At 39.6% G+C, this 72,089-nt stretch overlaps 1 protein-coding gene across 1 annotated transcript; it reads left to right on the top strand.

Moving 5' to 3' along the window:
- Positions 1-5,744: 5,744 nt before the first annotated feature.
- On the top strand, positions 5,745-59,909 carry LOC140773106 (xanthine dehydrogenase-like). The gene is made up of 14 exons (XM_073115488.1): positions 5,745-5,932; positions 6,552-6,651; positions 7,007-7,115; positions 8,379-9,881; positions 24,243-24,485; positions 24,613-24,927; positions 38,952-39,191; positions 44,232-44,516; positions 44,597-44,818; positions 46,492-46,653; positions 46,845-46,979; positions 48,073-48,309; positions 52,377-52,550; positions 59,420-59,909. Exons 1-14 carry the CDS (start codon positions 5,794-5,796, stop codon positions 59,660-59,662), a joined length of 4,107 nt encoding a protein of 1,368 aa, XP_072971589.1. The 5' UTR covers positions 5,745-5,793; the 3' UTR covers positions 59,663-59,909.
- Positions 59,910-72,089: the final 12,180 nt, after the last annotated feature.

The raw sequence follows: 72,089 nt of genomic DNA on the forward strand, positions 1-72,089 counted from the left end.
CGTTCGATCTCCACGGATTCCTACGATGCAGCCGATGATGGGGCTACCATGTGCAAGTGATTTGGCCTATCTTCTACAGTTATGACCAGTAGGAGATGAGCCTCAAATGAGTCTAGATACTACCATCGAGTTATCTAATTTATTAGACAAATTTGTTGGACTGTTTGAGAAACTAAAGGAGTTGCCACCAAGGAGGATGGCGGACCATCTCAAAGAGATTGTGCCTAGGGCTGCACCGACGAATGTGAGGCACATCGGTATCCACATGTGCAAAAGGAAGTTATCTCCAATATGGTAGCCGAGATGTTGGAAAAAATCCTTATTCAACCAAGTCATAGCTCTTATTCATCGCTCGTGCTATTGGTGCGAAAAAATGATGGGACATAGTATTTTTGTGTCGACTATCGGGCACTAAACGCCATTACTGTCAACGACCGGTATCCCATTCTAATTATAGAGGAACTATTGGACGAGCTTGTAGGGGCGACTATATTCAGCAAGCTTAACTTGAGGGCTGGGTATCATCAAATTAGAGTTCACTCGGTGGATGTGCACAAGACTGTATTTCGGACTCCGAACGGGCATTACGAGTTCCGGGTGATGCCTTTTGGTCTCACCAATGCTCCAGCTACTTTTCAAGGCCTCATGAATGATATATTTCTATCTCTATTGCGAAGGTATGTCTTGGTATTCTTTGACGATATTTTGGTGTATAATAGGACTGAATTGGAGTATTGACAGCATTTGGATGATGTGCTAAATTTGTTGAAGCAAAACCAATTGAAGATCAATAAATTCAAATGCCTATGGGGAGTACCACAAGTGGAGTATTTAGGCCACATCATCTCAGCGAAAGGTGTAGCGATGCATGACCGCTTGGTTTATTCCTACTACCACCACCGAATTGAGAGAATTTTTGGGGCTGACTGAATATTATCGCCGCTTCATCGCCGGGTATGGCAAGATCACTGCTCCTCTCACTTCTTTGTTGAAGAATGACTCTTTTAAATGGACGGATGAAGCCACTGCAACCTTTGAAAAACTAAAAATAGCAATGACGACGGCGCCCGTTTTAGTGCTACCGGATTTCATCAAAGAGTTCATTGTGGAATGTGATGCGTTGAGAGTTAGCATAGGAGCTGTACTAATGCAGGGAGGATGTCCCATTACCTTTCTTAGCAAGGCTTTATTATAAAAATCTCAGCAATTATCGACTTACAAGAGAGAAATGTTGGCAATTCTGCATGTGGTCACAAAGTGAAAGTCTTATTTGATTGGTAGATGATTTATTATACGAACAGATCAAAGAAGCCTTCCATACTTTATGGGACAGAATATACACACTCCGGCATAGCAAAAATGGGTCACAAAATTACTGGGGTATGATTATGAAATCAAATATAAGAAGAGAACGGAAAATAGAGTGACGGATGCATTATTGCGCCAACCCAATATCGCCGAGCTTGCAGCCTATTCTTCTCCTACCTTTTCCTTCCTTGACGAGCTGAGGTATGCATGTACATCTGACCTAAATGTTTTGAGATTATTGTAGAAGGTGTTGGATGATCCGGAGTATCATCCAAAGTTGGAGAACCGAGATAATTTGCTGCTGAACCGCAGATGCATTAGGGTGGCCACAAATGATGGATTATAGCAGAAATTGTTGGAGTACTTCCACCAAACTCCAGAGGCTGGTCATGAGGGTGTCTTGAGGACATATAAGAGGATATCTCAGAGTTGCACGTGGCTAGGATTGAGGCGGGATGTGAGGAGTTTTGTCCGTGCTTGCGAAGTTTATTAAAGAGCTAAGGCAACCACATTGAAACCGATCGGGTTACTACAGCTTTTACCTATATCGGACCATGTTTGGGAAGACATTTCTATGGATTTCATAGAGGGACTTTCACTAGTACGTGGTTATTCCGTTATCTTTGTGGTAGTTGATAGATTGAACAAGTATGCACACTTTTCGGTATTGTCATATCCATTTTTAGCCAAGTCAGTAGCTAAAATTTTTCTTAGAGATATTGCTCGGTTATATGGCATGCCACACACAATTGTCTCAGATTATGATCGTGTATTTATGAGCGACTTTTGGATGGAGTTTTTCAAATTGTAGGGGACTCGATTGAACTTCAATTCAGCCTACCATCCACAGATGAACGGTCAAACCGAGGTGGTCAATTGAGGCATTGAGCAGTACTTGAGGTGCTTTGTCGGAAAGATACTGAAATGATGGTTGGAGTTCTTACCATAGGAGAAGTGGTCTTACAACACCGCCTACTATAGCATCATTAGTATGACTTATTTGAGATGGTGTATGGACGCACGGCTCTGATATTATGCGCTTATGATCTAGTGGTATCTACAGATCGGGACGGAGGTAGACTTAGCTTTGATGGATAGAGACGTCACATTAAGGAGTTTGCATGTCCATCTTAAACTTGCTTAAAATCACATGAAGCAAGTTTATGATCGTAGTCATAAGGAGTAGGAGTTCAACATTGGCAGTTGGGTGTTTGTGAGGGTGCAACTGTATCGACAAGTGTCCTTACGTCCGATGCGAAACTAGAAGTTAGTACATCTCTACTTCGGTTCATTTCGGGTGTTAGAGTGTATTGATCCGGTTGTATATCGCTTGGAGCTGCTGGAGGGTTCGAGAGTGCATCCTGTCTTCCATGTTTCATTGCTGAGAGAGCGGATTGGAGATTATGAGGTCGTTGGATCAGTTCTACTAGAGCCATTGGAAGAGACAGAGATCGTAGAGCCAGTTCGTGTACTTGCTAGGCGACGACGACGACATAGTACTAGATTAGAGATAGAGATTTTAGCTGAGTGGCTTGGTAAGCCATCCGATGAGGGGACATGGGAGTTGGAGACTGACATTTTTGGAGCATTTTTCCAAGTTTTCACCTTGAGGGCAAGATGAGGGAAGCGTGGTGAGATGATACACGTTGTTAGAGTCTTTTCTTATTACATTAGTTATTTATTTTTATTAAAATAAATTTTTGTAGGTCGCGTTCGAACATAGAAGGGGTCGCATTTGAACGTCCTTAGGAACGCCTACATCAGGTTCACAAATATAGAGGACGCGAAAAGCGCGTTTGAACGCGGTCGAGTACATTGGAACGCTTGCATCACGTTCGCACATAAAGAGAACGTCTTTTATGCATTTAAACGCGATCGGGCGCGTTTGAATGCGATCAGTGGGATTGCACTAGGATTAGGGTTAATTATTATTATTAAGGCTTTTGGCTAGTCTTTATAAAGATGTGGATGGCAGCCAAATTTAGAATGCTATTGGATTATTGATTTCTTGCCTCCTATCTTCTCTCTATTTTCTCTCCCTCCTCCCTCTTTACCAACCTACCACCTCTACCATTGGTAAGGTCTCTCCTAACTTCTAATCTCTCTCGTCTATCGAGTCCTCCCTCTTCTTTGGGATCTCGACCACTTTTTTCCCTTCATCTTACTCACTTAAACAACATCAACCATTCACCTTCATCTCCATTACCATCCATAACCCTAACATCCACTCCTCCCGTCACCACCACCTTCATCCGCAATGTATCGTATTTTCGTCTCAATTTTTGTTCGAATTTATAAAGGGCGTAAGTACGAAAATTGTAGATCAGAGATTTATGGATCTATTTCACTTGGTTTCTTAATTTTATGACTATGGGAGAATATTTGATGAATATTTTCCCTCAGTTGTGCGAACTATTTTCTACAATAAATTTAGATCTTAAATGAATCGTTTTGTAGCCTATCATTGGTATCAAAGCCTATTAGTTTGGTAATGTAGAACCCATCACAACACTACTATTTTGAGAGGTCTAGAAAGGTCTATCTCCACACATGCGTGAGCAAACCTACTTTGCGTGTGGTCCAGAGTGGTTTTGTCCACCATGAGAGGCTTTCCAAAGTATGCGGTAACCAGAATAAGAGCTTCCAATCCCTAGTATTCCTACGGGAGATTGTGTAACTATATTAAGACTAGGGTTGAAGCAAAAGCCGCCATCAAAGGCCGAAGTTGTCCTCCCATGTGATCAACTTCAGCACCTTCCCAAGTATTCTCCAAGGCCCATTATTCAAGGCATACTCCATGTCCTCTTGCTTCTCGAACCTGAAGACATAGTAACCTTCTTCCAAATCTGACACCAAGAAACCCTCTAACCATTCCACATCTTAGCCAGATGACTCTTAAGTCTCTCCAAAGGGATTCCTCTGCCTAGGAACCTACTAAAGAATGTCTGCTTCCATGTCGCTCTACACCTCTCAGTCATGTCGGGCTCCACTATTACACAGTCCTTAGTTTGCTTCTTTAGTTTGGCCAGTATTTCTTCCAGAATATGACATGGTGCCTCTTTTAAGCGCTTGGAACCTGCAGCAACTGATGCCCAACAGTGTGGAGGCTTTAGATGCTTTGGTCTGGCTAGCTTGAAAGTCAAAGCTCTTCGAAGGAGAAGGTGCCGGAGGGGCTTTCCTTGGCTCTAGGGGTGTAAATGAGCCAAGCCTAAGCGAGCCAGCTCTGGCTTAAGCTTGGCTCAAAATTAATTTCGAGGCTTAGAATTGGGCTCAAGCTCGGCTTAGCTCAATTTGAGCCAAGCCTGATCTAGGTTAGACCGAATCTGAGCCGAGCTTGAGCCTGAAATGAGTCTATCATCAAGCCTCATTCAAGTCGAGCCGAATCAAGCCAGATCGAGCCCAAGCCAAGCCAAAGAAGAAGAAGAAGGAGGAGGAGGTGGCGAGGCACCACGGTGGCTAGCTGTTGTCGAAGGAGGAGGAGGCGACATCGCGATGGCTTGCTGCTGCCAAAGGAGGAGGAGGAGGAGGAGGAGGCGGGACACCGCGATTGTTGAAGAAGAAGAAGAAGAAGAAGAAGAAGAAGAAGAAGAAGGGAGATGAAAGGAGTCCCCAACCACATGTTTATCAGGCAAATTTGTACTTGTTTATCCGAGATAACAGCGATAACTTCAGTTGCGACAGGTGCATTTGCAGTAATTATGCTGATAGTTTTCCAATAATTAATGCCAAAATAGATATCAAATGTAGGTAGCTAGTGCAAAGGTGGGTGAGGTGTCAAAATGATGGCTTTTGGGGAGAATTATAGTGCTTTTGTTTGTTTATTACCTCTCTTCCTAGTTTAGGAGGTGATCATCTGCAGCATGTGGTGTAGGAATTCGCTGCAGTTGAGGCTACTTTGGGTTTGGACAACCAATAGTAGGAAGACAAGTTTTCATATGCATTTAATTCAATAACTTGGGGGTGTATGCGGTTTTGTTCCAGCAGAATTAATGGCTTTTTTCTAGAGAGGAGTGGCGGTGGTATGACTGGTATCTAACAGTAGAGGTGTAAACGAGATGACCCTAAGCGAGCCGGCTCCCACTCAGGCTCGGCTCGATATTAATTTCGAGCCGGTCTTGGGCTCGGTTTAGCTCTGACCGAGCCGAGTCGGACTTGAGCTTCAGTTGAGCCGAGCCCGAGCTGCCCATCAAACCTGACAACCCTACCTGGCTGTTCGCTGGAGCTCATCTATCTTTTCCATCTGGGCCCACTTTAGTATGAAAATCAGGTAACAAGTTTATTATTCAGATTTGTCCACGCAAATAATATCCGCATGAGTCGGTTCAACCTCTCCAACTCACGAGGGAGGAAACAAACAAATTGGATGGGCCCACCATTCCGTAAACGATCGTTTCCACGAGGAAAGTAATCGCGAATATTTATTTATTGTATCTCCCGCTGCTACCGCTTGATCCCGTTCGAGGGGATTTTGGAGGAAATCGAAAGATGGGTTCTCTTACTGCAGAGAAGGAGAAGCTTGCGTTGGGTGAGGAGTGGTCGGAGGAGGCCATCATCTACGTGAACGGCGTACGCCGTGTACTCCCCGATGGGTTAGCTCACCTAACCCTGCTTCAGTATCTCAGAGGTGTCTTCCTCTCTCTGTTGTTGGTTAAAATTTTCAGTTTTTCTTTTTCTAGTCTAGTTGAGCTTTGATCAATTGGATATTGGATAGTTTCTGGGTTTTTGTCCCAAAGCTTTGGTTATGTTCAATTGCTCATAAATTTCTGTTTTCCCTCTTTTTATTTTTTTATTTTTTTTAATTTTACGATTTTTTTTGGTCATTGGATGAATATTCGGATTCGGTTAGAAAGGTTGGGTTTTAGTTCAATTCTCGTGGACTGATTGTTATTTGAATTCTCGGGCTACGGTAACAATTGTTTCTCTTTTGAAGTTTGATGAGTTAGGCATTTTATTGTTTTTGGAGTTATGGGATTTTATTTCAGTTGTTTTTCATTGAGAAGGACCTATTATTTGCTTTATTTCGACACTGATGTGAAACCGCAATTGAGTTTTTCTGGTGACGTCTTTCTCGCTCCATCTGTTTTTGGGTTTTTCGTTGTCATGCTTTTGTTGCTGGATCATTCTATGTTTATTTCTTGATCTATGTAATACTTCTTATGATGATGGATATCAATTCTTTTGTGTCCTTTCTAAGAACTATTACTGAAACAAGGGTTTAATAATGATTCACTGTTGGATTGTAGAAATAGGCCTGACAGGGACAAAACTTGGCTGTGGTGAAGGTGGTTGTGGAGCTTGCACAGTTATGGTTTCTTCCTATGAACGGCATGTGAAAAAATCAATGTGAGAATCTTATCTTTTTTTAAAGTTGGCATATGTCTAATTTTGGATTACTTCTAATGCTTTGGAAAGAGGGAACACATAAAATTTTAATATTGCTGTGGATTTTGTTTTGGTAGACAATGGCTTATATTTCTTTTTATTTCTTTATCTTTTTGTGTCCCGAAGTAGATTATATATTTGTTAATTGATACAGTGTTTCCATGACTCGAAGATTGGGGATTATGGTTTACAGATGATACTATCTTCTTTGCTTCTATTTATGTGCAAAATTCATTTTTTGCAAAAAAAAAATTTGAAATTATTTATCACCACAAAATTTGAAATTTGGTTGTTGTTGTTGTTGTTATTGTTGTAGGCATTTTGCGATCAATGCATGCTTGGCTCCGTTGTATTCTGTGGAAGGAATGCATATAATTACAGTGGAGGGTATTGGGAATTGTCAACGTGGTTTGCATCCTGTCCAGGTGCTCGATTATTCATTGAAATTTAAATTTATAATTTGATCATAGATGGACTCTTAGTGCTACATATCATTCTCTCAGCCAATTTTATCCATTCATTATATCATGACCTTACCTTTTGTATTCCTTGATACTATGATAGATTTTTCATATTCAGAAATATGAAAATGGCAAAAGTCAAGTCTATTTAAAACTTCCTCTCTTTTAAATTTGGAAGTTTTATAACCTGGAGGAAATTAAAGATGCATATCCTTCTTTCTAATCCTAGTTACACATAGTGGATAAAGTATTAAAGTCAATCATCTCCTTCAAAGGTTATTGCAGAAGTTCATTTACAGCTAAAAATTCATTTGTCCTGTGCTCCAGTCTGGTTCGGGTATACAGTATCTTTTCTTTTCAAACAAGTTAGTCTATAACTGACTCTTTTAATTGTCTTCACTTTGTTGTCCAATAGTAGCTCAACATTTTGTCATGCCTTTTCTCTGCTTAGATAAGGTATGTCACAGCATTATCTGTATAGTATTCCTTTCTGTATTCTTACTTGAAATAGCAATTCTACTTTATCATTGAATCCACAATTGCTTCTATTACTTTTTTTTTAAAAATCTGTCTTAGCTGATTGTATTCATGTATCTTGATCTTTTTATTAATTCAACATCTCTAAGGAGCATCTCCTTACGGCTTTACCTTTTACTAAACAAATGAGCAAGCCGATTTCTATGGACATCACTGAACCTTATATCCTCAGCCCTTTCAACCCTTCCTCAACCATGGTGTCCACCATCCACCTTTTCTATATATGTATTGGAACTTTACTTTGCCCATTGTCAGCAAGCAGTCTAAAGCAGAGTTACTATTAAAGGTTCATGCAGATCTTTAAATCTATAAGTTCAATGTTTATCATATTCAGGACTACATATGGATCATTTGTTTTTCAAATTCAGGTTCTTGACGTGCTTTAGGTCACATGATTGATTACTAAATCTCATGATAGATTTGTAGCCGTAAAATGAATAAAGATTCTGTTCTCCATCTTCTTTGTGTTCTAGTTTGGTACTCATGCCTTTTATTTCTGTGCTTCATGTTAGATATTATAGATATCCTTAGTTTAATTCTTTTTGCTTTAATGCCCTACCAATCATCTTGTGGATGGAATATTCTCAAGCTTCCATGCATGAGATGCCATCTTTTTTTATCTTTTCTTTTGTCCTTCAACTTTCATACTTTTTCTTTTTAAATAGTTCTTTGCTTCATATTTCGTTGCAGGAATCTTTAGCCCAGGCTCATGGTTCACAATGTGGATTTTGCACTCCTGGATTTGTTATGTCTATGTATACACTATTGAGATCAAACAAGCAACAACCAAGCGAAGAGCAGATTGAAGAAAATCTTGCTGGAAATTTATGTCGTTGTACAGGATATAGACCAATTATCGATGCCTTCCGTGTTTTCGCTAAAACTGATGATTCCTTATATACCAATTCAACCTCAGCAAGCACTTCAAAGGGTGAAACTATTTGCCCATCAACAGGAAAACCATGTTTATGTGGAAAAGATGAAGTCAGCAGCAGTATAATCTCGGTAGTAGCTTGTGGCAAGAAGCACCAATCTGTTTCATTTAGTGAAATCGATGGAAATGCATATACTGATAAGGAACTTATCTTTCCACCAGAGCTACGTTTAAGGAATATTATGCCTCTTAGTTTACATGGATTTGGTGGGATAAAATGGTATAGACCTTTAAGGCTTCAGCATGTACTAGATTTGTGGTCATGCTATCCAGAGGCAAAGCTTGTTGTGGGTAACACTGAAGTAGGAATTGAGACTAAGTTCAAGAAAGCCCAATATAAAGTGCTCATATCTGTTACACATGTAGCAGAGCTTAATGTGCTGAACGTGAAAGAAGAAGGGATGGAAATTGGTGCTTCTGTAAGACTGACGCAACTACAAGAAATTCTTAGAAAGGTAACAGCGGAGCGCCCCTGTCATGAAACTTCATCATGCACGGCAATGCTAGAGCAGTTAAAATGGTTTGCCGGAAAACAAATTAGGAATGTTGCTTCTGTTGGGGGAAATATTTGCACTGCTAGTCCAATATCAGACCTAAACCCACTTTGGATGGCTTCAGGTGCGAAGTTTCAAATAGTTAATTGCAAAGGAAATATTAGGACTGTTCTCGCAAAAGATTTCTTTCTTGGTTACCGCAAAGTTGATCTGCAACATGATGAGATATTACTCTCAATTTTATTACCATGGACCAGGCCCTTTGAATTTGTGAAAGAGTTTAAACAAGCACACAGAAGGGAAGATGATATTGCCCTCGTAAATGCTGGTATGCGCATATGGTTTAGAAAAGATGAGGGAAGCTGGATGATTTCTGATATTTCTATTGTGTATGGAGGGGTTGCTGCAGTTTCGCTCACTGCCTCAAAAACTGAGACCTTCCTTATTGGAAATAAATGGGATATGAAATTGTTGGAGGATGCTTTGAGTGTATTGAAGGAGGACATTTGTCTTGCACATGATGCACCAGGTGGAATGATTGAATTTCGCAAATCCCTTACGCTAAGTTTCTTTTATAAATTTTTCATGTGGGTCACTCATGAGATGAATCAAAAGGGAGTATTTGAGGAAGGTGTGCATGCAACTCAGTTATCAGCCATACAGCCTTATGCCAGGCCTACTTCAGATGGAAATCAGAGTTATGAATTGGTAAGACATGGAACAGCTGTGGGATTACCAATGGCTCATCTGTCATCGAAACTACAGGTATTTCATACCTTTGGTGTTAATCAATTTATGTCTTGAGCATTATAGATTGTAGGAATCACTGACTTCTTTCTTCTTTATTATCTACTGTACTGTTCTCAGTTTATCATCTGTTACTAATACATATGCATCTTTTATGATCTTTGATACCAATATTTCTGAAGAACTGATATCACCTACTAAGCATTTTAATATATTAAAAGTATTCTATATGATATAAATATATAGTTATATACACATTTACACTAATTCAAATAATCAAATGACAGTAAATTATGCTATTACACAATTAAACAACACTATTACATAACATGATTCACATATATGATCAATTTTTTTTTTTTGGTTATATATGCATGAAATGAAGGAAAAATTTTATGATCATCTTAACTAGGAACTATGCAGAATTTGGGTTCACTATAGAGGGGAAAGGCATTTTAGTTGGTAATGGTAGCAGTTTATAGATCATATATCCTATAAAGTTGATACGGTTGATCTCTCCTCGAAAGGTTTGATTGTCTTGCAACGGGTTCTGGACAGAATTTGCACGAAACTTTTGATGGATATTCTATAGGATCTAGTTGTTAGATCTGATTGAAATTTAGATATGTTGTTGCTCTTGAAGAGAGCTTTCCAACAAATTCAAGATCTTAGGGTTTGGATGGCTAGATCTTAAGATATTTGCCAAACAGTGACCAAAGGTCCGATGAATCCCAGCTCAATGGTTAGATAGGTATTAGGAGAACTCCTCTTTTGGAGTGAAGGAGGAAAAGTTATAGTAGATGAGGGGGTCTAGGAGTTAGAGGAGATCGATTAAGGACTTGGGCGGTGGAAGAAAGGAGGTAGGAGAGGGCACCGACTGCTAAAACAAGGAGAGAGATAGGGGTAGCAATGCCAATGCAATTATTAGATAAGATCAAATTAGGGTTTCCTTCACATATTTATAAAGACTCATCCTAGACCGACTTTGATCAAGACAAGATCAACCAACTCAACTTGACTAGCCCGAGTTGAGCTCGGGTTCATCGTACATCTCATGACTCGACTAAAACAATTTATTAATTAGTCTAGACTCAATTAATCAATTAACAAGTCGAGTCCATATTTAACAAGTACTTGAGTTTATGGCTCAACTAACAGAGCAGCTGCCAAAAAGAAATGCAAGAAATTAAATTAAATAAATAGGTTCATCCCAATGAACCCAATGTGTCACGAATGAATCCAATCTGATCGAGTCGTATCAAAAGTATGGATATGAATACGAAATATAGGGATACGGTGATACAGATACGATGATATGACAAATTCATAAATAGTAAAATATGGATACTACAAGGATACATTATTAAATTAATTAATAAAAAATATATTTATAAATATATTGTCAACATCAAAGCTTTTGCAGGCTAAAATATTTCTCCGATGAGCCCCTATACTAATATGTTTCTAGCATCACATTTTATACAGACTCCACGGCGTATACTAACATATTCCTATTTTCCTAATATCAAAATATTTTATACAAATCGTATGACCTCTTCTAAGTTCTAACATATTTCTTTCATCGCAGCCAACTTCAAGGAAAAAAGAAGAAAAGAATAGAAAAGAAAGAAAGGCTTTTCTGTCTTGCCAAAACAAAAACAAAAACAAGAACCAAAAGAAAACAAAAAAGAAAGGAAAATAATGTGGTTTGTCGGTGGCCTTTGTCATCTTCGTCATCGTCATTGTCATCATTAGAGAGAGGAAAGAGTTATGTCGTGGTCGACGTCATCGTCGATGGAGAGAGGAAGGCACTCAATGTCGAGAGAGGAAGAAACAATTATTGAGAGAGGAAGAAACATTTAAGCAAGGGAGATTGACATCGAGAGAGGAAGGCACGCCTTGTCATCGATAAAGGAAGATGCGACACTAGGGCACATTGTCGAGAGGGGAATAGGATTTGATAGTTCTTTCCTCTCACTTAAGCTTAACGGGTCAATAGTTGTGGGTTGATAGCACCCGACATAACCAATAACCAAATACAAATTGTATTCATTGCATATCTAGGTGTATCCAAACCTTATCTAGCAATTAAAATGATTTATTTTTAATCCAAATATTCCCGATATGTCTCATGTATCTGGGCGTATCCGACCTGTATCTGTACTCAATATGTATCGGATACGAATACTTCACTTGTTTTCGAGTATTCATGCTTTCTACTGTATATCCATACCTACTAGAATATACTATGACTATAGAGTTGACGAGGAGGCCTAAGTGCTCTTTTGGAATTTTATGACTAGCTAGGTAAGCTATTAGGTATGACTCATGATTGAATACATATAATTTGAGTAATAGGGTGTTAGACTTACCTTTTTTAGTTGATATTAGAAATAACCAATTTTTTTGTTTTTTTGTTTTTTTGTTTTTTGTTTTTGTGCATACAGAATGTGATCTATTCTATTAGGCCTTGTTTGGTTTGAGGTTAAGCTCCGAACTCGATTAGTTAGTCATATTTTTAATCTTAATTTTTTAGAAAGTATACTTGATTAGATATGAAAAAGATAAAATGATGTTTGATTACTAAACCAATTTAGGGGTCCCTAAATTAGTTCAGAAGGGTCCCTAACTTAAAACAAACAAGGCCTTAGATTCCGAGGTCTTAATAACATGTGTAACTAGTGCAAGCTTGCTTGTAAAGACCAATGATTCTCATGCCAATGGTGGGGAGGATCAAATCATAGTTCAAAGTTTCGATTTTAGTTTGGGTTTTGGCTTGGTTAAAAGATGAAATGTTCGGTCAGTTTCGATTTTAGTTTTGTTGTATTGAATGTAATAATATTTTAGTTTGTACAAATCTAATAACATTTTAGTTTCGATTTTGTCTTGGTTCAATGCATCACACAAAATCTAATAATATTTAAGCAACAAGGTTGATTTGAGTTCAAGTCAAATCCAGATTTGAATTTAAAACATAGATTAAAAAGAATATTGTTATGGTTATTTTAGTTGGATGCTAGTTTTGGAGAAAAGTTCTAGATTGGATAGGACCCAAACACAATAAGTTTCAGTGAAATGTCTCGGTTTCGAACAAAACTTCAGATCATATATCAAAGGCTTCAAAGATTTTTAATCTAATATCCGTTATTTATGTGGACAAGTCACTAATAACAAAAACTGACACTAAATATCTAATTCCACATAGAATGGCTAGGAGGATCAAATGCTTCATCTGTTGGCACAAGAAAAATATGAAAAGTTGCTTCAAATACTATTGATAATTTGCAAAATATTAACCGTTGACTTTGGTGGCTTGTTGTATATGGAGTATAATGAGGATGTTGTGTCTTTGGTAGCTGTGATTCAGAGAAGTGGGAGGTAAGCTCATCCCACAAAGAATGTGTCATATGTATTTGATTGAAACTCATGCTTATAAGATAGCAAGAAGATAATGAATCCCCTACTAGTGAGTGAGTGCATATCACTTGATGTCTTGCTACTGAGAGACTCAAGTCCTCCTTCACTCGCTCACTATTATGATTTTGAGTTTGAAACTCTCCTTTCTCTCCTCTCTCACCACTCTATGGATGCAGCTTTGGATTGAACGAAGTTAGTCATCATCAGTGGCAAGGTGATGGGTTACAGTACCAAAATATCGACTACGGAATGATTCCTTCAAGATCTGTATTTATTACAGGAATCAGTCCATACAATCGTGGGAAAATATTTACCAAATATTCTCCTGTAGTCAGAAAATTACGAAACCAATTAGATTAAATCCGTAATTCCTTGATCTACAATTTTTGTATTTACACACTTCATAGATTCGAACTATTGGGACAAAAACACAAAAGAACGTGGGTGATGGTGGTGGTGACGGGTGGAATGGATGTTAAGGTTATAGATGATTATGAAGATTAAGGTGGATGGTGGATGGTGGATGTAGTTTAGGGATAAAGACGAAGGGAAAGAAATGGTCGAGATCCCAAAGAAGAGGGAGATTAGAAGTTAGAAGAGATCTTGTCAACGGTAGAGGTAAAAGGATGGTGAAGAGAGAGGAGAGAGAAAGAGAATAGAAAGAAGATAGGAGGTAAGAAATCAGTAATTCAATAGCATAATGAATTTGGCCGCCATCCACACCTTTATAGAGGCTAGCCAATAAGCCCTAATACAATAACTAACCCTAATCTTAGTGTAATCCCGCAGATCGCGTTCGAATGCGTTCGAATGCACAAAAGACGTTCTTTGTATATGCGAACATGATGCAGGCGTTCGAACGCGTCCGACCGCGTACAAATGCACTTTTCGCGTCCTCTGTATTTGCGAACCTAATGCAGGTGTTCGCAAGGGCATTCGAACGCGACCCCTCTTGCGTTCGAATACGACCCCTTTTGCGTTCGAACGCGACCTATTGGAATTTTATTTTAATGAAAATAAATAACTAATGCAATAAGAAAAGATTCTAACTAAATGTATCAGCCTACCACGCTTCCCCCATCTTGCCCTCAAGGTGAAAAGTCAGGAACGCTCTAAAATGTCAGTCTCCAACTCCTATGTCGCCTCATCGGATGGCTTGCCAAGCCACTCGACTAGAATCTCCATCTCTAATCTGGTACGATGTCGTCGTCGGCGGCGTCTAGTAAGTACACGAATTGGCTCTAAGATCTCTTTCTCCTCGAATGGCTCCGGTAGAACTGATCCAACGACTTTATGATCTCTAATTCGCTCCTTCAGCAATGAAACATGAAAGACAGGATACACTCTCATACCCTCCGGCAGCTCTAAACGATATGTAACTGGACTAATACGCTTTAACATCTAAAACAGACCGAAGTAGCAATGTGCTAACTTCTGGTTTCTCATCGGACGTAAGGTCACCTGTCGATATGGTTGCACCCTCACAAACACCTAATTGTCGATGTTGACTCCTGCTCTATATGGCTGCAATCTTAAACTTGCTTCATGCGATTTTGAGCAAGTTTAAGATGGGCACGCAACCTCCTCAATGTGTCTCTATCCATCAAAGCTTAGCCCACCTCTATCCGATTTGTAGATGCCATTGGATTATAAGTACGTAACGTCAGAGCCGTGCGTCCATACACCACTTCAAATGGAGTCATACCAATGCTGCTACGGTAAGCGGTGTTGTAAGACCACTCCGTCCACGGTAAGAACTCCAACCATCGTCTTGGCATCTCTCCAACAAAGCACCTAAAATACTACTCAATGCCTCGATTAACCACCTCGGTTTGGCCGTTTGTCTGTAGATGGTAGGCCGAACTGAAATTCAATCGAGTCCCCTGTAATCTGAAAAACTCCATCCAAAAGTCATTCATAAATACACGATCACGATCCGAGATAATCGTGCGTGGCATGTCATATAACCGAGCAATATCTCTAACAAAAATTTCAGCCACTGACTTGACTAAAAATGTATGTGACAATGCCAAAAAGTGCGCATATTTGTTCAATCTGTCAACCATCACAAAAATAACGGAATAACCACATACCAGTGGAAGATCCTCTATGAAATTCATAGAAATGTCTTCTCAAACACGATCCGATATAGGTAAAGGTTGAAGTAATCCGACCGGTTTTAATGTGGTTGCCTTAGCCCTTTGACAGATTTCGCAAGCATGGACAAAACTCCTCACATCCCGTCTTAATCCTGACCATGTGTAATTATGAGATATCCTCATATAAGTCCTCAAGACACCCTTATGACCAGTCTCTGGAGTTTGGTAGAAATGTTTCAACAATTTTTATCGCAATCTATTATTTGTGGGCACCCGAATGCATCCGCGGTCCAGCAGCAAATCGTTTCGATTCTCCAACTCTAGATGACGCTCCGTATCATTCAACAATCTCAAAACATTTGGGTTAGATGTACATGTATATCTCAGCTCGTCAAAGAAGGGAAATGTAGGAGAAGAATAGGTTGCAAGCACGGCGGTAGCGCAATAGTGCATTCGCCGCTTTATTTTTCATTCCCTTATTGTATTAGATTTCATAATCATATCCTAGCAATTTTGTGATTCATCTCTGCTGTGCCGGAGTATGTATGCGTTGATACATAAAGTATAGGTCTTTTTGATCGGTTCGAATAATGAATCGCCTACCGACCAAATAAAGTCTCCACTTTGTCACCGTATGCAGAATTGCCAACATCTCTCTCATAAGTTGATAATTGTTGAGATTTTTGTGATAAAACTTTGCTAAGAAAGGCAATGAGATGCCCTCTTTGCATTAGTACAGGTCTTATGTCGACTCCCGACACATCACATTCCACAATGAACTCTTTGGTGAAATCCGGTAGCGCTAAAACAGGCGCCGTCGTCATTGCTGTTTTCAGTTTTTCAAATGCTATAGTGGCTTCATCCGTCCATCTAAAAGAGTCGTTCAACAGAGAAGCGAGAGGAGTAGCGATCTTGCCATATCCGGTGATGAAACGACGATAATATCCGGTCAGCCCCAAAAATCCTCTCAATCCGGTGGTGATAGTAGAAATAGGCCAAGCGGTCATGCATGTTACCTTTTAAGGATCCGCCGCTACACCTTCTGTTGAGATGATGTGGCCTGAATATTTTACTTATGGTACTTCCCGTAGGCACTTGGACTTTTTGATCTTCAATTGGTTTTGCTTTAATAAATTTAGCACATTCTTCAAATGCCGCCAATGCTCCAATTCAGTCCTACTATATATCAAAATATTATCAAAGAATACCAAGACATACCTTCGCATATAGGCCGAAATATATCATTCATGAGGTCTTGAAAAGTAGCTGGAGCATTGGTGAGACCAAAAGGCATCACCCGAAACTCGTAATGCCCATCTAGAGTCCGGAATGTAGTTTTGTGCACATCTGTCGGGTAAACTTTAATTTGATGATACCCGACCTTCAAGTCAAGCTTGTTAAATATAGTTGCCCCTACAAGCTCATCCAGCAACTCCTCTATAATCGGAATGAGATACCGGTCCTTGACGGTAATAGCGTTTAGTGCCCGATAGTCGACACAAAAACATCATGTCCCGTCCTTTTTTCACACCAATAGCACGGGGGATGAGTATGAGCTATGACTTAGTTGAATGAGGCCTTGCTCTAACATCTCGGCTACCATCTTGGAGATAACTTTCTTTTGCACATGTAGATATCGATATGGCCTCACATTCATCGGTGCAGCATCGGGCATAATTTTTATACGGTGGTCCGCCATTCTCCTTGGTGGCAACTCCTTTGGTTCTTCAAACAGTCCAGCAAATTTGTCTAATAAATTAGACAACTCGATGGTAATGTCTAGACTTATTTCAGGCTCATCTCTTGCTAGTCCTAACTGTAGAAGATAGGCCAAATCACTCGTACATGGCAGCCTCACTATCGGCTGCATCGTAGGAATCGGTGGAGAACGAACACCATCAAGCTGCACATTTTTGTTTTCTTGCTTAAATTTCATCTACATGCTCTGAAAATCAAAAGTGGTAGGTCCTAAGTTTTGTAACCATTGTGTGCCTAGGACAATGTCTGCTCTTCGCAGTGCCAATGGATACAAGTTCACAATAATGTCGTGTCCTTACACCCATATACCGACCCGGCGATACAAGCTCTTCGTCTTAAGCTTCGTGTCGTCTCCAATAGCAACGTCAAACACCATGGTCAGTTCAGTATCCAAGCCTAATCTCCTCACTAACCTTTCGTTTAGAAAGTTACTCCCTGAATCGATGAGGATGTGCACACAATGCTTTGTAATGAGTTTGTTTATCCATAACGTCCTCGGCGCGGAAGTACCCGAATATGCATGCATCGATATTTCAGCTTGGATATCTTCCTCTGCGTCCTCTTCAACGACCTCCTCATGGACGTCCTTTGGACACCTCCATCATCAACAACCTCATCGTCTTTCTCGAGACCATTAATGAGTATCATACTCTCAATCAGTTTGAAACACCGATGACCGGGGGTGAAACGTTCACCACATCGAAAGCAAAGGCCCTTCGTTCTACGCTCCTCTACCTGAATTGGTGTGAGTTCGAACAGGGGGTTTTGTGCCTCCTCTAATATCGGAAGGTCTCAAAGGTTGTCGTAGTCTAGTACTAGCAGCCGCTTTTTTCGAACTTGTAGAATTTTCCGTCGACGTTCTAGGTGCAAACCGTCCATCTCAGTTGCCCCAATTAGTTTTTGTTGCCATCTTGAGAGTCTTATGCTTTTGTTCCATCCTCACGGCCTTCTCAAAGGCCTTTTCAAGAGTGGTAGGACAAAGAGCACGAATATCCGCCAGTATCTCATCTCGCAGTCCTGAAAAAAATATGCTCATCAATGTCGGTTCAAGCAAGGTGGCTCATAACGATTACTAACTCTTTTAAATTCAACTTGGTACTCAAATACGGTCATTCTCTGAACCATCTTGCTTAATGTGGCAGCAAAATCTTTATATGCCGCTATCTCAAATTTACATGTAATCCTCCTATAAAAGTCAGCCCAATCTGTAAATCCTTCAGCACGAATAATCAATCTATCCCAATGCAATGCTGTTCCTTGGAGGTGAAAGCTTGCCATCTGAAACTTTATGTCCTCCGCTGTCCTTTGATAATCAAAGTATTATTTGACTTGAAACACGCAATCTGTTGGATTACCGCCTTAGAATTTTAGAAAGTCCAAGCGTGCGGTTCTTCCCCTAATAACATTGTCGGGTTCGTGAAAGATCCTTAGTTTAGGTCTGAACATTTGTGCATGTTTATCTCCTTCTCTAAATCCTTGAGTACGTCCATCACCATCTTCGAAGGGATCAACCTCATCCTCAAAGTGCCAATCCTTCTCATCGATGAGACGCACCGGTGCCGCACGCCTCTCGGGTTTTACCATCGCTGGTCTTAGATTTTGTAATGGAGGTGGGGGATGATGTGTAGGCGTAGGAAAGAGGGGATCATTGACACTAACATATCGCACCTAGACCTGTGGGGTATCGGTTTGGTGTAGTCCCATCGCTGGTCTTTCTTGAGGCATCGATCGTCATTGGAGAGATGACGAAGCCGATCGGTTCATGATATATTCTTTTAAATCATTGTGATTCTTTTGTATTGCGTCAACTCTATATAGTATTGTTTGGAACATGCCCCTAAGTTCATCCGCCAAGCTTATATTCACACCCATGGACGTTGGTTGACTCGATCCTGCCGTGGTCGCTCCGAAGGAATCGGCCTCACGGTTAGGGTTATCGTAGGTTGAGTCTTCCCTTATTGGTGTGCTCTCCATTGATCTCCTTATTGATGTCATCTTCCTTGTTTTCACCATTAATGGAGGTCTGAGGTTCGCTTGGCTCTGATACCAAATTGATGGGTTACGGTACCGAAAGATCGGCTACGGAACGATTCCTTTAAGATCTATATTTATTATAGGAATCAGTCCGCGCAACCGTGGAAAAATATTCACCAAATATTCTCCTATAGTCAAAAAATTACAAAACCAATTGGATTAGATCCGTAACTCCTTGATCTACAATTTTTGTATTTACGCCCTTCGCAGATTCGAATTACAATTGGGACAAAAACATGAAAGAACGCAGGTAATGGTGGTAGTGACGGGTGGAGTGGATGTTAATGTTATAGATGATTATGGAGATGAAGGTGGATGGTGGATATGGTTAAAAGATAAATACGAAAGGGAAAAAGTGGTCGAGATCCCGAAAAAGAGGGAGAGCTCGACAAACGAGGGAGATTAGAAGTTAGAAGAGACTTTGCCAACGGTAGAGGTAGAAGGATGGTGAAGAGGGAGGAGGAAGAGAGAATAGAGAGAAGATAGAAAGCAAGAAATCAATAATTTAATAGCATAATGAATTTGGCTGCTATCCACACCTTTATAGAGGCTAGCCAACAAGCCCTAATATAATGACTAACCCTAATCCTAGTGCAATCTTGCCGATCATGTTCGAACGCACAAAAAACGTTCTGTGTATATGCGAACGCAATGTAGGTGTTCGAACGCGCCCCACCGCGTTCTAAGCCACTTTTCGCATCCTCTATATTTGCGAACCTGGTGCAAGCGTTCGAACGTGACCTACAGGAATTTTATTTTAATAAAAATAAACAACTAATGTAATAAGAAAATATCCTAATTAAATATATCACAAGGTTATATTGATATCATTATGCTAGATTTAGATAATAATATGCCATTTTTTCATAGAGGAAAAATTCATTCATTATCACACTTAGGGGTGTTTGGCAAACCAAAAATTACTAGAGTTATTGAATAAAAACTAAAATTTAGGCGTTTATAGAGTTCTAAATTTTCAAGATGACCTGTTTGGTGACAAAACAGACTAACAGAAAACTTTATTTTTACCTTAAAAGTTATGAAAGTTTGGGGGTAAAAGATAATCTAGACTGATCTCTGTAATTCTGAATACTCCTCTTTGGCCCTCCCTGATGTCCACCATACTCCGACCTTTCATCCACCTCGTGGGGTGTAAGTTGCTGTAAACTTCAGCTTCGAGTTGGCTGCCTCAATTATTCACGTTGTCCTCCTTGTTGTCCCCTCTTCCATCACCTTTCTTGTCGGCATTGAGCCTTCAATCTTCTCCTTTGTGATCCACAACCTGCCTTCAATGCCCACAAGAAACCCACAACTAACCTTTTCTTGCACATCCCCAAATATGATTAGCTCATCCACAACTCCGTTCCCAATTGGCATCCCCATCTCTGCAAGTCAGCAATCCCTACGGCATCTAATAAATAGTAATGGTGGTAACTGAATGCCCTCTCTTTTTCATCAAATATTTTCTTCCATCTCTATGAGATTTAAAAGGTAATTCATGCCAAGATATAGGATGCATTAACCATGAAGGTTGTCAATAGGTGGAAGACAATAACAAAGGCACTACAAGTTTGTGTTTCTGTGGAACTGCTGATTTAAATGGCAAATGGATGAGAATTGTCCAATAAATTTATTAAAAAGGTCTTCCAAGTTGGCTTTCTTCATCCAATGATTTGAACTAAAAAATTTGATTTGTTTACAAGGCAATCTCCAAGATCCTGTAATACATGTTACAGTGAGCAATGAGGCGACATTAATCACTGTGCTCTACCATGAGTTCCTTTGATAGAATTCTTGGCCTACCTATCTTTTAAGCTTTTACATTGAGGCAGTGGCCAAATTTGAATGTCAGTTATGATGGAGAAAAAATATGAGAGAATGGGGTGGGGTTGGGATGTGAGCAAAGGTAGAATATGGAGGAGAACAATGAAGCCAAATTACTGTTATTTGATTCTAAAATTGCCGACCATCTAAATTGAAGTGATTAGTCTAGGTCTCTAGGAATTATTCCTAGAGTGTTCAGGTAGATGGACATACAAATTTTATAGTTTTGGGATAGTTTGGACTCAATCCAGAGTAGCCAAATAGACTCTTAAAGGAACTATTTTATGTAATGCATATACTTTAAAATTGCACTGTTTGCTTAATTATCTCAATTGATGTCTTTGTCTTGTCATTTCCAACCATCCTCTTAATTTTAATTTCTTCCTTTATTTATTTTAGGAAATAATAGACATATCCCTTATGTGCTTTCTTATCCCCATCAATCTTCCTGAAAATAGTATAGACTCTATTATGTGAATAATTTCTTGAATTGCATCCCAAAATTTAGTGTCTAAAATAATATTTCCAGCCTTGCCATCTTGTGATTGTGAAAGACGAGAGTTGTTCCACTCCTATTAAGTAAACATAGCCATAATCTGTACTTCCTTCCCTAACTTTTGGTTCAATGCAGTAAAAATTTGCAGCAAACCTCCTTGCCCTAGGTTGAAGAAGCTCCCTCTAGGTGAAATTTTTCATATGAGCATGCACCCAATGACAGTTATATAAAAGTTTGGCGATATGTTGACCCTTGCCACTGTCATGCTAACCTTATATAGCTTCCCAATGTATTTCATCAAGTCAATGTAATGGTTTGGAGTCTAAATGGATGTCATCTACTTTTTATCAAGATCTCTGACTTTCTTAAAATTGTCATCTTTCTCAGTCACTATTTGAACTACATGCTTCTCTCCAACCTCATCAGACACACTCCATCAGATTGTGTATATAGTCAATATCATGAATTTGATTCAATGTATTAACTGACTTATGATCAACAATCTTTTAGTTGTAGTAGGCAAAGAAATTTATGATGCTCTAAATTGTGGGACCTATCTCCTAAAACTTGACTCGTGCTTCTGCACTATAGTGATGATACTTCCGAAATAAGTATTTTTTTTATAACAATAATATTATGACTCATGGTGAAACTATTTGATCCATGTCCTTTTTTCTTAATCTACCTTTCTTTTTAGATTCCCGGCCAAGATACGTGCTAGGGTTGATGTTTCCAATGGTTGGACCCTTGCGAAAATGTACTCAAGATGGATGATTGTTGGCTATGCGCATTGCTAGTGCTAGTACTTGTGGCGACCTCAAAGTGATACTACTCAGACTGTCTCCTATGACCCTCCACTTACTCTCGCTGCCATTGTATCTCCTATGATGACCATATAACAACTGCAAGATTTGGAATTGCATCATTCCTTGTCGTCTAATTGGTTGACTATGGGATATCGAGTTGCTATGGGTGAAAATGGTCCGATAAAAACTGGGTAGTGATATTCATATCCATATTTCTTTGGATCTGGATCCAAATATAGATTCAGAGGATAGTGAACTTAATTATCATATCTATTAAGTCCAGTCATGTATTTGGATCAGATATCGGATATATTACTATTCATCTTCTGAATCCATAAAGACTTGTACTATAAGCATTGCCATGCTAGTGGCATGGGATGTGTTGACCTTGACTTGGCACGGTATGTATCACTAGCATGAGCCATGCTGAGTCGGTGTGCTATTGTTACACTGATTAGTCTTGACTCTTGACATGCCAAAAAACAGTCTTTAAACCTTTCTAGGGATTTAAATAGGCTTTAGGAGCTACATTAAAGTCCTTCAATAATATGTGTTAATGTAAGATATGACATTAGATTCTAATCATACTTTTCTCCAATTTTTTTTCAGATCCTCTTTGTTAGGGCAAATAACTGAAAACAGAAAAAAAATTTATATCGAAAATTTAAAGCATAATTTATGTAGATCAAGTGTTTGAGTGTTGACAATCCATGGATGTAATTAGTACAATCAGTAAATAACTACTATATATGAAAAATTAGATCAGAGATTCATAAAAAATAATAAAAACAATTTGTTATATCACTAATTTCATAATATTTCAAATTAGATGAGTATACAGATATTTGATTCGGATATTATTCTTCAACCAATATCTTATTTGTGTTAGACTATCTAAGTATGGATTATGAATTCAGATATCAAGACAGATTGAAAAATCTCAACTTATTTTTGACAAAACTCAGAAATGGACTGGATTGGATCAGATTTAATTCGACCCATTTTCAGGTTTACTAGCTTCCCATCTGTCAATCTCATCTTGTTTTCGCTCCATATCATTTTTAGCAGCCGAACTACTATCTAAGTTGGCTTTTGCTGCCCTTGTTATCTCCTGTGGTACTTTGGGGCAACATTTCAAAGAAGCCACCAACTATATTCTTTCCCAATTCAATACAGCCCTCCTCCTATTCCAATCATGTCTTCACTTAATTGCAGAGCCTTAGGTGGTTTAGGTCAGGCATCTCGACTTATGATAATCGTACAATCAGAACCAAAATTATAAAGAAGATAAAAGAATTTGATAAATATGCATGACATTTACGATAAAGAGAATGATAGAACTTGAACATGGCAACATTTGCTCTCAAATTTTCCCCTTTATTAATTTTTACATTTTTAAAATTTTTAAATTTAATGATGGGAGACAAGTTTTCTAAAAGTAGAATGTATTGTACATGTTCAATGAAGACCATATAGTGTACTAATATGGAGGAGCTGTATTATACCTTCATTCAGTTAGAAGGTTCCTGAAGGGAAAGACCAAATTAATATGGGAGGAATTAATAAGAAATGCATGTTTAGTGCTTGATTTTTAGCCAAATCCTTGCACTGAATAGTGATAAATGAGAAAAAGGCTTCACATCAGTTACACCAAATAGGTTGAATTTAAGTCTTGGCTGTTCTTGTTTTGTATGGTTACAATCTTGCTAATAGAAAGTTTTAGATGCTGAATGTCCAATTATTTAATAAGCAAGTAATATCGATGTTCTTTTGCTGAGAAAATTTAAGTAGCATTGGTATTAAAACACTTTAAATAACTTTACTTATTTACCTTTTTGATGGTTAGGCTATGGTTTATAAGCTTATAAGATCTGCTTGGTTAATTTAATTGCTATCCCAGTTTGCCCTCATTCTTCTGATTTTTCTGTTATTGCAATTGAACCAGGTAACAGGTGGCGCTGAATATACTGATGACACACCAACACCTCCACATACTTTGCATGCAGCTTTACTGTTAAGCAAAAGGGCTCATGCACGCATATTGTCTATAGATGATTCCTTTGCGAAATCTTCACCTGGTTTTGTAGGTCTCTTTCTGTCAAGAGACATCCCTGGTAGTAATAAAATTGGAACAATTGTTCATGATGAGGAACTTTTTGCTTCAGAAATTGTTACTTGTGTTGGCCAGGTACCAAATTAGCTATTAGATTCAGCAGTTTATTATGTGTTAAATCTGATATAAGAAAATATAATACAATTATCCTTTCTCTCTGCTTTCATTTTCTTCTCATTCTTTTTGTTCTATTCTTTCACAGGTTGTTGGAATTGTTGTGGCAGATACTCATGAAAATGCAAAAGCTGCTTCAGATAAAGTAAATATTGAGTATAAAGACTTGCCTGCAATCCTATCCATTCGAGAAGCTATTAAATCATGCAGTTTTCATCCAAATACCGAGAGATGCCTGGTAAAAGGAGATGTTAAATGGTGCTTTGATTCAGGCATATGTGACAGAATTGCAGAAGGGGAGGTTCAAGTTGGAGGTCAAGAGCACTTCTATTTGGAGCCTCATAGCAGTCTAGTTTGGACAGTTGATTCTGGAAATGAAGTTCATATGCTTTCTTCTACACAGGCAAGTTCGATTCTTTAGTCTCCTAGTCTTGCATTTAAATGGTTTTCTGATATATAGTAGTTGACACAAGTCTTTAGTATACAATGTCTTCATAACCTCTATCACATGAACTTTCACTGTCTCTAGGTGCAAAACTATAACCTTAACTATGGTATGACTTAAATGCTACTGCGCATGCATGCTTACAATGCGTGCTGTTTGGTGGTGCGCATCCGTGATGGTATTAGAATATTTTGAAATTTTTTTAATCATATATTAGATTATATTTTACTCTTTAGCTCTTTTCTTGGTTAACTGAGTATATCCTTCAAGTTCCCTTGTCGTGTATGCTCACATATTTCTTTTATTTATTTATTTATATTTAACCTACTGGATGGTCCATAAGTATAGAGTTTATTTATGTTAAATCGGTGGCCTGAAATCCCTAATTGATGAACTCAAGGTCCCTAATTATAGGGTTATATTTGTTGATAGTATATTTTGACATCTTTTTCTTATGAAAGAAAAGAAAGGTAACAAAATAAACAATAGATCCTACTATGTATTCCCACATGTTCCATTAGGAGCATTCCTTTGCTATTTTTAAGGAAAAGGTGTGTGTATTGCATTTATATTTAATGCCTTCCAATTCTAAATTCTACTAGAAATAATATAATGAATTTGTTACGAGTGAATTCATTAAATTGGTTCATCAATAGTCATAAGTCAGAATACTATTTTGATGCTGCTATAATGAGTCTTTACATTGGTCTTTGGTGGAGGGAGTAAGTTTCCTGAAGTGGGAGTTGGATTAGGCTTTTTGACTACAGATGTACAGAAGGGCAGCAATCATAAAGATTGACAATACTCTTAGACAGCAGGTGTGAGAGTGAGGTTTCTTGGATTCTGAAGCGCGTTCCCATCACCCTAAGTATAATTTGGTCCAAGATAAAAGACTAGAGTTCTGTTGATTGATCTTAATTATCTGAGCCTTATTTTGGCTTGAGATCTCTTGTTGAGGAAACCTCTGGTAACTTCCTTTACTTTATTGCTTATTTATGAAAGACTTGCTTTCCTAATGTCTTTGTTCTTCTCTTCTCCTTCCTGCATGAGATCTCTTGTTTTCTTTCTCCTTCACCTCCTCTCTTTTGCTGTTTTCTGCAAATTTCCTGCACAATCAACTGGCCTAAACCTGGAATAACTCTCCTGGTCCAGCCAAATAAAAGCCTTGTCTCCCTTTACTAGCAGTTTTTGTTATCGGTACTGTAGATTTCTGGAATCACAATTGCTTCACAAAAGATAATGGAAAGACATGAAAAATTGAAAATACAAACCAAGGTCCTAAGTATCGGAAATTAGGATCGGGATTGGCTGTCCAAAACAAAAACGATACGTATCAGCCATCTGTATCGATTTATATTTTAAAATAAAATATAAAATATATATGAATAATTTATATTTATAATCTTATTATTATTATTTTTAAATATTTTAGAATTTTTCTGTATTTTTTTTTCTCTCTTTCTACCAACCACTCTCTCTTTCTTTCTCATACAAATAAAAAAAAATTCTTACTCTCTCCCTCACTGACTCTCTCATATCAAACTCTCTCTTCCACTCTCTCTCTCTCTTATTAATTTTCTCTCCCACTAAATCCCTTTCTACTAATTCTCTCTCTTATTAACTCTCTCACTACCTCTCTCTCTCTCTCTCTCTCTCTCACTACCACTACCACTATCACTCCCTTACCAACTCCCCTCTTTCTCATTAACACACTCTCTCCTTCTCTTTCTCCCTTACCAACTACCTTCTCTTGATCTCTCCCTCTCTGATTCTCTCTCTTTTCTCTTCTCTCTTTCTCCCACTAACTTTCCTTTTCCCTCACCGATTCTCTTCTCTCTCGATCTCTCCCACTCCGATTCTTCTCGAGCGATGTTTCTCTGACGAGCTCTGATGAAGTATTTTCTCTTTTTCTCTCTCACTCCCTCCGACGAGCTCCAATGATATATTTTCTCTTTTTCTCTCTCACTCCCTATGACAAGCTCTCTTTATCTCTCTCTCCTCTCTTTCTCTTTGGTTTTTTCTCACTCTTCTCCCTTTCTTTCTCCCTTTCTCTCTCCCGATTTTGGCCAATACAACCAGTCTCGACCCGAAATGGATTAGGTATCGGCTAATCCGGTCGATACTAGGCGATCTCAATCTATTTCAGCTGATTCCACTTGGGATCGGTTGAAACTTGGAAACATGATACAAATAAAGGCTAGCAGTTGCATGACCAAACTCACAGAAATTTGAATGCTTCACAAATATAGTCTCTACGACCGTGAATGCAGGATTTGCAAAAGCTGCATCTGATCATAAATATTGCTCAATATCAATGACCGTCAAACAAGTTCTCCTTTTGAAATCAATGGCAATCATCTTCCTCATCCAACAGCTGTTTCCATTAATGCTGTGAAGGCATGCCACTTGTAGCAACTTCTATGTTTGAGCTTTACTAACTTGGCTATATGTAGATCGTTGATTTGAGGTCTCAAATAAGCTGTTACTTGTGAACCTGCTGCTTGTATCCTTCAGCGGCCAGTCTGTTAAGTAAATAATAACCCTCAATTGGCCCTACTGTTTTCTGTTGTTGGCCTAGCACTGTGGCCTGCTAAATTTTCATGTTTAGTGAAATTAAGGATTGAATGTCATGACATTGCCGGTTGTTCCCGATCACACTTTGATAATAAAATATATGAGCTAGGTTAGAAAAGGGTTGTAGTCTCATGGAATCGACTTGCCACATCTAACATTCTCCCACTTGGCTTATAATCATGCATTATTTTGACCTTCAAAATTATTGATATATATTTTGCATACATATATGCATAAAGAAGACTTTATTCACTGAACCTGATTTATTGTGAAAATAGAATATGCGTGCAATTTTAGAAAACCATGAGTTGGTGTCTTTATTCCGGGTCAAAGAAAACAAATTAATAAGAACTGTGACAGTTTTAGGGATTATTGTGCTTCCTTTCTCACTTTTCTCATTGGATGTGATGTCATTGATAGGATATGAAGCCATCTATCCTTTACCATCATAAGCAACCTTTTCTTCATTGTATTTAACCCATCATGGATACAATAATGAATTCCTTAACCAAAGAGCAAATTATTTACTGATTAGACATCATAATTGACTCATTTTAACTCTTGTTCAATGAACATGTGATCATGCCATCATGGCCGACTTTAGGGGATAGGATTAGTTAGTAGGGGATCTCGTATAATGGATGAGATTCCATCGACTATGAAACTCCTGTATATGTGGGTTTCTAAAAGATCATAATTAATCTAATGTCACAATAAGTGAGACCCACGTCCACGTTAAAGCCACGTCTAACAGTAACAGCCTGAGTGACCATCAATCAAGTATTCTTTCATATGGAATTGATTTATGAGAACAAACCTAAATCCCTAAACTGCAGTCAACTAAGACCAATTCCATTAACCATTATACTATTTTTTTTGGCTATTCTTTTCTCTCCGTTTCTATGATGAGAGATAGTGTGACTGTGTGAGCTCAGATGATTTCTTTGCAAAAATTTTCTGTGTTCTCTTGGAGTTCTTGATGAAATTTTCTGTTCTGTATATTTATAACTTTTAGTTGCAAAATTCTATTCTCAGCTTTGTGATTATCATGAATTGCTTCCAAATAGTTTCTGTTCTCGCACTGCCAGTATTCAAATATCACTTGCTCATTGTTGTGTTGCATGTTATTATTATTTATTGCTTTCATAAGTTGCATATGGTCTAGGCGCAACCTTAGACTGTCCTATGCCAAGGTTCCTACTTTCTACTATTGGTGGGACTGCAAATTGAGAATGTCCTGTTTAGGAAACTTTTGTTATATTTTGATGGTGTGAGAACTGTGCTGTCAGTCTTCCTGAGGATAAGTACCATGATACAGAAAAGGGGTCCTTCCAATAGTGAAGTGCTTTACTTACATATTTATTTGTTAGAATCATGGATTCAAGTATTGGCCGATCCCGATCTGTGTCGCTGAAACGGATTGGCCGATATGGCCGATTTAGTCGATCTCCGCTTTGAATTGTCCGAAACAGAAGGCCAATACAATTGATATGACCGATACGCATTGTTTTCTATTTCGAAACTTAGAACCTTGGTTAGATTTAAAAGGTTTATGCATATATGCATGTCTTTCTTTTCTTTTTCTTTTTTTGTATTTTTATGTTACTTTGTAGTTTTCTATTTAGGAGAATGATTTGGAATTACTGGATAACCATTATCTCGGTGAGAATGGAAAAGCAACTCAGGCATTTCATCAGTATAAGCATAAATCTGGGAGATCATTTTGGTGTTGATAGATGTCCTAAGTCCTAACTAAACGTGAGTTTGATATGGAAGGTTGATTGGACGATTAGGATATAGGACATAGCTATGAGCCTATGATGGGAAAAGGCTTAGATAGTGTATGACTAGTAGAGATGGGGGAAGCTTGAACCAATCTTTGAGAGTTCAATAGAATTTTTTTCATTTTATAGTTGGTTGAAAAGATGGATGGTATCAACATTTAGGTACTCTTCTTATGTAGGATTAATGTATTCTTGGGATGTTGACATTATTAGCAGATCTTGTGTTACAAGAATTGGCATGAAGCAGATTTGAGAGTGAGTGGCAAGAAGCTATTAAGGATATGTGGGGATAGTAATGGTATCCTAGAGATTTGAACTACTGATATGGATAAGTGTAATGACAGTCAAATTGGCTATTCTATGTAAGCTTTGTGAAATAATACTAGAGAAATTTTGTTAAAATAGTGTTTGGTTAGTTATGTTATGATGCAAAATTAGTGGTTGCTCATGTACAACAATCATCCTTTTCTCTTTTTGGGCAGAAAGTGGGGAAGACCTCAGTTAGGATCTATTAATATATGAAACAATGCATAATCTAGTGTTATGACGGACGTAAAAGCAAGTTAGGAAAGGACTGGCAGTCTTATGAATTCTTCCTTTTGATGCTAGGTTGGTGGACCTCTTTCTTGTTCCTCATTCAATCGAGGTCAATATTAGGAATGCATATTGTGTTATAGCCACTCACTTGAAGATCTTTTTGTTCCTTTGTTATGAGAGGATGCACCACATTATGGTAAGAGGCAAGGATGGCGGCACTTGCCGTGCTGGCGGCGTACCAGCACGTGGCACGAGGGTGCCGCACGGCACCCCTCCTAATGCATCACTGCTCATCATCGACCTCGTCGTCGATCGCTGATCGCTGATCGCCGCCCGCCGCTCGTTGATCGTCGTCCGCCGCTCGTCGATCGCCGCCCGCCGCTCTAGCCTCCGAGAGAGAAGAGAGATCAAGATAGAGAGATCGAGACAGAAAGAGAGAGACCAAGAGATCGGGAGAGGGTTAAAAACTTAAGTTGCGGGTTCGGATCCAGATTCCCTTATCTCTTTCTCTCATTCTCTTACGGTATGGCCAGCATGTGCCGTGCTGGCCGGTGGTCGGCACGGTCCATGCCTATGGCACGGCCATCGTTGGTAAGAAGTGTCTCTCGTCCTGGTTTGATCTCTTTTTGTTTGATATAATATATTAATTTTGGGAAAAACAAAATATACCAAGATTTTAATGCTGCCTAGATTGTTGCATGGGAAGCATGTCTTTTCTCGGCAATGTGTGAGAGGGATTGAAGAAGTAGTGAAAACGGGTTGGTTCAGGTATGTAATAGCCTGAACCGATATCAAAACTCAATTAACTTAGATTTAATCAGAATTTGAATCTCTTGGGGATCAGGTATGGACAGTTTTTATGATACGATCATGTTCAAATAACTAGCTCGGCTTGGTCGAACCTAAGGTTGGGTAAAGAATGGTGGTGCAGTCTATGCATGGGGTGGTGGTTGTAGTTGCGGTTAGCTAGTAAGGGAGATGATTTATGGATGAAAATAGAGTAGTAACGGTGATAATAAGGTAACCGGTGAAAGGAAGAGGAGGGAGAAGGTTGGTCGGCCCAAAGGGACTAGGCAAAACGACCAGACGATGGGGGCTAGAGGACGGTGATGTTAGGTTGGCCGTGGGAGGAGGGAGTTAGGGTTGAGAGAGAGATAGTAGGGCGAGAGATAATTATCCAATTTGATAATCAAACCTGATGCACTCCACAATTCTTTATAGGTGGCTATTGGTCCCTAGCCGGCTAACTCAACTTGACTCAAACAAATAACAATAAGTAATTAACTAAAATGCAAATATAAAAAAGTAACTCCAAGATGAAGATAAATAGGGATCGAATCCCTCCGGCAAGAAGCGGTCATTCTAGTTCAAACCATATCATTCCACTACGCTTTCGCCACCTTGTGCTCAATGTGCGAAATTTGGGTAACGATCTAATATGTCCAACTCGTGCTCCCAAGTAGACTCGTCTACAAGTCGTTTCAACCACTCAATTAGGATCTTGATCTCCAATTTGGCTCCATGGCACTTCCTTCATCAACCCAAGACTCGGACTGGTTCAACTAAACTGCTTTCCTCTATTGGCTCGGGTAAGACCGGGCCAACTACTTGATCAGGTCCAATCCAGGCCAACTACTTGATCAGGTCCAATTTGGGCCTTAAGAATGGACACATGGAACGCTGGGTGAATGTGGGTGTCTGCGAGCAATACTAACCTGTATGCAACCATGCCAACTCGTTGCTCGACTCGGAAGGGCCCAAAGTACTTGTAGCCTAACTTCTAGTTCAGAATTGGCCTCAATGTGGACTGCTAATACAGTTAAGCTCTGATGAACACCATTTGGCCCACTTTGTACTTGCGCTCGAGACTAATTGATGGACAAGAAGAAATGGAGTCAATACACTCAATCTGTTGCTTCTATTCTTCGCCTTCATCATAGGTCTGCTTTATGTGGTCTTGGGCTATAGCAAGGTGGGCCTTGAGTCTCCTTAATGTGTCATCGTGGTTTGCCTTCTCTAGATCGACCTCGATTCGATCCACTGTTGCAATCAAGTCATAGACTTGAAGCACAAGCTGTGTGACAATATACCACCTTGAATGGGCTTGTGTCGGTACTGAAGTGGTGAGCCATGTTGTAAGACCACTTAAGCTACGAAAGAAACTTGACCCAATTCTTGGGTTGGTCCACAATGAAGCAGCACAAATATTGCTCGAGTCCCTAGTTCACCACTTCAATCTCATCATTGTTTTTCGGGTGGTAAGTTGAATTCGAGTCTAGCCTCATCCCCAGTAATTCGAACAAACTTGACTAGAATGCACTCACAAAGATCTAATCTCTGTCCAATATGTTGGACCACCAGCATCCTGTAGTCAGGCCACCTTCTAGATGATATTTTTTGCCACCTTGGATGAACACGGATGGCCTAGTGCGGTGAAATGCACATATTTGTTGAGCAGATCCTCCACCACGAAAATAACTGACAAGCCCTTAACCTCTGGTAAGCCCGCCACGAAGTTCATTGATACTCATATATTTACTCTAGTATAGGTAGTGGCCGCATCAAACTGCTTGGCTTGAGCATTTTTGCCTTGGCTTGCTGGCACACATGGCACTCCCGGACATATTTTTTCACGTCAACTCTTATGGATGCCCAAGTACAACTTTAGGACAACCGCTTGAAGGTACGCAACACTCTTAGGCTGGCTATGGGGTGTCATGGAAGTTTTTGATCCATGCCTGCCGTAGCTCGGCGTTTGCCGACACCAAGATCTGCCTGCGCACAAGGATTAACTAATTGCAGGCCTTGTGCTTCGGGTGGCTGGACCAATCGTTCTCTACTTCCTCCATGATCTTGGTTGGCTTTGCATTCTCCTTGCTTGCCCTCTACAAATCTTTATAAAAGAAAAAGTTGGTGAAGAGAATGCCGCCAGCTCCACCATATCTGCTTGCCGTGGTAAGGCGTCCGTAGCACGGTTCTTGGTTCCTTGCTTATACAACAGCTCATTGTTGTATCTGAGGAATTTGGTGACCCATTTTTGTTGCGCTAGCTTGTGCACCTACTGCTTTATAAAGTATGGTAAGCTCTTCTAATCTATGTGGATGGTGAATCGTCGGCCAACCAAGTAAGGTCTCCATTTTGGTGACTGTGTGCAAGATTGTGAACATCTCCTGCTCGTACTTGGATGCATGTTGTGATAGTTCTGATAAAGCCTTACTCAAATATGCCACGGGTCTTCTTGCATCAGCACTGCACCAATGACGGTCCCGGACGCATCGCACTTCACAACTAAGGTTTTGTTGAAATTGGGTAACACCAAGACTGAGGCTGTAGTCATGGCAGTTTTTAGCTCTTCAAAGGCTGCTGTGGCCTTCTCAGTTCAGATAAAGCTTTCCTTGCAGAGTAGGGAGGTCAAGGGACAGCATCTTGTCGTAGTTGGCTACAAACCACCGGTAATACCCAGTGAGTCCAAGGAATCTTCATAACTCCCTTCGATTGGTAGAAGTCGGCCACTCTACCATGTTCTTGATCTTCCCTTGGTCGACTTCCACTTTCACTGATGAAATGATGTGCTCTAAGCATTCCACCCTTGTCTCATCCCACAAGCATTTTCTCATCTTGACCTTGAGTTGATGATGCTGCAAAATGTCGTGCACTTCCCATACATGTTGCAAGTGATCCTCCCATGCTTTGCTGTACACTAAGATATCGTCGAAGAAGATGAGCACGTACCGATGCAAGAACGGATGAAAAAGATCATTCATCAGCCCTTGAAAGGTTGTCAGTGTATTGATGAGGCCGAATGGTATTACTTGGAACTCGTAGTGCCATTTGGAACATCATTTTATGCATATTTTCGGGGTTCATGCGTATTTGATGGTAGCTCGCCCTCAAATCAAGCTTGTTGAAGTAGCCTAACTTTGTAAGTTCATCCAAGAGTTCCTCAATCACCGGTATTGGATATCAGTCTTTAACGGTGATCGATTTCAATGCCCGATAGTTGGCGCAAAAGCATCAACTACCGTCATTCTTGAGCACCAAGAGAACTGGCGATGAGTAGGCACTCCTATTTAGTTGGATGATGCTTTAGGCGAGCATTTTTGCCACCATCTTGCTGATCTCCTCCTTTTGTGCATGAGGGTAGCGGTAGGGCTGAACGTTGACCAGTTTGGCCCCCGGGACAATACGGATCCGATTGTCATACCCGTGGGTAGGCAATAGCCCTCATAGCTCCTGAAACATATCAGCGAACTTCTACAGCAAGTTTTTTATGTCCTTATTAACATCCACAGGTCGTGAAGGCTCCCGATCTGTGGGCGACAATTGCATCAAGTAAAATCTGTCCATGCTACATGAAAGACCAATCAAAGGTTGAAATGTGGCACCAGCTTGCGGTTGTGGTAGGTAACCCACCAATCGTACTTGCTTGCCATTCCTTCTAAAGGACAACAAGAGATTTGTGAAGTCGAAAGTCACAAGCCCCAAGCTTTTGAGCCATTAAATCCTCAAGAGAATGTCGGCACCATGCAAGTCCAACGAATACAAGTCAATGGTGCAGACTTGACCTTGGATCCTCAACTCGATGCACCCACACATGGTACTAGCCCTCAAGGTGTTGTCCCCAATGGTCACGTCAAAACCCTCCGTGGGTTCCGACTTGAGTCCAATTTTTAGCGGCAACCTCCATTAGTAAAATTGTCAATCAAACCGGTGTTTATCAAGATTTCTGCCATCATTCGCTTCACAATGCCACTCACGTGCAAGGTCTTGGGTGTTGTGGTTCCCGAGTATGTATAGAGCGAGATCTCAATCACCATCTCCTCCTTAGCTACCCCAACATCTTCCTCGACCTCTGCACTCTCAGTAACATGAGTGCTCTCCCCTTTGTCCAAGCCATTGATGAGCATTAGATCTGGTCGGTTTTGCGCAACGATGCCTCGGTGTGAACTTTTTGTCGCAATGAAGTACAACCACTTAGCCCTTCATTCTTCTATTTGTGTTGGTGTCAAGGCTCGGTCTAAGGGTCGTGGTGGTAGCTTCACGTCATCGGAAGGCCTCAATGGTGCCCATGGAGCCATTGCTGCGGCTATAGTCCTCGACCTTGGAGGAGGTCATCCGTCTCCATCAACATCACATCCTCAGAGGGCGTGCACGTTTGTTTAGATCTCAGCTTGCAATTCAGAGATGATGGTGCTCCAGAGTTGCTGGTCGGTCCACCGGGCTTGATATCGACTACTCATCCTCTTGAACTCCTTAGAGAATGCCCTAATGGTTGTCTTATGAATGCTCTTCGAGAAGAGGGTGTCGAATTCTTCATAGGTTGATGTATCGATAAGCCTCATGAGCTCGGTGCAGAAATCATCCCACTACTTGAGCTCGCCTTCCCTGCAAATGGAAGCTAGCCAACAGCACCTTCTGTCACAACCCAAAATAGGAATCATGACCGGCCATGCATCTCAATATGCTTGAGATGCACGAAGCCTTATTAATACTCTCTAATATATAAATAAAATGAGAACATGCTTTATTAAATTTTATAACTAATTGCAATAAAGATAAATCAAAATAAAATATAATGTTAATGTTTTTGAGTCTCTAAACTAAATAAATAAAACAGCTAATCTAAAGCATAAAATCAAAAGAGCGGAAAGGTAAATAGGTGAATCCTAAGTGGAGGTGGAATCCGGGTACATCTCACTCAGTCGCCCCACTGACTATTACCTGAAATAAATAAACAAATACAAAAAAAACAATAGAACTCATGAGCCAACAATTATAGCTCAATGAGTGGAATCCACTCGAAAACCAAATAAATTTTAAATCATATTAATGCTGAATAAATTAAACTAAAAGCAACAATATCCATCACATGTAATAGGCATGCTCTCTAAATAATAACAACGATAACAATAGAGAGATGTCACAATTTGTAACCTTGCACGTTTTCAACATATCAACATCTTTTTGATATTTATACTGTCATATGTCTCAATGGGTCTAAACCCTGTGGATCCACATCAACTAGAAGTCACCTCAAGATGATGCTCGGGACTTTTCTTCATAGCTGATCCGGTTAGGGTCATTAGAGGGTATCACCCTGTGATTAACACACTCTGTCTTTTCCTCTAACCGTTGAGAGAAGTTAGAGTCACCTAGAAAGTTTTCTCATTCATCTTAGGACTGTTCTCTAATCCCGCCAGAGTCACCTAAGAAAGTCACCGTAGTGATCTAATTTAGGACTTTCCCCTGGACTTCCAGATAGACTTGAGTCACCACGAAAAATCCCAAACGATTTATACCAGGACTGTTCTCTAAGTTGTACCAATACTAGTCTCATTTTTTTTTCTTTTCACAAATTTTAATATTTGCACGAAGTATGGTGATGCACTGAATATAATAATTGAATGCACATAGAAAATATAATAATTAAATTTTTCGCACGTACGGATAAAATAAAATAAATAGATTTGCACACAGAAATTGCAACAATTTAATTTTTACACGTAATGGTGAAATAAATAAATTGCACACAGAAAATTGACATAGTCCGACAAAAATACGAAATACAATAAAATAAACATGTGAGTGATCCCACTCACCTAAGTCTAGGCAAGACAACCGAAATCTCAAATCTCTAGCTCACGTACTAAAATCACCACCTTAAATAATAAATAACAATAACATTTTTAATTAAAACAATTATTAAAAATCTTTCTTCAATTTAACCAAAGAATAATTAATTTGGGCTAAAATAAGCCCAAATCAATTGGGCTGGGCTGCAGTTGGCCCGCAGCCCACCCAACTAATTCTTAAATGGATTGGGCCAAGGCCCAATCCAATTAGCTAATGGAACCGGGTCGGGTTCCTTGGATTCGGATCCAACCCGACCCGAATCCAATTACTAAAAGGGAGAAGATCAGACCCCGAGTCTGTCTTCTCCAAGCCGAAGAAAGAGAGAGAAAAAGAGAAAGAAGAAGAAGAAGACGCCGGCGGCCGCCACGGCGAAGGTTCGCCGGCGCACCCTCAGCTCCCCAATACCCATACGGTGCCACCGTCCTCGCGAGGTGGAGGAAAACCCGCGAACGGTGGTCGATCACATGACCGACGGCGACCGAAGCCACGAGGGCTCCAACGGTGACTGCCCACGGCATGAGGCCAACGGCAAGGCACTTCCAGAGGTAGCGGCTGCGACTCGAAGCCGCCGGCCGGCTAGATTTGCCGACGAGGCCAAAAACCCCCAAAATTAGGTATTTCTAATCTATCTCTTTGAATTTAAATTAAACTAGAGGGATGAGAGAGGGCTCACCGGGGAGGAGTGTGGTGATCCCAATTTCCTCCAGCGACGCTCCGGTGATCCGATCCCACAACGACGACTCCGACGATAAGGAAGAAGCGAAAGAAGGGAGGAAGAAGAGAGAGAAGATAGCTGGGGGGGTTGAGGAGAGAGAGAGAATTAGGGTTAATTTATAGATTAGAAGAGGAATAAATCTAATCTGATTTGGATTAGATGAAATCCCTCCTTTTCCGCGCTTTGCTGCGTACCGGAGAGGGAGAGGGGAGGGCCTGCACGTGCAGAGCACGTGCACCCTCCTCTCTCAACCCAATTTTTTTTTTTTTTCTGGTTCTAACACCTTCTATTCTTTTGGAACTTTTTAGTAGAGATAGAGCTGCTCCACTTGGTAGATCCAATCGATTGGATCTCCACCCTTAAACCGTGGGTAGTCCGAGTGCAGGACAATCGATTGGATCTCCACCCTTAAACCGTGGGTAGTCCGAGTGCAGGACAATCGATTGGATCTCCACCCTTAAACCGTGGGTAGTCCGAGTGCAGGATCCTCGTTTGGACTCCGTTGTCACGATACGGGTCATGTCCACCGCCGGATCGGAGAGGAGGGGAGATTGGTCGGTAGTCTTTAAGTTGATGTTCATCTTTTATCAATAGTAGGGGATTGTCCAGGTCTAGCCACGGTTCAAAGCAATGGGAGGTTCCCCGTTAGGGCGACCGCTTCACTGTGCCTTGACCACGGCTGACCCATGCAGGACTAGTCCAGTTGGTCTCTATCCTGGTGGAGGCGTTATGATTGGCTCCCGACGCTGGGGCGGTGGAGCCGGTGGTGGCATGAATGTCGAGGTCGGAGTGGCTGCGATAGGCATATCAAGCTGCCGGAGAGCTTCGTTGCTTGTTCTTCGGCCTCCATTGATGCCCTAATGTCCCTCAACATGTCGATCATCATCTTGTCAGTCATGGTGATCTGCTTGATGAGGTTGTTGAGTTGAACATGGATTGAGGGGTAGTGTTGGGGTTCTCTTTTTGGTTGATTCTTAGTGCTAGGGCCTTGAAAGTCTTCGTCTTTGTCAGGTTGGGTTCCTCCGCTGCACGCCGCGCCAACATGGCCCTAGTAGTAGTCATGAAGCTGGAAGTGTGCCAAGAATAGCCTAAATCTAACACCTAAACTGATATGATCACGTTCCAATAACTAGCTCGGCTTGGCTGAATCTAAGGTTGGGTAGAGAATGGTGGTGCGGTCTACCTGTGGGATGGTGGTGGTAGTTGTGGTTAGCTGGTAATGGAGACAGTTTATGGATAAAAATAGAGTGATAATGGTGATAATAATGTAATCAGTGAAAGGAAGAGGAGGGAGAAAGATGGCTGGTCTTAAGGGACTAAGGGGAATGACCGAATAATGGGGGCTAGAGAACAGCGACACTAGGTCGGCTGTGAGAGGAGGGGGTTAAGGTTGAGAGAGAGAGAGAGAGAGAGAGAGAGAATAGGGCGAGAGATAATTTTCCAATGTCTTTGTTGCACTACAATATTGGTGCCACCTTGCATGTCGTGCTGGCAAGGAATGCCATCGGACATGCCATCGAAATTTAAATGTTTGACATGTAAACAACCAATTAATATGGATTTGTGAACTTACGTTGTGTCTACCCACTAGAATACATTTGAATTTTGTGAGGTGTATTTGTTGATCTACATTTTCTTGTTTCACCACTCTTTATACTTATATGAAAATTCCAAAATTTGCTCATGTCCCTGCTTTGTTCCTTTGTCTTAAAGTAACATTTGCCTTCTTGTTGGTACAGGCCCCATATGCACACCAAATGTTTGTTGCTCTTGTTCTTGACCTTCCATTGTCTAAAGTTGTTTGCAAGACGAAACGCATTGGTGGTGGCTTTGGTGGAAAAGAAACAAGATCTTGCTTCGTTGCTGCTGCCGCATCTGTAGCATCATATCATTTGAGGAGACCAGTTAAAATTGTTTTAGACAGGGATGTTGATATGATGATAACTGGACAAAGACACAGCTTCCTTGGGAAATACAAGGTATGGAGCGCATTATCTTGCTTTGAATTGTTAAGGACACATTTTGGTTTTGTATAACTACGTCTCTATGAGCTATTGGAGAATGATTGCAGTTATGACGAAAGCCATTTCTGCTGATTAACATGTTAGTCACAGCAATGCCAGCATTCACACTTTTGAATCTAAAGATTTTGTATAACATCTGAACCGATAGTGAGAAATCTAAGATAAAAAGATAGGATTTTTTTTTTCTGCAAAGAGATTTAAGTCATTTTGACTATTTATCCACATCCAAACACTAAAATGCATTTTCATTTTCTTTTCTTTGGCAATCGAGCAGATTTTATATTGGTCAAAAGGGCTTTGTATTGTATAGAGGATGGCTATAGACTTTCCTTGATTGAAAAACTCTTGCTCGCACTTTTGCTTTAAAGATCTTACTTAAAAGCCATTGAAGGAAAGCACATATTTTTGCTAATTTTATTAAATATATTTAATTTTAGGAAATCAAATAAGAGAAGACATAGAAAAGATGTACCTCTTAAGAGGCATTGATGCTGAAGACCATGTGATGAAGTAGGCTTGAATTTTGTCATGCAACACGCAATTGGCAAAGATTGTCAAATTTATTTCATAATTATGGCTAGCCAAAAGCTTCTTTTCTGCAGAATTTAGATTCAAGGATGGAAGTAGTAAATAAATAGTCCATAACATTGACATGATATGATGTCAAATGCCTAAGCAATGATGGTCATGCCGGTCGCCATTCCCTATGTCGAACCAACACGAGTCGTGTGAGATTCAAAACAGATTTTATTGATCCGAAACAGATTCATTAGAGTGATAAATTTAAAATATTCTATTAGATCTTTTCTTTTTGTTATTATGTGACAAACATGATGTCATGTGGAGCTTTTTTTTAAGTTTCATATTTCAATCATATTATGGAGTATTAAATCGTATTATGGAGTGTTTAATTATTAATATTAGTTTTAATAAATATCTTCAATCATACTATGTGTTGAATAATATTTTTATTTAACTATTGTTATATCTTTAATAAAATAGGTTATTTACGAAAATAATCTAAAAAATCGTTAAGTAAATATTGGAGTCTTATTTTGTGCATGAACAGCTCACTGCAATCATAAGAGTCTTAGTTAGTTGAATGCACTTTGATGTCTATGCTGTTGGACGGCAATTTTAAGCATTTTGGATGCCTTCTTTTTAGGATTTTGATTTGGACAATTTTGTCAAACTCTAGCAACTGACTACTCAGAGTAAAAAGTATACAGATGAGCACGCACATAGACCAATGTATGCAGTTAGACGTGCATGTGCATAGATATATTTGTAAAGTACATGGTCATGCAAATTGGTGTGCTAGCTTTCCATTTGCACAAGACTTTTTTGGTTCACACAATGCCTCCTGACATAGTCTTTCATTGGTCAAAGGACTTTGCCATCGCGAGAGGAAACAGAGGCAGGAGAAGTGGAACAAGGGATCATATATAAATACACAGAGGGCGTGGTTACTGTAGTCAAGGAAAGAGATGGCAAGCGACATGGTTATTGTTGAGGCATAGGGGGGATTGGGTCTAACCACATTTACTTAAGTTGGAGGCTCGAATTTGACCAGATACAAACCCTTCATCTTCTCCTATTCTTCTTTCCCTCTTCTCTTTTATGACCTCATTTTAGTCCCATCATTGTTCTCTCCTCTATCTTTCCTACTCCTTCCCTTCCTTGCAGTGCTTTTAGCTTTGTCTTACCTCTCCATTACTTTACCTTTATTCATACTCCGTTAGTATTCATCAAGCAGAACTTACATTACTTGGTACATTGGCCTCATCTTTAGATAAAACACACATTAGTAGACATACTTTTGAAGAATAGAAGATAGTGAATAGTGCTTTATTATTGACGATCCTTTATATCAAGAATGTTATATATATATATATATTATCTTTGAATCCTCAGATCACTTATTTTGTTGTTACAAGTTTATAGATGCATATCAAATTAAAGATTTGGATGCTGATATTAGCTTTTGTGATGGTTTGGGACTTCCTAAAACATGGTTAGATGTACCAGTCGATATATCGACCATTATGGATTGTCATGCTAGTCGGCACAATTGGCACGAATTTATATTTTATTATGTTAGTGAATTATTGACACTAGGGGTGGTTTGTGGAAAGGATGTGATTTGATAGATGAAAATTGGAGATAAAGGTTGCATGGTTAAGATGGCAGATTGCAAAAGGTGGAATAATAGAGTGTGTATATATACAACGGGTTGTTGTGAAGATGAAGGGACGAAGGGAGAGAAGTAGGTTGGCCTCAAGAACAAGGGGAACAACTAAATGAAGAAGATCTAGAAGTTAGATGAGAGAATTGAGAGAGAATAGAGCTCTAGCTTGTTGGAGGAAAGATAGAGACTTGAGAGATAGGTTTTCAACCAAAATAAATTATGTATAATCAGTGGGGCTACCTAGACATATATTTTTAGGTTAGCCCACGTCCTAAAGCAATTGAAAGAGTCCTAAAGCAATAAAAACACATAAAGATCAAATCCAAGTTGAATTCAGTCTTAGGCATTCAAACGGCCTTAGAGGCATTTAAATGGTTAAGATAGCCTTTTTCTCTCGGGAATTTGTATTTCAATGTCTGTTAAGGGCATTCGAATGCTAATTCCAAAGACCCCTTTTTCGTAATGGTTTTGGAATGTATCACTGATGTGAAACAATTTGATCGTTAGGATTCTAAGAATGATGAGGTTTCACACCTCCATTCTCAACTAGGGTTTCACACTTAACTCATATTAGAGATCTCAAAAAAAAATTATTTCTTCATTAACCTTGATTGAGTAAAAAGTTAGCTTATATGTGGGCCTTATAAATGATAATAAGTAAATAACATCCTAAACAATTGCGAAAAAGCAAATATAATTCTAAACACCATAAATAGCAAATGTATAATAAAAATAATAGACTTAAGACTAATTTCCTGAAGGAGGAACTGTACTGATACATGTGCCTACGTTATATGTCGCTTATGTCCACATCATACTCCTCGAGTGGGAGAGAGCTCGACTCTGTGAAGTGTGTCCCCTCTAGCATTTAAATTGCTTAAGTCTCATAGTTTCCTGACAATCCAAGTCACTTTGATCAAGCCAAATATCATAAGATTCAGGGATAGGGTTGAGTTGGTAAGCAGAATTGGTTTGGGTTTAGGTTGGTTTGGATTCAGGTGGGTTTGAGTTTATAGGTTGGAGAAGGTGGGAGAATTTTAGTATTTTGGGGGAAGTTAAAATTTGAAATTTTGGTAGATATAGTAAGGAAGAAAAGAAAGGGAATTTGATATTTTGGAGGAAAAATTTAAATTCAAACTTTGGGTAGGCTTGGGTAGATTTTGGATAGTTAGGATTTGTTGAGAGGGTTAAGGAAAAAGAACTTTTGTTGAAATCTTAATGAAATGATATGCAATTAAAATTTGAAATTCTGAAATTGAAAGTTCAAAAGTTTGAAATTCGAAAATTCAAAATACACAAAATTTGGGACATTTGAAATTTGAAAATTCTCGAAATTTGAAATTTAAAAATTCGAAATTCTTTGAGAAGCAATTTTTTTTTTTTTTTGCTCACCTATGGCAGAGAAGAAAGTTGATTTAGTTAATGAAGGACTATTCGTGCATCAGGTTGATTTAGGTAATGATAGAATATTGGATGATGCACGAACACTCCACGTTTGGTCGTATCTTGCTTTGCAATTTTGGAATGATGATTGATTCTTCTCATTCCTTCACAACGACGATCTCCTCGTATGGCAATGATCCGGCATTCGTGATGCAAGTGTCGAAAAAAGGATAAATGTAGAACGACATATAGAACCTATATGGTGGGCTGTCTATACACGGTGGAACTGGTGATAAAGGTTGAGGAAGATGGGTAGCACGAGTAAATTAATAGACGACAGAGACAGAATATATGGTTTTGGGAAAATTTGAATCCTAAAAAGCTATTTCTCTGATACTAAAATGATATGAAACAATTGGATTATTAGGATTCTAGGAACGATGATGGTAAAAGAAAGAGGAAAAGAATGGGGTTTCATACCTCCATTCTTAACTAGGGTTTCACACCCAAAACTCACATTAGAGATCTCAAAAAATTTCATTTCTTCATTACCCCAATTGAGTAAAAAGCTGACTTATATATATAGACTTTACAAATGATAATAAAGAAATAACACCCTAAACAATTACGAGAAAGCAGAAGTAATTCTAAACACCATAAATAGCAAATATATAATAAAAATAATTGACTTAAGATTAATCTCTTAAAGGAGAAATTGCACTAATACATGCGCCTATGTAATATATCACTGATTTCTGCATCAATCACTCTTGGAAACTCCTGCAATCAAGTTTTTTGGCAGCTGATTAGCAGGCAAACCATCCATAATTAACATTATAATGCCAAAGACAAAAAAATATTTGTAAGAAAACCTGTTCAATTGTTTTAAGGACGAAAAAAGAATCTGAAACACTGGAATATTTTGGAGTTTTTGGCAAAGTATGATTTGTTCAAATACTAATCTTTTCACACTTGAATATTGTGGGATTGTCTTGTATATAACAAGGATTTCATAGAACTCATTGTTATCTTCTATTTAAAAATTGCTTTTGTTTATAATTAAGAGAATATATAGATATTAATGATTTTATCAACCTCCTACATGTCATTGTTTTACCTCAGTTCTCACAAACAGAAATATTACACAGAAAGTCTGGAGCCTGAAATGTTGATCATGCTTGGGTTTTATGCTAATAATCTCATATAACAGATAGCATGCTTTTAATATGGTTGCAATACAAAAATTTGTCAGAGTAAGGTTCTGCAGAAGGAAGATACTTTGCACCAATTCATGTTACTGAGAATTTAAAAACCAGAGAATCATATATGTATATGTGTTCTTCTTTTACCTTGTTATAACATCTATTCTTTCCTTTATCATTTGTCTAAAATTTCTCCATTCTACCATAAAATAATTACTCCAGGTGGGATACACAAATGATGGGAAGATTTTGGCATTGGATCTCGAACTGTACAATAATGCTGGGAATTCATTGGACCTGTCTCTTTCAGTCCTTGAGCGTGCCATGTTTCATTCTGACAATGTCTACGATATACCACATATCAAGGTTCGGGGGCAAGTATGCTATACCAATTTTCCAAGTAATACTGCTTTCAGAGGATTTGGGGGCCCTCAGGGCATGCTTATTGCGGAGAATTGGATCCAACGCATAGCTGTGGATCTTCACAAAATTCCTGAGGAGATAAGGGTAAATTTTCTTTATTGTGGATGATTCTTGTGAGTTTCATGATTATCATGTTGGCGATGAATTGATTGGGCAACTTTCAGGAACTTAATTTTCACAATGAAGGATCAGTGCTGCATTATGGTCAGTTACTTCAAAACTGTACATTGAGTCAGGTTTGGGATGAACTGAAGGCATCTTGTGATTTTCTAAAAGCTCGTGAATCTGTAAGCCATTTTAACCTCCAGAACCGCTGGAAGAAGCGAGGAATTGCAATGGTACCTACCAAGTTTGGCATCTCCTTTACCGCAAAGCATATGAACCAGGTATGCAAGAATCCACAAAAATATACTGAGAATGTTTCATAATTTTCAAAAGCAATATGATTTATGTTTAGTTAAATAATTAACTCTAAAGCATGGATATATGTCATTTAGGCAGTGGTGTTTATATTAGAGAGACTGACAAGTTTCGAGCATGAATACATAAATGGGTGGTAGCTTGATACATATCAGATACTTTAGAAAAGTATCAATTTTTTAGAAAGTATGAAAAAAGAAATGGATACACTAAGATACTTGACTGCATCGATGGCTGTGCCATGCCACCATCGGCACGACCTTAGCATGTTCCTGCATGCCATTAGCATGCATTTAACCTAATTTTAATAAATTTTTTGGATATTTAGAGATAATTTTAGGTCTTCAGCATGTCATTCTGTGATTGTTTATTTAAATATATATTAGAACTATATTATAGTGTTTTATCTTTAGATTATTTTTATAAATAATTTATTTTATTAAAGATAAAACAATATTCAAATACAAATATTATTCAATATATATATTATGATTGACAACAATAAAAAAGAGTCTACAACAGTACCCTTTCAGAAGAGTAGAGAGGAAGAAGTCTGCAGGAAATGTTTTGGCTTTAAGTGTAGATTTTTAGGTGGACTGATATAATATCTGGGTTGGGAGTCAAGACTAACCTCTGTCAAATAATATAAAAAGGGAAGTAGGAAGTATGTGCATAGTGTATATATTATATTTGAGACCGCTATCTCTTCAGGTAAGATGATAAGCATTCTAGGAAAGAAACACTGAGGTGTATGTTTTAGAACACTACATCTGTCCAAGTAAATTATATTAGTTGGGTTGTGGGAATAAAGAGACAAGAAACAGATATTCTGCAGCCATGATTGCAGGAAATTAATGCAGTCAAGTTGCTTTGTAACCATGAGTTGGTATTGTGCAAGGCTAAAAGAAAATTTTAATTGGCTTAACAGCCAATCCTTGGCTACCAATTACATGATTTTCTTCTATGCATGTCAGAGGTTAGCAAGTTATAGCCCTAGATAATTGGTCAACTAACAAAGTTAGTACTATCCTTTTTACATAAATATTTATATTTATTTTATTATTTATTGCCATATCCTAGATGTGTCATATCCTATTTTTTTTCTCAAAATATCCAATATATATGATATCCAGTGTAGATACCACAAGATTATGGAAATATACATGCTTTTTAGGCTACTGATTATATTGAATGATGATAAAGAATAAAGTAAATTGTTCTATGATAAGCCTACTACTTCTTCTTCTAGAAGACATTTTGGATGACAAAAAAAGGATAGAAGACATTTTGGATGATAAAAAAGGATAGTCACCTCTCTCTCTCTCGGGTGCTCCTTCACTTGTTTTCCTTTTATAGTCTGCATGTTCTCAGTTGTGTATATTTGTATGCTTATGTTTAAGAAGCTAAGTGATTGTACTAAATAAAATGATTGCATCCAGACATTATTTACCAGTTACAATAGCTAAATCAACATTTTAAATTAATTCGTGTAGTTATGAAACCACTGATCTAACTTTTTGTGTGTGTGTATGTCTGCTGGGTGTCATAAATGGATGAGCATGTACAAACGTGCTTATATCATGTCATTCACCACTCCTTTATCTTGTTTATTTGATTGACGATGATTAATTATTTACAGGCTGGTGCTCTCGTTCATGTTTATACTGATGGCACTGTCCTAGTTACACATGGTGGGGTTGAGATGGGCCAAGGTCTGCACACCAAAGTAGCTCAAATTGCTGCTTCATCATTTAATATTCCTCTTAGTTCTGTATTCGTATCAGAAACAAGTACTGATAAGGTGATTCTCTTTTGCAAGCAAATTGCTATGCCTCTGAATATCTTCTGCAAGCACTTTCATATGCCTTTGACTCTGAACTATTACAATTATTGACAAAACTGAAAAATAGTTCAAATTATGGTCACAAACAATACATTGATGGTAGCAAACATCAAGTGAGTTTTTATGCTTATGTACTTCCATCTATTTAGGTCCCCAATTCATCACCAACAGCTGCTTCTGCAAGTTCAGATATGTATGGAGCTGCAGTATTAGATGCTTGTGAGCAAATTAAGGCCCGGATGCAGCCTATTGTTAGCAGGAACAAGGAAAGTTCTTTTGCTGAGGTGATGCTTCCAATATCTTATACTATATGTCAACACAACAACCAACTGGATTCATTAGTTTTCACAAATTAGTTTCTGCTGTAAAATGTAGATTGTTTTTAGCTTGGTTGTTCATTCTTCAATAAGATTTTTATGGGGATGTTAGAAAACTAAATTACTGAAGGGCTTGCAGTCTAATTTTGTTAATATTTGCAGTTAGCTATTACCAAAATGGTAAGTATTGAGTCTATTGACTATTGAGTAAATTAGCAGGTAAAAAGATAAAATCTTTAGAAAAAAATGGATGAAAACTGAAGCTTACACATCAGTATGAAAAATTAGAACACTTTTTCTGTTCACTTTCTAACTATAAAATAGAATCCTGATAAGGTTGAGAAGATATCTTAAAATTTATGGGAGAAAAAAATTCTTGTCTAAAGCTCAACAATATTTTATAGGATACTAGAGCCTAGGGCATGTATTTAGTTGGATAATCTGGTCCTGTATGTTCTGTAAGCTTATGGCATGGTACATAAGTATTTGGAGTCAGGATCTGTCAGTCTCTACATAACAGAACGGATGTTCTAAATCTACATAGTTGCTTAGTATGATGCCCAAAACTAATATATTTTCTCCTTTCTTTGTCTATTTCGTCGGCATACTGATATGCTGATAAACATAGTAATTTGTAATTTGAAGTGCTTTGGGTCAATCAACAGTTCCTGATTCTATCCTTGTTAAATGGTCGATAGGTTGTTTTTCTTTTGATGCTCATCTGCTGCTGTGTTCTGTGATTTCATGAAAAATTACTACTACTATTTGCTTATGGTGCTGATCTTGGTGCAGGTTGAAGAGATCATTATTCCTAGAGAAAAGACATCATTCTCTTAAGATGTTACTTCATACTTGAAGAGTTAAAAAGATTTACACTTTATGCACTCCTTCTGGTATAACTCATTATTTGAAAGACAAAATGCCAAACACCCTATACAGAAATATAATGCAAGTTCATAAATATAAGAGTGGATATTGGATGAATTCATTACAAGCAAGCTCTTTTATATAACGAAGCTAATATTATTAAACGGCTGAACTTCAAACTCTAATTTTCTAGGTAGCACGTGCATGCTATATGGAACGAATTGATCTCTCTGCTCATGGATTTTATATCATACCTGATATTGGGTTTGACTGGAAAGTGGGTAAGGGAACTGCATTTAACTACTTCACCTATGGAGCAGCCTTTGCCGAAGTTGAAATAGATACTCTGACTGGAGATTTTCATACAAGAGTGGCAGATATTGTTATGGATCTTGGACAATCACTTAATCCAGCCATTGATATAGGACAGGTACATGACAGAAATTATTATCAATTTTACTTGGTAATTACAGTAATGGATAATTGGATATCCTCTTTAGCTAGTTAATTGTAAAACTCATGCCACATTTCATGTCATGTCACATCTTTTCTTCCATGGTAGGTAATATCCATAATTGTTGGCATGTTAAAAGTACTTCTATTTTTGATGATCTAATAGTTTCTGTTTCATTGTTTGAGCTAATAAACAGTGGTAATTTAATTCGGTGGAATATTAAGGCAATTATATTCTGTATCTTAAAATTTTGCTGCAAATAATAAGAAGTATCAAATGGTGGTTTTTCAAATGTATGTCCTGCACCTCTTTAACTTGTTTCATGTAGGACTAGTATATTTTTCATTCTCACATGATGTTTTCCTAGCACAGGGATAGTATTATGACTATTATCTTCATATTCTCCACTTCCACCTTACGAGAAAATTTACTTCCTCCTTGAACAGAAGAGTATTGCATGTCTTTACCATCTTTCTATGGAAATAAGTTTGTCATTCATGTCACACCTGCGGTCCTTTAGTACCACAAGGTGCACAAGGATGATAGCAATAACACTACTGAATATCTATTCACTGGTTAATATCTTTTTTTTAATGTATTGTAGTCATGCTTGATGACACTGTTTCCCTGGGAGATTCTCTTTTTATATTTTTCTCCATTATTGTGTTATTGATTAAGAAGGGAGAAGATTTGGAGCCCTGCTCCAAGCAGCGACCCTCTACTCAAATGTCTTGTTGCTCTAGCTTGTGGATTAGTCCACTATTGACAAAGTGCACAATTGAGTCTCTACCTGTCTCTCCCTTTAAAGGTTATCCTATGCCTGCCAGCTTGATGATGATCTATTTGAGGGAGGATAGTAAATGAAAGCATGCAGTTGACATGATTTCTAGCTATCTATGATGCTTTGTAACTAGACTATTCTATCTGTAAAAGTTTTCAAGTTGACACAGTTATTGTCACGACCCAAAATAGGAATCATGACCGGCCACAACGGCCTGAAGAAGGGTCTGTAGCACCGATACCACGGTATGAGTAGCAGGAACTAAGGCAGGGGTAGGAGTAGTTTCCGATCCCGAACCAGGAATAGCAGTAGGTGCAAGAGCTAGCGCTTGAGCAGGAGCCGGCTCTTGCTCCCTACTCTGGTCAGGAGATATACTCTGGGCCGCAACTCCTTGTCGACGACAATGCGTATACATATTGTCCCTTCAAGATTTATAAATGAGATAAGAAAAATTTTACTAAATATAATAAAATTTTCATAACGAACCTGAGTTGATGCCACCGGACCTCCATACAACTCTAAGGGTGATTTAGGATAACACAATTTTTAGGCTCTGATACCAACATTGTCACGACCCAAAATAGGAATCATGACCGGCCATGCATCTCAATATGCTTGAGATGCACGAAGCCTTATTAATACTCTCTACGTGTACGAGACAAAATAAATAAATAAAATGAAAAATTTTATAACTAATTGCAATAAAGATAAAAACAATGTTAATGTTTTTGAGTCTCTAAATTAAATAAATAAAACTTTTAATCTAAAGCACAAAATCTAAAAAAGTGGAAAGGTAAATAGGTGAATCCTAAGTGGAGGTGGAGTCCGGGTACATCTCGCTCAATCGCCCCGCTGACTATTACCTAAAATAAATAACAATACAAAAACAATAGAACCCGTGAGTCAACAACTATAGCTCAATGAGTGGAATCCACTCGAAAACCAAATAAATTTTAATTCATATTAATGCTGAATAAATTAAACTAAAAGCAATAATATCCATCACAATATGCAATAAGCATGCTCTCTAAATAATAGTGATGATAACAATAGAGAGATGTCACAACTTGTAACCTTACACGTTTTCAACATATTAACATCTTTTGATATTTATACTGTCATATGTCTCAATGGGTCTAAACCCTGTGGATCCACATCAACTAGAAGTCACCTCGAGATGACGCTCGAGACTTTTCTTCATAGCTAATCCGGTTATGGTCATCAGAGGGTATCACCCTGTGATTAACACACTCTGTCTTTTCCTCTAACCGTTGAGAAAAGTTAGAGTCACCTAGGAAATTTTCTCATTCATCCTAGGACTGTTCCCTAACTCCGCTAGAGTCACCTAAGAAAGTCACTGCAGTGATCTAATTTAGGACTTTCCCCTGGACTTCCAGATAGACTTGAGTCACCACGGAAAATCGCAAACGATTTATACCGGGACTGTTCTCTAAGTCGTATCAATACTAGTCTCATTTTTCTTTTCACAAATTTTAATATTTGCATGAAGAATGGTGATGTACTGAATATAATAATTAAATGCACACGAAAAATAAAACAATTAGATTTTCGCACGTACGGATGAAATAAATAGATTTGCACACAGAAATTGCAACAATTTAATTTTTACACATAAGGGTGAAATAAATAATTTGCACACAGAAAATTTACATGGTCTGACAAAAATACGAAATACAATAAAATAAACATGTGAGTGAACCCACTCACCTGAGTCTAGGCAAGACAACCGAAATCTTAAATCTCTAGCTCACATACTAAAAATCACCACCTTAAATAATAAATAACAATAACATTTTTAATTAAAACAATTATTAAAAATCATTCTACAATTTAACCCAAGAATAATTAATTTGGGCTAAAATAAGCCCAAATCAGTTGGGCTGGACTGCAGTTGGCCCGCAGCCCACCCAACTATTACTTAAATGGATTGGGCCAAGGCCCAATCCAATTAGCTAATGGAACCGGGTCGGTTTCCTTGGATTCGGATCCAACCTGACCCGAATCCAAACACTAAAAGGGAAAAGATCAGACTCGGGTTGCCCGAGTCTGTCTTCTCCAAGCCGAAGAGAGAGAGAGAGAAAAAGAGAGGAAAAGAGAGAAAGGAAAAGAGAGAGAGAGAGAGAGAAAAGGAGAGTCCATCGGCGGTGGTCGCTAGCCAACTCTAGCTCTCACCCCCCCCATACGGTGCCGCCATCATCGTGAGGTGGGGGAATACCCGCATACGGCGGTCAATCCCATGACCGACAGCGATCGGAGCCATGAGGGCTCCAACGGTGAATGCCCACGGCACGAGGCCAACGACAAGATACTTCAAGACGGAGCGGCTGCAACCCGAAGCTACCGGCCGGCCAAATTTGCTGGTGGAGCCGAAATCCCAAATTAGGTATTTTCGATCTACCCTATTAAACTTTAATTAAATTTTATGGGTGGGAGAGGGCTTACCGACGAGTCGCGTGGTGGTCTCTGATGGCTCCGGCGGCGCTCCGGCGGACCGATCCCACAGCGACAACTCCGACGGTGAGGAAGAAGCGAAAGAAGGGAGGAAGAAGAGAGAGAGAAGAGGGTTGAGATGGTTTTGCAGAGAGAGAGAGAAAGAAGAGATTATGGTTCTAATTTATAGATTAGGAAAGAATCAAATCTAATCCGATTCGGATTAGACGAAATCCACCCGTATCTGCGCTTCGTCGCTGACCGGAGAGGGAGAGGGGAGGGGCTGCACGTGCAGAGCACGTGCACCCTCCTCTCTCTCAACCCATATATTTTTTTTTTTAATTTCTGGTTCTATCAGTTATGTTATTGAACTCATATGTTTTATATAAAATTGATTTTCTGACATAAAAGTACACTTTATCTAATTATCTTTGGCAAACTCAACTTTAGTTTCTTAGGCTGACCTTTTCTAAGACTTGATTTCGGTTTTATCATACTTAGTTAGCATGGTATCAGAGCAAGGGTTCAGAGTTTGAGTTAGGTCTACTTTGTCTATTAAAATAGAATAATCTCCACTTGTTTAAGTCAATTTCACTTCTTGGGCCGATAAAAAACGTCTTAAGTCCAGAAGTGAGGGGAGTGCTAGAAACTTAGAATATAAAAGATAAAGAAACATTGTTATGTAATAGATTAGGTTAGGGTAGTTGACACAAAATATTTCTTTCCTTTTTGCTGATGGCATTATGAGAAATGAAAAGTTAACCTTTTTTTTTGTACTCTATTTAATTGTGTTGATTCTTGCACTTTGTAGATCGAAGGAGCTTTTATTCAAGGTTTAGGTTGGATAGCCCTAGAAGAGCTAAAATGGGGAGATGCTGATCACAAGTGGATTAGACCTGGCAACCTGTATACGTGTGGGCCTGGGACTTACAAAATTCCTTCTGTGAATGATATACCTCTGAAGTTCAAGGTTTCACTTTTGAAGGTATCACTTTGCTTAATAGCTAGCAATGGATTCACTCTGTTCATGTAGTTCTCTGCTGTAGCTTTTTACTATAACTCAAATGCTTCTTTCTTTAACATATTCATGGTCATGATTTCTTATATCAATATTGAATAGCACATTGCCAATTAAAAAGGTGGAAAAATATGGATAGTCATAAAGTGCAATCTATAAGTTCTTTTATGTGAGACACTGGGGCATTATGCATCAATTTATGTCCATGGTGCAAGTACCTAGATCTGTTGCCAGAAAATGAACTGGCTAGCTCGCCCTTCTTTGATTGTTAAACCCTGATATAATTCCTAAATCATAGACAATGAAATGTTGATAAGCTTGATTCAACTGCAACAAGCTAATCATCTACTGTAGAATGAGGCGGGAATGATTAATGAGACTCTATGTTGTTCTTCTTTACGGGTGCTATCAAAGTGGTCTGCTATAAATAGTGCAAACTATTAGAAGAGCTAATGTATACAATTAAACCTTTCAATATGAGGAAGGTGGTGCAAGTAAGTTTGTAAATTGTGCATTTGGGGCTATAACAAAAAAATAATGGAGAGACCAAGAAATGAACAAATAGAAATCATCATAAAGCGGTCAATTTAAGAATGGCAAAGGAAAGTCAAAACCTGAAGTGCTATGGTAGATGAATATTTTCTCAGAGCAAGTCATTGTTTACCACTATTGTAGTAGCTCCAGTATTTCATACCAGTCTCTGATGTCCAGTTCTGAAAAATATTTAGATTATTAGCCAATACTGATGATATGTACCACAGATTCCCAATGAATCTCAAAATTAGGTGTGTATCACTCTTGTTTTAAAGTTATTAATCACGGTATGATTCTTCCATGGGACAAAGCAACCTGAAGCTTCACCTCAACTGAGATTAACTGGAGTTTGAATTTCTAATGTGTTATTTTTCTCCAACCCTGCGTAATAAATAATATGCAATGATTAATGCTCCATTGAAAACGGGACCCGTCCTCTCTTGGAGGCACTTTTCAATGCTCTTGTTTGGAACCGAGTCTTATCTCTTTTCTTAGATCTGCAAATTTTACCTAGAAGAGTATTATGCTTATTTGCCTTAGTAGGACACTCTTAATCCATGTGGGTGCCAGGTAGGAGCAAGGTTCCAAATATTAGTGTTGGCCGCTCGAAAAAACAAATACGTATGGGCCATCATATTGGACATTGCAATATTGGGTTATTCTATTAATTATATAGACTTCTAAACAATAATATATATGCAGGAAAATTCCTGAAATATTGGCAAAATTGGTCAAATGTTCTAGTAAAAGTGTAGAGGTTACAGTGGTGACTGGCTGCCTCTGCTGGTGGAAGAGACAGGAGAGGACAAGAAAAATGAAGGAAAAGTGAGAGGAAGGACCTTTCCTAGGTTGCATATGCCTCAGACTGCTGAAATTGTTACCTATCAGTGTTGGATTTATTGGAGGAGATGGAAAGAGTGGTGGGTGAGAAGGGGAAAGTGTGTGAGAAAGAGAGCACGGGTGAGGTTTGAGTCCATTATGAATCCAAAAGATGATCCATTTAACTTTAAAAAAAGATTAAATTCATGCCATTTTGGCTAATACGAGTACCGCATTTGTTTGAATTGCCTGATCTGAGCTGAAACTAAAAGTTTGTTGCACCCTACATGTTGGCTTGGCTTCAGCTGATACTGATCTATGTCGGTAGACGCGGAGTCATCTACTCGGGTAAATAAGTTAGTAATTCACCGATCCGAGTATATATATTTCTTTTGATGTGACCTTCATTGGTCCAAAACTCAGATGAGGAGTATTGAGTCATCAGTAGGATACATGCCTAAAAGTAGGTGGGCATGGATGTCCCCATCTCAACCCTTGCGCCAAATAGCATGTGTCAATTCGGTATGGCAATGGCAAAGGTTGGCACAGCCAGCATAGGGTCATGACGTGGTAAGGATTGTAATGATCACCTTCCTAATCTCACGATCAGTGCGAGCTCAAGTCCGAAGATGGAATTGAATTTCAACTCACGAGCAAAAAGTTAGGATTACCGTAGATCTCCAAAGTTAAGATGTAACTCTAGATCAAACAGTTAGATGGTAGAGTACTTTTGGGATTGAGATAGATTTGGAATGGAGAACGAATCTATTGAGATGGATTGAACAAAGAAGAGGCTGAAGAGTCGTGATGGTGATCGGTTTAGGATAGTGATAAGGTGGTGAAGATGATAATGGTGGAAGTCAAAGTAATCGATAGGAAAGGGGTAGAGAAGAAATAGGGTCGTTCCTTAGGGTCAAGAGGGTGTGGCCAGACAAAAAGGAAGACAATAATAAATATCCTAGACAACGATGGTCGTGCCACAAGCACAGACCATGCCGACCACTAGCCGGCACGTGCCATAAGAGAATGAGAGAAAGAGGTAAGGAATACTCACTTTTGCCATTGTAGTCGCCATTGTCATCGCTTGCTGATCGCCGATCGCTGCTCGCCACTCGCTTCGTGCCCTAGCCCCCGAGAGAGAAGAGATTCGGATCCGAACCCGCAACTTAAGTTTTTAACTCTTTCCCGATCTCTCTCTCTCTCTCTCTCTCTCTCTCTCGATCTCTCTTCTCTCTCGGGGGCTAGGGCATGAAGCGAGCGGCGATTGGTGAGCGACGGGCGGCGATCGGCGATCGGCAACAAGGTCGATGGTGAGCGGCGATGCATTAGAAGGGATACCGTGCAACACCCTATCTACCATCCTTAATCCTAGATGGTAACTAAGGTTTTAAAGCTTGGAGGAAGTCAAACAAGGAGAAAGGACGATTTTGTAAATTAATTCCAATAATCTAAGATGATTAGTTAGGTTCATACATCTACTTATAAGTGGCTCCTTGACTCGACTAGACTTGGCAATAGGATCGAATAGGCTCAAATCTTATTGCCTAAAATAAGCAAAAACACTTAATTGAAACATCTAAACTGGTGTTCCTTGTCGTCGGGTGTTCAAACAGCCTTGAGGGCATTGGAACACTTAATTAATTTTCTGGCTCAGGTAAATGCATTCGAACACTTATTTAATCTTTTGTTCTTGGGAATTTGCATTCGAACACTTGAAAGGCCGTTCAATCTCCCAATCCCAAAGTTGGTTTTTTCAACTGCTGGAATCTTTATTTCTTCTGCAAATAAACTATTAGATATCTATTATAGTCCACCACACTTCTCCACCTTATCCTTAAGGTGTATAGTAAGCAAATGATCCATCATCATATAAAGCTCACATATCCTCATTAGCATCCTCATGACCATCTATTAGAATCATGCTTTCCATCGTCTTTGTGTACCGGTGACTGGGTGTGAAGCGCTCGCCATAGAGAAAGCAGATACCTTTTGCTCATCGCTCCTCCACCTGCGCAGATGTGAGAGTTCAGACAGTAGGTGGATGGCCTCCCTTCATGTCAACTAAAGGCTCAGAGCCTTTGGGCTTAGAGAGCTTGCTGCTGATCTCGATGCTGCAACCTGATCACTTGTAGTCACGGTCAGTTAAGTAGGATTGTTGTCATCCCATATATGATGTGGTTCTTTGTTTTTACTTCTTAGTTCTTTGTGCTTCCTTTCCATTAATATAACACACTAAAAAGCATCATCTAAGGTGGCCAAATGCAAAACTTTGACGTCCACTTGGATCTCTCCTCATAGCCTGGACACGAAAGAACTCAATAGAAGCACATCCGATCAAGTCGGCTTGCATCTACTATTGATTTTCTCAAACTACTCTTGGTAAGCACTAACAGTAGTTTGCTGCATAAGCTTGGTGAGGAGGGCCTCAAAATCCTCATATCCTTCAGTGCCAAAATGTTGAGAAATTCCAGCACTAAACTCCTCCCAATGCTCCTGCTATTAGTAGAAGCTGACTTGTACCAATGAAGCCCTTCTAGATAAAAACTTACTAGCAATACCTTGGCATCTTTCTCAGTCTGTTGTAAAGCAAAAAATTGCTCAGTATAGTACAGCCATTCGACAAGGTCTCTGCTTTTAAATTTAGGAAAGTCAATATTCGGCGTTCAGGTGTGGATACCCCGATCGTCCACAAGTGGACACTGTGGTGCAGGTTTGTAAGGAGGGTGCCCTTGGCCTATTCAATGATAGCCTCTCATGTCTTCGTGATGTGGTTCATCCTCTTCGGAGTAGTGCCACCCTCTATTTTCTGCAAAATCTCGTAGGTTCTCTAGATAAATCGGTACGCTCGTCAGTGGAGCAGATAGCTCCCATTCTACTTCTCTTTCTTGCCCTTATGGTACGGGTAGCAATGGTTCATTCCTTAGCTATGGGCATCCCTGAGGTCGTTCCGTGGGGGTGGTCTCCATGGTTGTGTTGTCTAGTGCAGGGTTCGGGACGGTCGCCTTAATCGCAAGTGCATCGGCTAAAAGTGCAAACATTCTCTCTTGCGATACCCTTGCCGCTTCTCGTTTTGCCTTCATCTCTTCCAACATACGAAGGAGTAGCATGTCCATTGAGGGATGTCTACCTTCTGATCTATTATGGCCGTCCGTGGGTTCCGATTGGCTAGGGTCGATCTGAGTATCTATCGATCTTTCTTCTTGGTTAAAGGCAGTCTGATAATCCTTCGTATTCGTTGTTTCTTTAAAATTTCTTTGAGACCTTGTCTATTAATGAAGCTTCAAGGTGTTTCAAGGTTTGACTTGCTCTGATTCCACTATAACGATCACCTTCCTAACCCCATGATTACTATGAGTCCAAATCCGAAGACGAATTTGGACTTGAGCAGAAAATTAGGGTACCATGGATCTCTAAAGTTAGGATGTAACTCTAGATCAAATAGTTAGATGGTAGAATACATTTAGAATTGAGATAGATTCATAATAGAGAACAAATCTATTGAGATGGATCGAAGAAAAGAGAGGTCGAAGGGGCATGGTGGTGATCAGCCTAGGGTAGTAGTAAGATGGAAATGATAATGGTGGAAGTCAAGGTATCCATAAGAAAGGAATAGAGAAGAATTAGAGCCCTTCCTTAGGGTTAAGAGGGCAGCCAGATGAAGAGGAATGTAGCAATAAATATCCTAAATGGTAGCTAGGATTCCAAAGCTTAGAGATAGTCAAACAAGGAGGAAGGAGACGATCTTGCAAATTAACTTTAATAATTCAAAATATGATCCAAGTGTATACCACATCTATTTATAGGTGGTTCCCAGACTCGACTAGACTTAGTTATAAGATCAAACAGGCTCGAATCTTATGGCTTAACATAAGCAAAAACACTTAATTAAAATATCTAAATTGAGGTTCCTCGCCGTCGAACGTTCGAATGACCTTGAGGGCATTCAAATGCCTAACTAATTTTCTAGCTCTTGGGTAAATGTGTTCGCACACCTATTTAATCTTCTGCTCTCAGGAATTTATGTTCGAACACTTGAAGGGCTGTTTGAACGCTCAATTCCAGAATTGGTTCTTTCAATTGCTAGACCTTTATTTTTTCTACAAATAAACTATTAGCTATTTACTACATAAGGATGGCTTGGTACAAGCCTTGTTCGTGCCAATAAGTTTCTAACAATGTGCATCGACACATGTATGCTAGCATGGCAATTTATGCTAGTATGTGCATAGTCGTAATTAGAAGATTAAACATTAAATATAAAAATGCCCTATATTGAAAAACAGAATTATATAACAATTAAATGATTGTTGCAGGGATTGGAATGCTTTTCATGTTGAAATAAATGAACCTATAGGAGAAGTGGACAGAGCATTCTATGATGTGAACAATCAATAGTAATATACAGGATTGCACTAGTAAGTATAAGCAGATAGGTTTCGGTTGCAACTTGTATGCAGTGATCTGATGAGGTCCTGAAAGTTTGTTCATAAGAATCAAACCACTACCAAAGTATGGCTGTGCAATGTTTTATAAGATGAAATTATTAAACTCATGGGATGCCAATTCCTGTCTTCTCGACTCAGATGGATTTTCATATTTGAAGTGAAGCTGTGGCCTGTATGGTCCTTTTAGACACTGAGATATTACAGTATCCCACTTTTTTTTTCTGCTTCCTCTTCATTTTTACAGTAGAACTAGCTGCTTTAGCTAGTTTTGTCTTTGACCTAATCTGTTTTTGTGATGAAAGAGATTTAAAGCATGGGAAGACAGCTGAAATCAAGACCACTGAATACCAGTTTGATTCTCATTTTCCCGTGTTGGGCTCTGCAATTTTACTCAACCGATGTAACGATGTCTAAACCTTGCCCTTGGGGGACTTCTACCCTCAATTTATTCTCAGACGTCCTTTTGTATCAAAGTCAAAGATATTGTTTTGTTGGGGTTGTAGTGAATTAGGAGTTGTATCGATCTGGAAGTCTAGCTGCAAGTTGCCCACACACCAGAAGAAGCTGGTCCATACAAAAGTACCTATTAATAATTGAACCTAATGAACTTTGCCAGAAGATCACTCAACGAAGTGAAAGATATCTCCTGTCTTATTTCTCATCATTGAAGAAGCAATCACGTAGGGTATCTTGGGTGCTGTCTATCTTAAATACATCATGACAAAATAATAAACATAGGAGATATATATACTTATTCATATATGTAATCTCCTGTATTTAGGTCTTGTGTAGGTCTCTTATATACTTATTCATATAGTTAGCAGTAAAAGGCAGCCATGAGTCTTCTTTAGTCTCCTCTGTTTTTTGAAAAGAGTTAAAACATTATGTGCTGACATCTTACTGATAACTATTGAAGCAGCTGTTGAAAAGGAAGCTTCATACTAATGATATTAAGATGTCATTTTAATGATCTACTGTTTCTTATTATTACTCTTTCAGTGATAATCTATAGCAGATTGTTTGCATCTTATATTGCAGGGTGTTCCAAATCCAAGAGCAATTCACTCCTCAAAAGCTGTCGGCGAGCCACCATTCTTTCTTGCCTCTGCTGTGTTATTCGCAATTAAAGATGCAATCATAGCTGCTAGAGCAGAGGAAGGCCATTTTGACTGGTTTCCACTTGATAATCCTGCAACTCCAGAGAGGATAAGAATGGCATGCATAGACTCTATTACCAAGCATTTTGCAAGTCCTAATTACCATCCGAAACTGAGTGTCTGATTGTAATCATCCTACATTGGATTATTGTTCGTCTTATCTGTATAGAATAAGTGCAAGAAAGTTATCAATCCTCTTCATAATGAAAATTGCATCTTGCATCTTTTGGAATCAATAACATAATCGTTTTAATTGCACCAGATATGTTATACTCGCACTAGCTAGACTCAGGACTAGTAAATGAGTCATAGCAGAAACTATGAAGAGATTTCTTTTGGTGGTTTTCTTGTTGAAATTAAAAAGCTACTCTGCTTCCATGAGTTTATCTATGATGCTCCTCACTTGTGAATCTTATTCTTCATCGTTATCTATTGCAATTTTAAGAGTTTTGATATCACTAGAAGGTGAAATAAGTTTAGCTCAATTTCAAATCCCTTTTAAGCGGAACATATATATATATTACTGTTGTATTTATTCTTATAGGTAATGAAGTCCAGGGATCGATAGTCTTCTTTTTGCTGTTTATGCTATGCTATATTTTTTTTCTTTTTCTCTTCCCTTTCCCTATTTCTCTCTCTGTCTTGCTATCCGACAAGGATTATTACTTCCGTTGTTGCCAGAAATCTATGTTGAAATTTATGGCTGTAGTTGTGTCAAGTTTCATTTCCTCCAAAGGCCAGCTAACTAGGAGGAAACCGACTTTGAAGTTGGACGATTCTGTTATTTTGTTTGTGTCAGATTTTCCACCTAATGAAAGAAATGAGAAGCTCTCAGGACTTGCAACGAGGGAGAAGGAAGATCCCATCTGCCTAACCAGCAGTCGTGCGCCCAGTGGTAACCAGAGTGAATTCAAGCTTTGTGCCGAATGCTGTTGAAAATCCTCATGCAGTAGGAGAATAGAATAAAATGTGCTCCACCTTTTCAACCCAACCAACAAAGGAGCAATGGTGAGGTCCCAACTTGAGCTCCGCGCCAAAATCCTGGTGCAATTTAGCAAATCTCAAATCCCAGAAGTTTAGTAGGTGCTAATGACATTTTGTCGGGAAGATGTCATTGGCGTTGAATCTCCACACAATCTGGTTATGAGACTCCCAAGCTAACTACTTGGATTAAATTTATGATCTCCGGCAGCTCTTGAACTATTGTAGCTTCAAATCTTCTAGTCTTTTCGGAGACCAAAAGATTGTGGCACCTTTCTAATGAAGCCCACTGATGAATATTGTGGCTAACTGTTACGGGTAACACGCTGGATTTCAAGAAATTGATCTTTAAAGTTGAAGCAATTTCAAAGGATTGTTTTGAGAGTTTAGAAACTAAAGAGACACCTGCCTTGCGGAACATTATCGTGTAATCCCTCATATTGAAGGATGGAGATGTTCTCTTAGATCCTGATGCATTGAGGAGGCTATTGAGATCGGCTAGATTGATCACAAAAAGCATCGAAGAGAAGGGGTCTCCCAGCCTTAACCTCAACCTAGCATTTCATTTGAAGCTGAAAATAGCATGGCCGAGATCTAATGGAATCCAAACTGAGAGGAAGCCCCTAGCCCTCATTAGATCTAGTAGTAGTGTATGATTCAATTAGAACCTCCATCTCTAATCTGGTACCATGACATCATTAGTGCCTAGTAAGTACACAAACTAGTTCTACGATCTCTGTCTCCTCCTACGGCTCCAAAAAAACTGATCCAACGATCTCATGATCTACAATCCGCTCCATCAATAATGAAACATGAAAGACAGAATGCACTCTCGACTTCTTCGGTAGCTCCAAACGATATGCAATTAGACCGATACGCTCTAACACCCAAAATGGACTAAAGTAGTGATGTGTTAACTTCTGATTTCGCATCGGACGTAAGGTTACCTGTCAATACGATTGCATCCTCACAAACACCCAACTCCAATGTCGAACTCCTGCTCCCAATCGATCATAAACTTGCTTCATGCGGTTTTTAGCAAGTTTAAGATGGGCACGCAACCTCCTCAATATGGCATCTCTATCCATCAAAGCTAGATCCACCTCTGTTTGATCTACAGATGCCACCGGGTCATAGGCGCGTAATGTCGAAGCCATGGACTGATAGACTCTGATACCAAATTGATAGGCTCTAATCCCAATTGATAGGCTTTGATACCAAATTAATAAGATCTGGAACCAAAAAATCGGCTACGAAACAATTCCTTAAGATCTAAAATTTATTGTAAAAATCAGTCCGCGCAACCGTGGGAACTTATTCGTCAGATATTCTCCAATAGTCAGAAAATTATGAAACCAATTGGGTTGGATCCGTAACTTTCTAATCTACAACTTTTATATTTACATCCTTTGCAGATTCAAACTATAGCAGGGACTAAAATATGGAATAACGTGAGTGATAGTGGTGATGACGGGTAGAGTGGATATTAGGGTTATGGATGGTATGGAGATGAGGGTGGATTGTAGAAGTGATTACGGGAAGTAGACGAAGGGAACGAAGTGGTCGAGATCCCAAAGAAGAGGGATGACTCGATAGACGAGGGAGATTAAAAGCGAGGAGAAACCCTTGCCAACGATAGAGGTAGAAGGATGGTAAAGAGGGAGAAAGGAGGAGTCTAGAGAGAAGATAGAAGGCAAGAAATCAATAATCTAATAGCATAATGAAGTTAGTTGCCATCCACATATTTATGGAGGCTAGCCAACAAGTCCTAAAACAATATGAAATCCTAATTCTAGAGGATTCCCGTCAATCACGTTCGAACGCACTCGATCGCATTCGAACGCACTCGAAAAGCCCCTTCTCTGGATTTGCGAACGCGACACAGGCGTTCACAAGGCGTTCGAACGCAGGCGTTCACAAAGTGTTCACAAGCGTTCACAAGAGCATTCGAACACGACTCCACCTGCGTTCGAACGCAACCTATAGGAATTTTATTTTAATGAAAATAAACACCTAATGCAATAAGAAAAGATCCTAATTAATTGTATCAGCCCACCACGCTTCCTCCACCTTGCCCTCAAGGTGAAAAGTTGGGGAAACGCTCCAAGATATCAGTCTCCAACTCCCATGTCGCCTCATCAGATGGCTTGCCAAGCCACTCAACTAGAATCTCTATCTCTAATCTGGTACCATATTATCGTCGGTGTCTAACAAGTACTCAAATTGGCTCTACGATCTCTATCTCCTCTAATGGCTCCGATAGAACCGATCCAACAATCTCATGATTTTCAATGCGCTCTCTCAACAATGAAACATGATAGACAGGATCCACTCTTGACTCCTTTGGTAGCTCCAAATGATATGCAACCGAACTAATAAGCTCCAACACCCGAATGCATCTGCGGTACAGCAGCAAACCACCTCGATCCTCTAACTCTAGATGGCACTCCGGATCATCCATCATCTCCTGCAACAATCTTACAATATTGGGGTCAGATGTACATGCATACCTCAGCTCGTCAAGGAAAGGAAAGGTAGGAGATGAATAGGCTGCAAGCTCGGCGATATTGGGTTGGCATGATAGTGCATCCGCTGCTCTATTTTCCATTCCCTTTTTGTATTAAATTTCATAATCATATCCCAGTAATTTTGTGACCCATCGCTGCTGTGCCGGAGTGTGTATACGCTATCCCATAAAGTATGAAAGGCTCATTTGATCGGTTTGGATAATGAATAGTCTACCGATCAAATAAGACCTCCACTTTATCACCGCATGTAGCCAACATCTCTCTTTCATAAGTCGATAATTCCTGAGATTTTTACGATAAAGCCTTGCTAAGATAGGCAATGGGATGTCCTTCTTGCATTAGTAAAGCCCCTATGCCAACACCCGATGCATCACATTTAACAATGAATTCTTTGGTGAAGTCCGCTAACGCTAGAACGAGTGCCGTCGTCATTGCTGTTTTTAATTTTTCAAAAAGGCTAAAGTAGCTTCATCCATCCATCTAAAAGAGTTCTTCTTCAATAAAGAAGTGAGAGGAGCAGCGATCTTGCCATATCCAGCGATGAATCGACGATAATAACCAGTCAGCCCCAAAAATCCTCTCAATCTGATGGTGGTAGTAATAGGAATAGGCCAAGCGGTTATGCATGCAACCTTTTGAGGATCCGCCGCTACACCATCTGCTGAAATAATGTGGCCTAAATACTCTACATTTGGTACTCCTAATAGGCACTTTGACTTCTTGATCTTCAATTAGTTTTGCTCCAACAAATTCAGCACATTCTCCAAATGCCACCAATGCTCCAATTCAGTCCTACTATACACTAAAATATCGTTAAAAAATACCAAGATATACCTTCGTAAGATAGACCGAAATATATCATTCATGAGGCTTTGAGAGGTAGCTAGAGCATTGGTAAGACCAAAATGCATCACTCGGAACTCGTAATGCCCATCCGGAGTCTGAAATACAATTTTGTGCACATCCGCCGGGTGAACTCTAATTTGATGATACCCGGCCCTCAAGTCAATTTTACTAAATATAGTTGCCCATGCAAGCTCGTCCAGTAACTCTTCGATAACCGGAATAGGATACCAGTCCTTGACGGTAATAACGTTTAGTGCTCGAGTCGACACAAAAACGTTATGTTCCGTCCTTTTTCACACTAAAAGCATGGAGAATTAAGTACGAGCTATGACTTAGTTTTATGAGACATTGCTCTAACATCGCAACTACCATCTTTGAGATAACTTCTTTTTACACATGTGGATACCAATATGGCCTCACGTTCACTGATGTAGCCCCGGATATAATCTCTATACGATGATCCGCCGCTCTCCTCAGTGGCAACTCCTGCGGCTCCTCAAACAGTCCAGAAAACTTATCTAATAGATTAGACAATTCAATTATAGTACCTAAACTCGTGTGAGGCTCATCTCCTGTTAGTCCTAACTGAAGAAGATAGGCGAAATCATACGCACCAAGCAGCCTCACCATAGGCTACATCGCAGGAATCAACAAAGATCGAACACCATCAAGCCGCACATCTTTGTTTCCTTGTTTATATTTCATCCACATGCTCAGAAAATCAAATATGATGGGTCCCAAATGTTGCAACCACTGAGCACCAAGAACAATGTCCGCTCCTCGCAGCGCCAACAGATACAAGTCCACAATGATGTCGTGTCCTTGCACCCATATACCCACTCGGCGACACAAACTCTCCACCCTAAGCTTCTTGCCGTCTCCAATAGCAACGTCAAACCCCGCAGTCGGTTCGGCATCCAAACCCAATCTTCTCACTAGCCTCTAGTCTAGAAAGTTGTGTGTACTCCCCGAATCGATGAGGATGTGCACACAATGCTTTCTAACGAGTCTATCTACTCATAACGTCCTCGGCGTGGAAGTACCCAAATATGCATGCATCGATATTTCAACTTAGATATCTTCCTCAACGCCCTCCACAACGGCCTCCTCATGGGTCTCCTATAGACACTCTCCATCATCATTAATCTCATCATCCTCCTCAGGACCATCAATAAGTATCACACTCCCAATCAGTTTAAAACACCGATGACCGGAGGTGAAACGCTCATCACATCGAAAGCAAAGGCCCTTCGCTCTTTGCTCCTCCACCTGAGCAGGTGTGAGAGTTTGAACGGGGGGTTTAGTGCCTCCTCTAACGTCGAAATAAGGTCTCAAGAGTGGTCGTGGTCTAGTAGTCGCAGCCGCTATTTTTAAAACCACAGAATTTACAACCGGCGTTCTAGGTGCAAACCGCCCATGTCGATTGCCCCAATTAGTTTTCGCTGCCATCTTTAGAGTCCTATGCTTTTGTTCCATCCTCACGGCCTTCTCAAAGGTCTCCTCAAGAGTAGTAGGACATAGAGCACGAACTTCCACTTGTATCTCCTCTCGCAGTCCTGAAATAAATGTACTCATTAATGTACGTTCGAGCCACGGTGGCTCACAACGACTACTAATTCTTTCAAACTCAGCTTGGTACTCCAATACGGTAGTTCTTTGAACCATCTTGCTTAATGTGGCAGCAAAATCTTCATATGCCACTGTCCCAAATCTACATGTAATCCTTCTACAAAAATCAGCCCATCCGATAAATCCACCACCACGAATAACCGATCTATACCAATGCAATGCCATTTCTTGAAGGTGAAAGCTTACCATTTGGACTTTTGCATCTTCCGCTATACCTTGACAATCAAAATATTGTTCAACTTAAAACACCCAATCCGTTGGATCACCGCCTTAGTATTTTGGAAAGTCTAAGCGTGCAGTTCTCCCCTGAATAGCGTTGTCAGGTTCGCGAAAGATCCTTAGTTCAGGTCTGAACCTTTGTGCATATTGATCACCTTCTCTAAATCCTCGAGCACGTCCATCACCAACTCCGTAGGGATCAACCTCATCCTTATAGTGCCAATCCTCGTCATCGATGAAGCGCACCGGTGCCGCGCTTCTCTCAGGTTCCACCACCGCCGGTCTTGGGTTTTGTAACGGAGGTGGAGGATGATGTGTAGGCATAGGTAAGAGGGGATCATTGACACTCATATGACGCGCACTTGGACTTATGGGGTATCAGTTCTATGGGGTCCCACTACTAGTCCTTCTTGAAATTCCGTTCGTCGTCGAGGAGATGACGAACCCAATCAATTCACGGCATATTCTTTGAATTTATTGTGATCCTTTTGTATATTGTCAACTCTTTGCAACAGTGTTTGGAACATGCCTTTTAGTTCATCCATATTTGAACTCACGAACATTGGTTGACTCAATCCTACCATGGTCGCTCTAAAGGAATCGGCCTCACGGTTAAGATCATCGTGCATTGAGTCCTCCCTTGTCAGTGTGCTCTCAATAAGTCTCCTTGTTGATGTCATTTTCCTTGTTTCAACCATTAATGGAGGTCTGAGATTCGCCTGCTCTGATACCAAATTGATAGGCTCTGATACCAAATTGATAGGCTCTGATACCAAATTGATAGGCTCTGATACCAATTGATAGGCTCTGATACCAAATTGATAGGATCTGGAACTAAAAAATCGGCTACAGAACAATTCCTTAATATTTGAATTTATTGCAAAAAGCAGTCCGTGCAAATGTGAGAAAATAATTGTTAGATATTCTCTAATAGTCAAAAAATCACGAAACTAATAGGGTTGGATCCGTAACTTTCTAATCTACAACTTTTGTATTTACGTCCTTCACAGATTCAAACTGTAGCAGATACGAAAATATAGAATAACGTGGGTGATAGTGGTGGTGACGGGTGAAGTGGATGTTAGGGTTATGGATGGTATGGAGATGAGGGTGGATTGTGGAAGTGATTAAGGGAAGTAGACGAAGGGAACGAAGTGGTCGAGATCCCAAAGAAGAGGGGTGACTCAACAGACGAGGGAGATTAGAAGCGAGGAGAAACTTTGCCAACGGTAGAGGTAGAAGGATGGTGAAGAGGAAGAAGGGAGGAGTCTAGAGAAAAAATAGGAGGCAAGAAATCAATAATCTAATAGCATAATGGAGTTGGTTGCCATCCACATATTTATAGAGGCTAGCCAACAAGTCCTAAAACAATATGAAATCTTAATTCTAGAGGATTCCCGCCGATCGCGTTCAAACGTGTCTGATCGCGTTCGAACGCACTTGAAAAGCTCCTTCTCTGAATTTGCGAACACGACACAGGCATTCACAAGGCATTCGAACGCGGGCATTCACAAGGCGTTCACAAACGTGGGCGTTCACAAGGTGTTCATAAGGGCGTTCGAACGCGACTCCACTTGCATTCGAATGCAACCTATATGAGTTTTATTTTAATAAAAATAAACACCTAATACAATAAGAAAAGATCCTAACTAAGTATCATACACCCATGCACCATCTCGAACGGAGTCATGCCAATGTTACTGTGGAAGGCGGTGTTGTAAAACCACTTCGTACACAGTAAGAACTCGAACTATCGTCTCAGCATCTCTCCAACAAAACACCTTAAGTATTGCTTAATGCCTCGATTGACCACCTCAGTTTGGCCGTCCGTCTATGGATGGTAGGCTGAATTGAAGGTCAATCGAGTCCCCTATAATCTGAAAAACTCCATCCAACGCTCAATACACGATCACGATATAAGACAATCGTGCGTGGCATGCCATGTAACCTACCGGGGCTCCGCACTCTTTCTTTCTGTGTGGGACGATGCCGGGGAGACTATAATAGCTCTCATTAAGACTATCTAGGAAAAAGGTAAAGAGCAACATCTCTAACAAAAATTTTAACTACTAACTTAGCTAAAAATGGATATGACAATGCCAAAAAATGCGCATACTTGCTCAATCTGTTAATCACTACAAAAATAATGGAATAACCATATACCAGCGGAAGACCATCTATGAAATTCATAGAAATGTCTTCCTTCCCAAACACTGTCTAGTATCAGTAGAGGTTGTAGTAATTTGGCCGGTTTTAATGTGGTAGCTCTAGCCCTTTGACAAACTTCACAAGCAAAGACAAAACTCATCACATCTCGCCTCAATCCTAGCCACATGAAACTCTGAGATATCCTCCTATATGTCTTCAAGACACCCTCATAACCAACCTTTGGAGTTTGGTGGAAGTGCTCCAACAATTTTTGTCGCAATCCATCATTTGCGGACACCCGAATTTACCCGCAGTCCACCAGCAAACCGCCTCAGTTTTCCAACTCTAGATGGCGCTCCGGATTATCCAACACCTCCTATAACAATCTTAAAACATCTGAGTCAGATGTAAATGCATACCTTAGCTCATCAAAAAAAAAGAAAAAATAGGAGAAGAATAGGTTGCAAGCTCGGCAGTATTGGGTTGGCGTGATAGTGCATCCGCCATTCTATTTTTCGTTCCTTTCTTGTATTGAATTTCATAATCATACCCCAGCAATTTTGTGACTTATCTTTGTTGTGCCGAAGTGTGAATATGTTGTCCCATAAAGTATGGAAGGCTCATTTGATCGATTCAGATAATGAATTGATTACCGATCAAATAAGGCCTCTACTTAGTCACCGCATGCAGAATTGCCAACATCTCTCCCTCTCCCTTTCTCGTAAGTCGATAATTGCTAAGATTTGTGTGATAAAGCCTTACTAAGAAAAGCTATGGGATGTCCTCCTTGCATTAGTATGGCTCCTATGCCCGTCCATTAAAACCCTCTTTTTCTGAGTAAGGAGGTCAGCGGGACAGCAATCTTGCTGTAGTTGGCAATGAATCACCGGTAGTACCTAGTCAACCCAAGGAATCCCCTCAATTCCCACTGATTAGTAGGAATCAGCTAGTCCACCATATTCTTGATCTTGCTTGGATTGGCTTCCACTCCTCTCGCTGAGATTATATGTCTCAAGTACTCCACTCGTGGCTCTCCCCAAAGGCACTTACTCATCTTAACTTTTAACTAGTTTTGGCACAAAATATTCAACACCTCACGCACATGCCACAAGTGCTCGCTCCAATTCCTACTATACAATAGAATATCGTCAAAGAAGATGAGCACGTACCGACGCAAGAGCGGGCGAAAAAGGTCATTCATCAGCCTTTGGAAGGTGGCCGATGTATTAGTGAGCCCAAACGGCATGACTCGGAACTCATAGTGGCCATCGTGAGTTCAGAACGCCGTTTTGTGAACATCTTCCAAGTCGACGCAGATTTGATGGTACCCCGCTCTTAAGTCAAATTTACTGAAGTAAGCCGACCCTATGAGTTCATCCAGCAACTCCTCGATCACCGGTATTGGATACCAGTCTTTGACGGTGATCGCATTCAAGGCTCGATAGTCAACGCAAAATCGCCAACTCTCGTCTTTCTTTGGAACCAGCAGCACCGACGACGAGTAGGCATTTCTACTTGATTGATTAATCCCTTGCTCAAGCATTTCCACCACCAATTTGTTGACCTCTTCCTTCTGGACATGCGGGTACCGATAGGGCCGGACATTTGCTGGTTCAGCCCTTGGAATGATCTGGATGCGATGGTTGTGCCGACTGGTCAGTGATAGTTCTCGGGGTTCATCAAAGAGATCCTTAAATTCCTACAGCAGCTCTTGCATGTCAGTGGCTATTTCTCTTGGTGGTGGATGTTCTGGTTCAGCAACAACCATTTGCAATAGTAGAGCTCGGTCCCCTGCACAAGGAAGGCCTAAAAGTGATTGCAATGTCGGCCCTTGCCGCGGTTGGTTTTCATCTAGCGGCACCCTTCGACCATTCCTCTGAAATGTCAGTGTGAGGTTTAAAAAATCAAACGTTACGGGCCCTAAGCTTTGAAGCCATTGGGTCCCTAAGACAATATCGGTACCTCGCAAGGCCAACGGATAAAGATCCAATGTGAAATATTGGCCTTGCACCTTCAATTCCACACCACAAATAAAATTTGCTCGCAATGTGGTGCCATCTCCAATCATCAAATTGAACCCTTCCATGGGTTCCGACTTGAGCCCAATCTTCCTAAAGAGCCTCTTGTCAATGAAGTTGTGGGTGGACCCAATGTTGATCAAGATTTTCACTGTGGTTTTCTTGACTACACCATTCACCAGCAAAGTCTTTGGTAAAGCTATCCTTGAATAGGCGTATAGGGAGATTTCGGCTATCATATCCTCCACGGGTTGCTCCTCAGTTACTTCTCCTTGATGCCCAGCCACACCTTCATCTTCAGCCGCAAACTCATCATCCACATCCTCTAATCCATCTATTAGAATCACCGATCTCATCAGTTTAGCGTAACAATGTCCGAGTACAAACTTCTCATCACAACGAAAGCATAGGTCTTTAGCTCTTCGTTCCTCGACTTGAGCAGGTGTGAGTGCTCGTCCCGGACCTATAGGTGCATACTTCACATCTTGGGATAGCTTCAGGGGTGCTCGAGGAGGCACCAGTGCAGCAGCGGTCCTTGGTGCGCCAGTAACATTTCTTGTCGCTATAGTTGGTTTAGCTTGATTGCGGCTTCCTTGGCTCATCCAGTTCTGTTTCAGATGTAACTTCATGGCTCGATGTTTGTCTTCCATGAGCACCACATCTTCGAATGCCTCCTTTAAGGTTCTAGGCCTTAAAGCTCTCACGTCGGCTTGTATGTCTCCCCATAGCCCAGAGATGCAGGTGCTACAAAGTTGTTGATCCGTCTATGGGGGTTGGCATCAGCTACTTATCCTCTCAAATTCTTTTTAATATGCCCCAACCGTGGTCTTTTGCACTGTCTTTGGGAGGAGAGCATCAAAGTCTTTATACCCCGACGCTCCAAATCGTCGCGTGATATCGGCGCAAAAGTCAGCCCAAGTTTCGATAGCCTCATTGGCATTGGCTGCTCAAAACCAATAACGTCGTATCTTCAAGGTGGAAGCTCGCAAGCGTCACCTTATATTCTTCCGCCGTACCCTAGTATGTGAAGGATTGCTTCGCCCTATACAACCAATCAATTGAATCGCCACCTTTAAACTTGGGGAATTCGAGACACACGATTTGCCCATAGATGACGTTGTCTCGATCCGGATCATTTTTCATTTGAACCCCTTGATCAAGAAATGTCGATGAAAATATGCAATAGATGTACAAAGCAAAATCCTCTAATCGCCAATAGAAATAAATTCTGCTAAAACAATTAATCACTTCATCATCAATTAGTTCATAATTACTTAATAGAGGCAGAAGTTGACTTTCTCCACCATGGCGTGATTATCTTTCCAAATAGGGACCCCTATATTAGAAAATGAAAGCATCCATTTAATCAAACGTTTATCATCTTCCATCAGCAATTCTATTCTAGGATAATCAAATGTGACACTTTTTTTTCCTTTTGAATAGACTTTTGTTTTCTTGCCATCTTTGTCTCCCAAAGGAATTTCTTATTTGACGGAGAGAATGTTCTCTATCGAATCAACTAGTTTGCCAATAAGTAATTGATCCGATTTGCACATATCATTGACTATCCTCACTATGTCACCAGATTCTAGGTCCACCAAAGGTTGATCAGACTGTTCTATCTTCTATTCCCCTCTATTATCTTCTTTATCTTTCTCCTCTTCTCCTTCCCCTTCTCTTTTTTCTTTTTCTCCTCTTCCCCTTCCTCTCTTCATCTTTCTCCTCTTCGCGTTACTTCTCTTCCTTTTCTTCATCTTCCTTATGTTGTTCACCATCATACTCTTTCTCTTCTCCATCTTTCACCAACATAAAACAATCATTAGGCAGCTCAATAATGTTGGATCTACTACGAAGCATGTACGGACTTCTTCAAAATTTGAACATCTTGTTTAGGTCCACCACAAATGTCAAACTACTTGAACCAGTCCACTCAGTAGTCCTAGCTGCCTTCTCATTTTCTATCTTCTGAAATCATCTCCTGAATTGGACGTTTTTAGCCTTCAACTTGATAATTTCTTATTCCATATGGCTCATCCGTCTCTTCAAATCATCCACAATTGCACATAAATTGCAGATGAATGATTCTTGTTCCATTCGGCTCGCGTAGATGGATAATTCTTGTTCACTAGAGAGTTCTAACTTAGATTCATCCTGAAGAAAAGAAATTTGGCATATATATAAA

Source organism: Typha angustifolia, chromosome 13, assembly GCF_048772165.1.
Source record: "Typha angustifolia cultivar Huaian chromosome 13, ASM4877216v1, whole genome shotgun sequence".
In the NCBI taxonomy this organism is placed as follows: domain Eukaryota; kingdom Viridiplantae; phylum Streptophyta; class Magnoliopsida; order Poales; family Typhaceae; genus Typha; species Typha angustifolia.

Bases quoted from the DNA above. Each gene is read 5' to 3' on its own strand.
- LOC140773106 (XM_073115488.1), top strand. From the start codon at position 5,794: ATGGGTTCTCTTACTGCAGAGAAGGAGAAGCTTGCGTTGGGTGAGGAG. The intron at 7,116-8,378 runs GTGCTCGATTAT...ATTTCGTTGCAG, and splicing joins GTGGTTTGCATCCTGTCCAG to GAATCTTTAGCCCAGGCTCA. The intron at 9,882-24,242 runs GTATTTCATACC...CAATTGAACCAG, and splicing joins ATCTGTCATCGAAACTACAG to GTAACAGGTGGCGCTGAATA.